General features: G+C 44.7%; 2 long non-coding RNA genes across 2 annotated transcripts; both read left to right on the forward strand.

The window, feature by feature from the left end:
* The first annotated feature begins 11792 nt into the window (after positions 1 to 11792).
* LOC142767472 (uncharacterized) lies at positions 11793 to 30386 on the forward strand. The gene is made up of 3 exons (XR_012884906.1): positions 11793 to 11820; positions 16128 to 16154; positions 30309 to 30386. It is a non-coding gene; the product is annotated as an uncharacterized LOC142767472 (long non-coding RNA).
* Positions 30387 to 32450: 2064 nt separating this feature from the next.
* LOC142767473 (uncharacterized) lies at positions 32451 to 58082 on the forward strand. Its single transcript, XR_012884907.1, has 2 exons — positions 32451 to 32561; positions 57835 to 58082. It is a non-coding gene; the product is annotated as an uncharacterized LOC142767473 (long non-coding RNA).
* The last annotated feature ends 14007 nt before the right edge of the window (positions 58083 to 72089 follow it).

The raw sequence follows: 72089 nt of genomic DNA on the forward strand, positions 1-72089 counted from the left end.
GGGGGGGGGGGGGCGATGATAATGACTTGAAGAAGAAAAAAAGCGAACGCATCCTTGGAGCGCCACCATCCCGCCGCTACTCCGATACTCTGAAAAAGTTACGCTGGTGGCCGTGGGGCGTTATCACAGTCTACGGAACTTGCGAATACGTTATCGCCTCAAAGACAGGCTCGCATGCCGCACGCTTCGCTTTTCCGTATAACTGACAGATAGCGCTTATTTATCACGTTTGACGTGACTTGGTGCGCTCATTCGCCTCCACTGCACACTCGAGGCACTCTAACGCAGCGCCTCCAGAAAACCATTCACCAATGTTCTTGCGCAGAACATCAAATAAACGTTTTTTTCACTTTCTCCAGACGCAAGACTATCCTCTTTCGACGATATTTGCAGTGTAACACGCAGATACGGTGCCAATTTTTTATTCGCTTCTTTCTCTATTTTTCGCCCATGGACTAGTTTTCGCTCAAAGCCAACGATGCTGACGCCGACGGCAGAATTTCTGCGACACGAGCTATCTAACGCTGTCGCGTTAAAATCTGAGTGAAGGGTTGTTTGCAGTGCGAGGAGTGGAACCTAAAAGGCGGCCGGTTGAGCGAAGCGTGAAGCTGCGTCCACTTCATTTCACCGTCATTTCCGTCCAAGAAGACCGCGTCTCGGCATATGCGCTCGTCAAAAAAGCGAAATCTAGGCAGTTCTTAGCACTGTCTAGGGACAATGCGCTGTCGTGCGGGTGAGTGCCAGCGCCGTTCAGGTAAAAGTGTGCATGGTCAAGGCATCTGCTAACATGCCAGCCGCGTACGCGACGCCATTTTACGGAAGGAAGTGAATGTTCTAAAGGTGGCACCTTCAAAACCTCAACAACAAGTATACTTGCTGTTGAGGTTTTGAAGGTGCCATCTAGTTTTGAAGGTGCACGTCTGTACTATAGTATAGACGCGCACATACCTTCGAATCTCGAAAGAACCCAGATGAGTGTAATTCCGGTGAACGGTACACTATCAATTCGTTTTTCGGTCGTCCTTTCGCTTACGCTGAATAATAACACTGTAACCTTCGGCACATTGTCAATATCGGTGACAGCTGGGCAACAGCACTGCCCCATTCGAGAGCTTGCAGGTGTATACTACACGAACATTACGAGAACGAGCACTTCACATCCCCTCGGAGCACTTGACAGACGACGAAAAACACGTTCATATTCATGCTGTCGCCAAAATAAACACCAGTTCTTCACAGCAGGCTTCGTCAGGCTTAGCAATTCAGCTATCTCGAAAAGCGGGAGCACTCATGTGCACGTCTAGTCAGCAGGGGACGCGTGTCAAAACAGATGTCAGAGGCCATGCCCAAAGTAGTTAGCAGGCCTGTATTATTTTTTCTACGTGGCATTGGCCAAACACCACTGCCGGCAACGATGGTGTCAAAACTCACGTAACGCACGCTTGCGTGGCGACGGGCTACCATATAAGCACGAACGTCTGATCTAAAAGACTCATCCGCACCTTTTGTGCGCTGATACTTCTTTTTGAACATGAATGTCTCCTTCAGTGTTTCGTAATTTTTGAATGAATATCCCACTATTTACCCGAACTCCTGGGTACCAGCTGAGAAATACTTTTGCTGCCTGTCTCCTGTTTTCGTTCGCTCGGGCAAAGGCGCGAACCATGCTCGCACGTTCTTCATTACAAAAACGTGTCGTTCCAGAATCGAACTTTCGCTTGTCCAAGTGTGTCGAAGAAAAACAAATCGCGCACCGCGCATTGCCATCGTACTTTTTTATACCCTTCGTTTATCAGAATATGACCCTCTCTTTCACCATCATGTTTATCGTTGGCCCGAATCGAAAAGACGAAAATTTGGGATATCCCAGGTGCCTTGCGAAACGACGTCACGGGAAGCATGCGGAGGGAAAGTGACCAAGTTGTAATTTTTGATATTGAGTGACATGTTACAAAATGGCGGTCCATATATGTAAAAAATGTACGCACTGACGTGTGTTCAACAGTCTCACATATTTTATGTAACCAGTTGTTTACGGTTGCGCAATGATCCCAACAGCAACATAAATATTAGCGACACGTGGAGTGGTATGCTGATATGTAACACTTGTACTCGCGAGGATGGGAGCCCTGGGCACTGCGACATAAGTTAATTTCAGAGAATGGCATTACCTACAACTACTAAGTGACATTACTCCAACCACCTGGCTGTATGATTGAACGACATTTGGGTTTAACGTCGCAAAACACCCATAACATTATAAGTGATGCCGTAGTGAAGGGCTTGACGAATTTCGACCACCCCGCACTAAGCGCACAGGCCCACAGCATTTTAGCCTCTTTCTATAGTGGCTAAGGTTTCGGCGGCTGAATTTTAGAATACCACGGCGGGGATAGACAGCTGTATGATAAGAGTACATATGTAACGTTTTTAAAACTGGATAGCCAGCATTGCAGACACAATTGACGTCTCACCGAAGTTTCATTAGAATAGTGTATTTTTCTAAATAAATAAAGAGGTGTTCTCTTTTACTGGCTTCTTCAGAACGTGCTTTAGCACGTTCTGAAGAAAAAAAAGTGGCATGGCTCAATAAAGAAAAAAAAAGTGGCGTGATTCTGAGGTTGGATACTTGATTGCCACGCAGAATGCTTAAGTTCAATTCCCGCTGGCACCCTTTTTGTCAGATCAACGCTGCTGTTGTCAGTTTTACTTAAAGCTTACGCGTAAGTAAAGCACCCATGTGTGTTGTCGCCGTTCATGCGCACTTATATTCTGCCAATCACCTGTGACACGTATCCCCATAGCAGTGGCACATATATACTCACGGGTATATGCCACTGTCTGGCGGAACGTGTTTGATGACGTGCGCGGCGGGATTGTGACAATATTCATGTTACAACCAGCGGGTCCTAATTGTCAAACCATCTTCTCGTTTCATTTTAATTTTAGTTTGCCCCACGTTAAAGGGGTGATGACGAGAGCACTCAGACGTAGGTGGCTTGATAGATAAGTGTCTGCAATACGCAAAAAAATGATTAACATTTTAAAAAGTCACCATTTTGCCAAAATGCCGAAGCATTGAATGCGATAGAAACATAATCGAATGTTTTCCGAAGCAAGTCTGGCATTTTTATAAGCAATACTAATTGTAGTAAACATACGCTTGCTAACTAGAAAAAATTGCTGTGGTGCGGCCACAGCGACAAAATACTACGGTATACGCAGTGAGGCCGGAAATCAACTCATTTAGATCCTATATTACGTAACTCTACAAAACACTGGTCTAAGAGAGCACAGCTGCTCCAGGTACACTTTTGGCTCCGTTTTTTGTGCAGAGAGCGCAGCCCGTAGAAGATCACGCTTGCTTTGGAGGCACACGCCACGCACTGTTTGTTAGGGAGCTTTAGAATAGCGCACCGCGAGCCCTAGCGGTGCGGTCGCTGTCACTGCGCATGCGTCGTAACGCGAGTCGGTGTTCGCGTTCGCGGACCGCACGCAACAAATCCGAAATTACGTGTGGTAATGGCGGCCCGCATGTGACCCGCAAGCGCTGGTTTCGAGGCTACGGGTGGTGATGGCGGACCGCATGTGGCCCGCAAGTGCTGGTTTCAAGGCTACGGTGTCGCTGCGATCCTGCGTTGCGGTTCGCAGCCGGGCAAACGCAATTCTAAAACTCATATGGCGCCCGCTACGCCCGCAATTCCCGCAGCGCTTACAAACGGTATTCTAAATGTCCCTGTTGTCAAAATAGCGCCTTGCTCGCTTATCGGATAAGCGCGTGCGTGCTCAGATGATACGGGGCGGAAAGTCGATGTCCGCTCCGCAGGAAGAGGAGGCTAGTGCATTTATATATATATATATATATATATATATATATATATATATATATATATATATATATATATATATATATATATATATATATATATATATTGCCGCGAGAGGAAACGATAGGCAGGAACTCGAAGTAGAGGACTGTTTACTCAGCCACAGCTGCCATTCACTTCTTCGCTATCGTCTTCTGCTACCACGGAGGAAGGAAAGGTAAGGAGAGGCCCTGACGTCACTCGTTGTGAAGCCGCGATGAAGCCAGAAGTCGGCCATATTGAGTAGGCAAATTCTCCTCTCTTATTTACATATGAATGCGAAGCAGAAGGCGCAACTCCCTCTCCGGCTCGGAAAGCACGTGGGCTGCGCAGCGCATGTGTCGTGACAATCCGAAACTAATGGAACTGGGCTCATCACTCTGAGCCAGCGGGACACCTTCAGCGAAATCACTTCGTCCGATTAATAACAGGGAGTAACAGCTCGCCGACAATGAAGCAACTACGAGAGAACGCGCGCTAGATGCACTCACAACGGCGAGTGCTTTCACGTCATTAATTCAGCAACTGTACAGACAACACGATCGGCCGTGCGCCTTCAACGGTTGCGTTCCGCCACGCGGCCGACGCAGCGTCCTGCCACTGTGTTCGTGTTCCGCATGAAAATCACCGGCGTCAGGATTCTGCGACCGTGGTGAGTGAGCACGGTGCTAGTGACAGTTGAATGTGGTTGCTGTTACGTTGAGAGTACATACAATGCTGTTGGACAGTGTACCAAGCGGAACAGAAAAGGTGTTTTAATACGCACATGCAAGTTGTTACTGTACACACACAACACGAAACTACGTATGTGCACATGGTCCTCACGGCGTCTTGCTGGGCTCAATAGCGCCGTCCGTTGTCAAAAGCAGGAGCACTGTTCAACCGTCACTGACCTGCAAGGCGTTCGTCGTCATTCAGCTTCGTCATGGTGCCCAACGCAATTTCGCTGAACACTAACTGCTCCATCCGCGTGATCCGCCGCACGACACATGGATATGCACTTGTTCTACGCACTGTTGAAACACCGTGATGGACAAAGGGATTTGCAAACGTTGCTAAGAGTAATGTAACAGCCAGGAGAACACTGCGTAACCAATAACGCGGCGCAGACCACAGATATTGTTCGCCACGGCTCAGCACGAGACCTGGGGAGGCACACATTCCGCCGCCAGCCGCGGCCGCTCACTGCTAGACCAGCTCCACTGCGCAACACGTAACCATAGCAACGCCGCCATTGTGCCTAGTGAATATGGCCGCCATGATGTCATTTCCGCCACACTTTTTACGCCCTGCACCGGCTGGGCATGCCCTCTCCTTACCTTTTTCCTTCCTCCGTGTCTGCTACCAACACAGCGCGTGGCATTACCCTCTCCCCAATGAAAAAAAAAAAGAAGCATCGAATGAATGCCATGGCTCCAAAAAACAACAACAAGTAGTAAGAAATGTCTGTGTCCATTGAAAAGAAAAAGAACGAGATGAAAAATAAAAAGGCAAGAAAGTAATGTGGAATTGTCTTGAAGGATATTGCCACATCACAAAGTTCTTGTCTTGCAGTCAACGAGAATAGTACGTCTTCATCCTGGAGACGTGAACCACATCCGAGGAGCGGGGTCTGCGAGAACGGTGTACGTGTCTGCTGGGACAACTTCGTAGTTCACTTCGCCGAGGCGATGAAGAACTCGGTAGTGTCCGAAGTACCGACATAACAATTTTTCTGAGCGTCCACGTTGATGTATAGGAGTCCAAACCCAGACTAGGTCACCGGGTTCGCATTTTACTGCTCTGTGGTGGGTGTTGTACCGGCGAGCATCTTGATTTTGCCGCGATAAATTGCGAAAGCGCGCCAGCTGCCGGGCGTCTTCAGCCCGCTGAACAAATACATCTGCGTCCGGGGTAATCGTGTCCGGCAGAGTTGGTTGCAGCATGGTGTCAAGCATTGTGGTGACGTCGCGGCCGTAAACCAGACGAAAAGGAGCAAAGCCAGTGGTTTCCTGCAAAGCCGTATTGTAGGCAAATGTTATATACGGGAGGATTTCATCCCAATTCTTCTGATCCTTGGCGACATACATCGAAAGCATATCTGCAATCGTTTTGTTAAAACGTTCGGTTAACCCGTTAGTTTGTGGGTGGTACGCAGTTGCTGTTCGGTGCGTCGTGCCGCTCAGCAACAGGATCTGTCGGAGCAACTGTGCCGTAAAAGTAGTACCACGATCTGTGATGACGACAGTGGGAGCACCGTGGTGGAGAACGATGTTCTTGTTGAAAAAGTCAGCCACCTCGGAAGCAGTTGCTCGCTGGGCGGCTTGTGTTTCGCAGTATCTGGTCAAGTAATCGGTGGCAACCACAATCCAGCGGTTACCAGCCGTAGACTTCGGAAATGGGCCGAGTAAATCCATCCCAACCTTTTCAAAAGGTTCGTGAGGGGGTCGCAAAGGCTGAAGCAGACCGGCTGGTTTCGTCGTTGGAGTTATGCGGCGCTGACAGGCTGTGCATATTTTGACGTACTGCCGGACGGTTTTTGTAAGTTTCCGCCAGTAGTATTTGTCCTTGATCCGCGCCAGAGTACGCGCGAAGCCAAGATACCCTGACGATGGCTCGTCGTGACTAGCACGCAAAACATCATCGCGGAGGGCAGCAGGAACGACGAGGAGGTAAACAGTTTTAGTTGAATGAAAGTTGCGCTAGTAGAGGATGCCTTGGCGTAAACAGAAAGATGACAAATCAAGCGCGAACTGATGTGGGGGTTGTGGGCGACGTCCCTCAAGGTATTCGATCAGTGGTTGCAATTCCAAGTCTTCGCGTTGCTGCTCAGCCACGTTTAATAATGCGAGAATAGCAAGGCAGCTGAAGTCTTCATCATTGTCTTCTTCAGCGACCTCGACGAGTGCGCGGGAAAGACAGTTAGCGTCGGTGTGTTTCTGGCCAGACTTGTAAACCATCGTTATATCAAACTCTTGTAACCGAAGGCTCCATCTTGCGAGACGGCCCGAAGGATCTTTCAGATTCGCTAGCCAGCAGAGAGAGTGGTGGTCACTTACGATTCGGAAGGGGCGTCCGTACAAGTGGGGCCTGAATTTCGTTATGGAGCATACAACCGCCAGACATTCTTTTTCAGTCGTCGAGTAGTTCTTCTCCGCAGATGACAACGTGCGGCTAGCGTAGGCGATGACGCGTTCCACGCCATCTTGATATTGCACGAGAATAGCTGCGAGGCCAAGGTTGCTCGCGTCAGTGCGGACTTCTGTGTCTGCTTCGGTGTCGAAGTGACCTAGGATCGGTGGCGTTTGTAGGCGTTGTTGAAGGTCGTGGAAAGCGCTGGATTGTTTGGGACCCCAGACCAAGGCGACGTCATCCTTGACGTGTTGTTGTAGAGGGTTAGCGATTTTCGAAAAGTTTGGCACGAAGCGGCGGTAATAAGCACAATGTCCCAGAAAGCGGCGTACATCATGCTTTCTTTTCGGTATCGGGAACAAAGCAACTGCCATAGCCTTGTCAGGATCGGGGCGAACACCACTGCTGCTGACAATGTGGCTAAGAAATTTCAGTTCCTCATATTCAAAATGACACTTTTCCGGTTTCAGAGAGAGGCCGGCAGTGCGAATAGCCAGTAGAACCGCCTCAAGCCGCTCAATGTGCTGTTCGAAAGTCGTAGAAGAAACGACTACGTCGTCTAAATACACTAAACAAGAGTACCACTTCAAGCCACATAAAACTGTGTCTATCATTCGTTGGAACGTGGCTGGAGCGCAGCACAGGCCAAAAGGGAGAACTTTAAATTCATAGAGACCGTCCGGTGTAATAAACGCTGTTTTTTCTCGGTCCCGTTCATCTACTTCAATCTGCCAATATCCGCTACGGAGATCCATGGAAAAGAAGTAACGGGCGTGTCGCAGGCGATCCAAGGAGTCGTCGATACGAGGAAGAGGATATACGTCTTTTTTCGTTATCTTGTTCAGTTTGCGGTAGTCGACGCAGAATCGTAATGAACCATCTTTCTTTTTAACCAGAACAACTGGTGACGCCCAAGGACTAGTCGATGGTTGAATTACGTCGTCGTCGAGCATTTGTTTCACTTGATGACGGGTAGCATCTTGCTCCTTCTGCGACACGCGGTAAGCATGTTGGCGCACGGGTTGCACGTTGGTCTCAGTGATAATTCTGTGCCTCATTAGAGGAGTCTGTCGGACTTTCGAAGTAGTGGCAAAACAGTCACTAAAGCATGAGAGGAGACTGAGGAGCTTTGCCCTCTTAGGTTCTTCTAACTGGCGATTGACGTTAAGGTGACTAGTCACGTCAGTATCGCAGCTGTTCTCAGTCGAGATCGTCGTAATCAAAGGGAAAGCGTCCAAATCATCCAATACCTCTAAGTAAGCTATGGTTGTGCGTTTCGCAAAATGCCTGTGTTCGCCACCGAAGTTCGTAACTAAAACCGTAGTCTGGTCATTTTGGAGTTGAACGAGACTTCGAGCAATGGCCACTTCCCGATAAAGCAATAACGTCAGGTTACTTTCGGCGATGCCCGTAATCGACTGCTTTTGAAGACACTCAACAAGCACGAAGATACTACTGCGAGGTGGCAACGTGACGCAATCATCGACTACGCGTAAGGCCACGCCACGACGTTTGTGCTCGATGTCGGAATCTGGAGAAACACAGTTAACAAAACTGACGAACAAATCACGCAGAATAATTATCGCTCCATACTCTTGCAGAAAATGCATGCCCAAAATGACCGGCCGGGAACAATTGGGCAGTACAAGGAATGATGCTACAAAAGCCGACGCACAAATCTCAAGCCTGGCTGTGCACCTTCCTATAGGGGATACGAGGTGTCCTCCAGCGGTGATTAGTTGAGGGCCATCCCACGTTGTCAGCACCTTGTGTAGACGGGTGGCCAATGAAGCACTCATCACCGAGTAATCAGCTCCCGTGTCGACAAGCGCAGTCACCGGATAACAGTCGACGGAAGCGGTAATGACAGCGGACGTTCTGTTGGCGGTTTTACAAACAGGCTTTAACGGCACGTCGTAAGGCAGCGGCGGAGGGTATTTGTCGGTTCGCGTGACAGCGGCCTCACCTCCGGAGGTCGCCGTTTTCAGTTTCCCCGGCGTGGGCTTGCGCCACTGACACCAGGAGACCCAAAGGTGGGTCGGGCGCGGTGCGTTGATGTGGACGGACGGGGTGATGGTGACCGTGACTGTCGTCGCGGCGGGACAGGAGCATGATGACTACCTTTCAAGTAATCCGCAATTTCTTGTGGGCGTTCACTATAGCTTGGGCAACGTGCATCTGAGTGGAATCCGCGTAGGCCTATTCGTCGGTAGTAACAGTCGCGGTACATGTGTCCAACTTCACCACAAAGGACGGTTGTCGGGTGCACGCCAGATGGTGGACTTCGGCGGGCCAGGACGAAAATCGGCCTGAGAAGGCAGGCGACGGGCTGGACTTGGAAAGCGTCTGGGAGTCCCAGCTGGTGGATGAGCAAAAAGTGCCGTTGACGGCGCAGAGACGCGTAGGGCATCCGCGTAGGAAAGCATGGGAACTTCGACTTGCGATGGTGGTGAGGAGTGAACGAACTGCCTGATTTCGTTACGAACGACGTCCGTAAGAGCAGCACTACTGGGTGGAGACGCTGCATGAAATTTCCGAAGTTCTTCGCGTACAACTATCCGTATGAGTTCTGTGAGCACCTCCCTGTTATCACCTCCTGGTACAAGCGAGCACGCAGCGGACATGGCCGTCTGACGCTCATACTACGACACCCGCTGCCGAAGCATGCACTCCATAATTGTGGCCTCACGTATGAACTCGGACACTGTCGTAGGAGGGTTGCGCACAAGGCCCGCGAAAAGTTGCTCCTTTACGCCTCGCATTAGCAGGCGCTCTTTCTTGTCTTCTGGCATGTGGATGTCAGCCCGTCGAAACAATCGCGACATTTCTTCGACGAACATGGCGACGCTCTCGTTCGGCATTTGAAACCGCGAAGAAAGTGCCTGCTGCGCTCTCTCTTTCTGTTCGGGGTTACTGAACGCCTCACGAAGCTGCCGATGGAATTCCTGCCAACTTGTGAATGAAGTTTCGTGGTTCTCATACCACACTCTTGCCGCGTCTAAGAGGGAGATATACACGTTTTTCAACTTCCGGCGATTGTCCCCGTCGTTGATGGCAGCGACCCGGTCAAAATGGTCAAGCCAGTCTTCGACATCCTCACCGGCATCACCATGGAATAGGTTGGGTGTGCGAGGCGTGTTCATGACACAGGGTACGCTAGCGAGTGGGTCATGCTCGGTTTGGGTTGCGGATGTGGCAAACATTGTGCTCACGGAACTTGCCAAGGGGCCGTACTGTGGTGGTAGTCCTTGAAGGCGGCGGCTGCTTCGATAGATATCAGCAGACCCTGGTGCACTGGCGGTGGTTGCTTCTGGTTCAGGACCAGCAGGCATAAGACGTTGCAGTACAGTACCCAGCTCGTCCACCAGTCTGTCGCGAGAGGAAACGATAGGCAGGAACTCGAAGTAGAGGACTGTTTACTCAGCCACAGCTGCCATTCACTTCTTCGCTCTCGTCTTCTCTGCTACCAACACAGCGCGTAGCAATATATATATATATATATATATATATATATATATATATATATATATATATATATATATATATACGTTAGTCGCGGCGGCGGGGGCGGCAACGGCAAGAACCAGCCGACACTGTCCGTATAATTATTATCGCAATAAAAAAACCTCTGCTGCGCCCAATCATGCCTTTGGTCTCGTATCGCACTGCACATGACGGTCACTTTTTGGCCTTCCCTTCGTTTCTGTTTTTTTACCTTTTGAATCGGTAACATTCAAACATCTTTTAAAGTTCACTGCAGTTGGTTTAAGCGACCTTCGCGTGCGAGAATACTTCGCAAATTCACTCAGTGTACATTTGAGGGCACTAAAAGCGCTGCACATGGAGCGGCAATGACGGGGCATTTCTCGAATTGAAGAAAGAAGAGTGAAGAATGACAAATAATGGGAAAAAGGGGTGATTTCTAAATTTACAAAAAATATAATTTATGACGTAGCGGATACCTTATATGCGTTCTTATATTAGTTATCCCAAGAAAGTTTAGAATATTCTCTGGAAAGGCCGAATATTCTAGTTTTAAACAGTGAGACCACAGCGCGTTGCACGTACACGTGGTGTATTTCTGGCCTACCTAATTTTGAGCTACAATCAATCGGTCAAATGAAGTTTCTGCAAATGAAGAGGTACATTCAGTAATTATTTCTCTCACACTATGGATTGGTGCGTACCCACAGTGTGAATACCAAGGCTGATAATTGATTATTATGTGAGGTTTATCGTTCCCAACACCACATGATCATGAGAGACGTCTTAGTTCAGAGGTCGGTAAATTTTGACCACTTGGGGTCCTTTAACGTACACACAAATCTGAGCACTTGAGCCTACAGAATTTTCGCCTCCACCGAAAATGCGGACACCGCCGCTGGAGTTCGATCGCGCAGCTTTCGGATTAGCAGCCGAGTACCTTAGCCACTAGACTACCACGGCGAGGCGTGATTATCAAGGCTACTCCGTCATAGGTATTCTACTTGAGGCGTGCAAAAACTGTGTTTTAACCATGTTATCCCTTGACCCGACAAAGGGCGCAAACACTTTCAAAACAACAGCTTACCATTCGAACATCGGTACGATTGGTTCCTGTTTTTAAGTGCATTACAACGGCTGTTTATGTAAATTGCTAAGTTGTCGGTTTAAAATGCTAGAGCCTAAACATGATGACGAATGGTTGCAGCTAAATTTAAACGCATGCACAAATAAAACAAACACTAGGACAGTTTCCTTCCTTCATGCGTACGTTTAAATTTAGCTGCCATGAAATCGAGATGCAAACCACTCTAAATATGATGTTTTTTTGCAGTCAAGTTCCTCACTCTAAAGCAAACTTGTAAGTATATTTTGTGAGAATTACTTCAAATAAATATATATAGGTCTTACGGAACCCCATATTTTCTTTTTATGACGCTTGCAAACAACAAAAAGCGAAATATTCTTTGAACTGGTTTTGGATTCCTAATGCATGTGGCATGCTTGCCAAGAAAGCACGGATGAAGAAGGGAAGTACAAAGAATGGGCAAAATCGTTTTTTAGCGGCCCTGGTATAAGGCTTGAAAGACACCGCTTCAAACTTCTGATCAAAATGACGTTTAGCTACGTCATCCTTGCTATTCACTAAGTTGTACAACGAGAGCCATTGTAGAAGTTATTCAGATAACGCCACTTGAAACACAAGAATATAATACCATGCGAGAAAAAAAACTTCTGAGCCCATTGCGTGGTAGCCCTGTACGACTCTTAAAAGAATAGTTTTAGCATGAAATTTTTCTAACACAGTGGTAATATGACCTGGTGGTCTTTTTTGCAAGTTCATCTTCGTTAACTTTTCGACAGCGGCTTGATTGGCCTTCGCGAGCGCAATAATGAGCTCCGTCTACTCCGTTTTCAGCGTGACACATGTCATTTCAGAATACCCTATTAAAGCAAGCTGCGTGCAATGATTTGTGTCATTATACAGGAGAAGAAATTAGCCCCGTATCTGCATGTTAATCTGCAAATGTCGTCAAAATCTTGCGTCTGGAGAGAGTGAAGAAAATGTTTACTTGATGTTTTGCGCAAGAAATTCAGTAAATGACATTCTGGAGGTGCTGCGTTAGAGTGCCTCGATGCGGTGGTGGTGAACGAGCGTATCAAGTCACGTCACACGTGATACATAAGCGCTATCTGGCAGTAATCTAGGAAAACGAAGCGTGCGCGGCTCTAAGACGGGCTTGCTCTCAGAGGTGATAAGGTGTGCAACGCAGGGCGACGAGTAGGTGCCATCACCATGTCGTCTTAGCGAAGCGTTGCCTTTTCGTGCAAGCGTTGCATGGTCAGCGCAGCGTGATAAACGCTACGGTCCTTAGAATTACTCATGTATGCCTTTTTAAGTAAAAGACGCACATACAAAATATCTACGTGTTGTTTTGGAGCCTCAGATATGTGCAATAATTGCTTTTGTATTGACAGTCACACAAGTATGAACGCTGAATCATGAGCAACATTCGAGAGTTTCAGTGCTGGGTACCCAAGCTCTTGGGGCGCTGCGGGCTTGGGGGCGCGCGGCGTTGCGTACCCAACCCATGCCCAACTGGAATACCTTATAGAGGCGCGCACGCGAACGCAAGCCGCACGAAGGTAACACGAGCTCGCAGCGCCATAGCATCTTGTCGCGTGAGTATAATTTAATTATTTTTGCAATTTAAAATGGTAAATTAAACATACATAGTTAAATGAAGTAAATAATTTCAAATAATTATTTTAAAATATTATGACAGTTATCAACACGAAACAAAAAAAAAGTTTTTTCGTATGCGCCATACTTGCGACTGAAGCTGGCAACGTCGATTCCAAGCAATCCAGACGGCCGGTCTTAACTCAACAAGCGTGACAAGAGAGCAACGATGTAACGTTTAAATCTGCGTAACTTTTAGCTTGTACGTATACTTCTTTACGTTAACGTGTTAACGGATACTAGTTTGCATTTACCGTCTTACAGGAACGCGCCTCTTCCAATGTTTTGAGCTCCTAATACGTAAACATGTATGCCTTTAGGCTTTCGCAAACCACAAATGGTGATGCTAACTGTAAATAAATTGCATTTCTCTTACATAGGAATGAATCATCGCGACGGCAAAATCACGAAACTTTCCTTTTATCGTGTACAGAATCCAGGTGTACGCAAAAAAAAAGAAAAATAGAAGGTTATTGTAACAATAGTATCGACATCTTGTGACACTTCGTGCAACCACAGTCATCAACATGTTGGCTTACGCGTAATGTTTTTTGAGGTGAAAATGAATGAAAAGTTTACTCATTTGTAATAACGCCGCTGCGTGGTTTTCACACAAGACGTACAATGCACAATGTTTCTGCAATAACAATGTTGTGATTGTCTGATTCACTGTGGCCGCGCTAGATCACCCCACCTAATCAGCTGGTCGGGGGCTGGCATATACTTTATTTCCTTGTTCCTGCTAGGCCATTCTAGCTTTGGTAATCTGGCTGAAACGCCCCGCCGCGGTGGTCTAGTGGCTAAGGTACTCGGCTGCTGACCCGCAGGTCGCGGGTTCGATTCCCGGCTGCGGCGGCTGCATTTCCGATGGAGGCGGAAATGTTGTAGGCCCGTGTGCTCAGATTTGGGCGCACGTTAAAGAACCCCAGGTGGTCGAAATTGCCGGAGCCCTCCACTACGGCGTCTCTCATAATCATATGGTGGTTTTGGGATGTTAAACCCCACATATCAATCAATCTGGCTGAAACAATGCAATCGCTATTGGTGCTCGCACTTTGGCTTATTTTACCTCGATGGCTAGAGTATCCGCTGTGCGGATACCGCGAGTTTCTGCGAAGGTGGACCTTACAAGGCGGCCCATCCATGCTGGCCGAGATTTCGCACCTTTGTTCCATGCTATATAGTGGGTAGCCACTATATTATTTGCGTTTAAAGCTTAAAAGTCAAAGTGGTGGCTCTGGCCAGCCTCGGCTTTACTCGCCGTGAAGGGAAAATGATGCGCCAGCATCTGCGCCAGGGCAGCTTGTCTCCGCTAGAAGGCCAGTGGTGGCAGCGTTGTTTATGGCTGGCCGCGCGGATGCATGGCCCGATTGCCCCAGCGATCTTGCGATGCATCTGTTTGGGGTTTGGCGCATGCGCGATACCGCCGCCCCAACCTCCTGGGTACGCAAGCCGCTTGGTTACCCAGCCCTAAAACTCCCTATTGGTGCGCGCTGCGAATGGGGTCAGTCGTTTGGGGTATCGGCTGGTGCCGTTAAGAGTGCCCAGTACGTTAAGGGTAGACAAACAGACAAATGAACAGACAGACCAAAATCTTTGCGTCGAAGGTCCCCAAGAAAGACTCTCATCTTTAAAACGCCAGGCACAAGCTGCCATCTACAAACCCCCCTCCCCCCTCGCGTCGTGGTGGTGTAGAAGTTGCGTTACATGGCTACTGAGGGAAACGTGGGCGCAATGTTTCGGGCTGAGCCTTGCCTTAGTGACCCCATAGATGGATCGAAAACGCAATGGGTGTGTGCTTATAGTTCATGCAGTGTAGTATACATCAGCTCTTTGAAATTGTCGGTACTTTCTACTATGACATGCGTGACAATCGTGTTGTGGTTTTGAAACGTAAAGCCATTCCCCGTCTCGTAGTTATTGCAGAATAACACTGATCATTATATAATAGACTTCGATACTGCATCTGTGTTACTGCGCGAAAAGCTCTTCGTTTCGCCTCACGTGTTGTTGTTGTTAGTGGTTCATGAGGAAAAGGAAGAGGGCACCTAATTTCTGTCTGCCTACAGGCGACACGGCGCAGTGCCTCCTCATGTGTTAGACACTTCCATAGCCATTTTGTCGTATTCAGGTAAATGGAACTCTCTCAGAATACCCTCTGTAGGAATAACTGGTATTCGTGACAAAAAGCCGGTGAAGAGAAACCCGTTTCGCACCTCACCCTTGTAGTGAAATCGTTAAGCTCGAAACATTCCCCATCTAGACAATTAAAAAGAGACAAGTGTCTATGCTGTCAGATAAATACAAGTGAATTTGAAATTACCCCTGACATTACAAGCTCATGTGCACTTAGTGGAAATATTGGCATAGAGGGATCGAACGCTGTGGTAACTCGACTGGTCTCTCAGGCGTGATTGAAATAGACGATAAACACTCCGAGGTTAGAAAGATCATACAAAGAAATGTCGAACTTCATTAATAAGTGACAACACATGCCGACGTTCAAATACAAGTTATGATGAAATGACAAGCTCTGCTTACAACTTACTCTTTTACCATCACGCATGTACCCCTGTGATGAGAAAATGAAATGACGTACAACAAGTTTTTAGGCTATTCAGCGCGGAAGAACAGCGAGTAAATGATGCGCCGAAAAAGCGCACACAGAAAACAAAATACATGCGTAATGTCAAAGCGGGCCACAGTCCATGTATTTCGTCTTCTTCTGAATATCTCCATTCTAGCGTCTCTGCAACACATCGATTACCTTGCAAAACTAAGCTGTCCCAAAAATGGGTAACTGTATATCATATCAAATGGGCAAAGCCCTCATCTTGCCATCCAACAGAATATTGTGCCTAAGATGAGAGTGGTGGTATTTTGAGTAGCCCGCTCTTGCATCCTGAACCACTTTTTTTTTTCAGAACCGGCACCAAGCGATTGATCAAAATGTAAGTAATAAAATATTTTGTTGGTGCGTTTCATTCTGCTTGACTATATTATATATATATATATATATATATATATATATATATATATATATATATATATATATATATATATATATATATATATATATATATATATATATATATATATATATATTATATTATATATATATATATATATATATATATATATATTATATTATATGCTATATTATGACTACAAGTGATAGTTTTAAAGTTCTCGATAATTCATGCCCCCTTCAGGAGGCACCGGTTTGCCAGGCAATGAGTTCGTTCTAATCAAAGGTGCAATATAATTCTACTAAAAATATGCGATAAAACAAACTATGCCTAATTGTGCTGCTTATAACACGTTTTATAACATATGAAAACATTGCATGTTCTGTAAAAAAGAAAAAAAAAACAACCGCTCTCATGCATAAGCAGCACATATTCAAAACACTACAAAAAGTTATCCAAGCAATCGTTTCTTATCTGCATCTGCACAGATGAGAAGTTAGATAAATCGAATACACAATATTATTGGCAGTGAATTGTTCATAGCAGGTAATGCACTGAGCTTTCTAGCTTTGTGCTGCAACACTCACGCAGAGTCGTTGAACAAAGTTGAACGACTCGGCGTAAACGTTATGGCGGTGGCTCAGCGGAACAACTATGAGTCGGTTATGGCGGGGCACACATTTTTAGAGCTCTTGAGCACCAAACGAGACAGATTTTCTGAGAAACTCAGAGGCTTCAAGTGCTGGGAAGTTGTTCGAGAGATATTTTCACTGGAAATAATGTTTTGAAGGGTGGACTTGTCATCGTCGGCGCAGCAGCATTGATTTGGCGAAGAAAATTTTTCATGAAAAAATTTTCACTTCAGTGGCATTCCCTCTACTTCTTTCTTATAGCATCGAATACATCACATGTATGTGAGTAACATCATCAAAAGTAAAGAGTGAGAAAGTTTGAAGTCGCGGCTATATGCGTTTATTGAAAAAGAAGAAGCTTCTAATTGCTTCAACTCATTTTAGTTACATGGCGGTAGCAAAAGTAAACAAAAGAATGTAGCCATGCTAAAATAAATTCAAGCCTTTCATTAAATGTATTTGACCGACAGAATAGGCAATCGTCATGACGAATTAGTTTACTGACACTGCGTTTATATCACCCCTCTGATGTTTGCAGAGAACTGGCTTTGCTCTTGTACTCATGTAAAATATTGCCTAATATCCTCTTGAAAAATAATCCGAAATACTTTTGCTCATTCGTCGCTTCTACGAAACCCGAAAAACCTTCGCAGAACCACTGAGACCCCTGGGTTAACACACCAGAGAACCACGAAAACTCTGTGTTTCCCAATTTAGCCATTCTGGTGAAGTGGATGGTAGACTTGTTCGGCATGGCCCACTAGGGCTTCTAGTCGCTGCACGCCAACCCTTTGCCATATCCTTGCTGCAGGTCGTAAGCCAACCTATCGAGATAACTGCGCGTGATCCAGCGTGTGATATCGCTGAGCGAGCGGCAAGGAGGAGCGGAGGAATGCGCTACGAACTCATATCAACAACTTCTCACGCTTCACCCGACTTAAAATTCAGAAAATAAGTGAAACTGTTCAAAGAAGAAAAGAAGAACTATTTACAGATAAGTCGTATTTTCTCATCACTAAAACTATTCAAAATCAATAGGTGAGGCTATCCACCTTGATGTCACTTTGTTCAACCAGATTTTAGGATGCCCAGCAACCGCTCCGAGCGTGCATGTTTCTTGAAACCGAAACTGGCGCCCAGCCTCCGGTGCCTGCTACCAACCCCCGAGGCGCCGGTTCCATGCAAGTTTAATGTGCCTGAGTGCTGACTACAGTGGCAGCACTAGGCAAAGTCTGTGTGGTGTCTTCTGGTGCAATTGCAGCTATGGCTAAGCTGTTATCACTCAAAAAACACGTTCTAGCGGCACTAAGTGATTTAAGTACTCCACAGAAAAGGATATCACTATATATTGCGTTCAACTTTTACATTTCTTGCGAGACCAATCTGTGATTTATAAAGATAAATCATCATCATCAACATCATCAACAGCCTGACTACGTCCACTGCAGGATAAAGGCCTCTCCCATGTTCCGCCAGTTAACCTGGTCCTGTGCTTGCTGCTGCCAATTTATACCCGCAAACTTCTTAATCTCATCTGCCCACCTAACCTTCTGTCTCCCCCTAACCCACTTGCCTTCTCTGGGAACCCAGTTAGTTACCCTTAACGACCAGCGGTTATCCTGTCTGCGCGCTACATGCCCGGCCCATGTCCATTTCTTCTTCTTGATTTCAGCTATGATATCCTTAACCCCCGTTTGTTCCCTAATCCACTCTGCTCTCTTCTTGTCTCTTAAGGTTACACCTACCATCTTTCTTTCCATTGCTCGCTGCGTCGTCCTTAATTTAAGCTGAACCCTCTTTGTAAGTCTCCCGGTTTCTGCTCCGAAGCTAAGTACCGGCAAGATACAGCTGTTAAATACCTTTCTCTTGAGGGATAGTGGCAATCTACCTGTCATAATTTAAGAGTGCTTGCCAAATGTGTTCCACCCCATTCTTATTCTTCTAGTTACTTCAATCTCGTGGTTCAGCTCCGCGGTTATTACCTGCCCTAAGTAGACATAGTATTTAACAACTTGAAGTGCACTATTACCTATCTCGAAGCGCTGCTTATTTCCGAGGTTGTTGTACATTACTTTTGTTTTCTGCAGATTCATTTTAAGACCCACCTTTCTGCTCTCCTTGTCTAACTCCGTAATCGTGAGTTGAAATTCGTCCCCTGATTTGATAAAGATACGCCATCATTTAAAAGCGGGCGGGGACGCGACATGATAACTTCTCATGCTAATGTAAGCAAATTCGACGCGTTACAACAAAACCCATCGCGCCGTCTCTCCCTCGGTAGAAAAATCTATTATAAAAAACTGGCCCCGTACCTTCATATTAATCTGAATATGTCGTCGAAAAACGATAGTTTTGTGTGTGGAGAAAGTGAGCAAAGCATTTATTTGATGATCTGCGCAAGAAAATCAGTGAATGACATTCTGGAGGTGCTGCGTTAGAGTGCTTTAAGCGTGCAGTGGAGACGAACGACCGCATCAAGTCACGTCACATGTGAGCCATGAGCGCCATCTGGCAGTTTTCTTGGAAAACGATGCGAGTGGCTACGAGATGGGCGTGCGCGCCCGTCTCAGAGGTGATAAGGTGTAGAACGCAAGGCGACGGGTAGGTGCCAGCACCGTCTCGCCTTAGCAAAACGTTGAAATACTCGCCTTCTCGTGCGAGCGTTGCATGCTCAGCACCGCGTGGTACGCGCTATGGTCCTAAAATTACCTATGTATGCCTTTTCTAGTAAAAGACGCACGTGCAGAGTATATACACACTAAACAAAAATGACCTGAAATAACCTCAAAAACTGGTTAAACCATTTGTCCTCTAGCGCACTACCTTTCCTGGGTTTTTTTTACCACCTACTACCGAGGTTAAAATTTACTCTCGTGCTAAGTGAGTTTTTGAACGTAGGGAGAGTAGTAATTATTTACCCCAGTGAGGTTTTCAGCGAGTATAGAGGGAGTAAATTTTTACTACCTTCACAAGGTTTTTGAGGTGATTACTGGGAGTTATTTCTGGTGGTAAAAAAATAAAAATGACGGGTGCATTCGCCCAGAGTCGACAAATTAATTGAATAGCAGAATTGATTGAATTTATTTAACGGCAGAATTGGTGACACATACATTCACATACAGACAAACACGCACACACAACAAATGCAGAATAATACACCACTAGCACAGACTGCACGCGTTGTTCGACTACACTTCGACAATCCGGTATATATATAGGCACGACTTTTTGACCGGCAATGTAGTACCTGTAGGAGAGCTCTTTTTTTGCATCAATTAACAACAACGCTTGAAGGTGCAAGCGTAAGCTTCAGGTGGGCTGCAGGGCACTAAATTTCACACCAACCTTTTATTATAATTCTACACGATCTCACCTTTTTGATTATCAATTAAATGCTTGGCACACCGGGCTCTTTGCCCCACGCGTGTTAGCACTGCTGATGCACAAGTCCACAAAATATACCTAAGTACGCACAAAGCATGGTAGCTCAATGATTTTCATTCAGAGACGGTGCACAAACACAGTAGCAGCACGTATTCATCACAACGGGCGTAGAAGAGCGGTCCACGCCTGCATACAAGCTGCTTACCGACGGCGTTCTAGGCCTTTTTGAGGAGCACGGCTATCCGATAAAACACAGCTGGCGATCACAGAACACAAATCCTGTGCGAACTTCGTCGTCATTTCAGACACAAATGAACACGTCACCGCTATCTTACGGGGACGGGGCGGTGTATGCACACTTCCAACGAAAGACCACCATCCGGGTTTTCTTCGTGCTCACGGGCAGCCTCTTGTTGTTTCCGTCTGCCTCGTATCGGCTTCGCGCTACATGTTTGAGAACACTTGGTGCATGATGTGGGCAATTCGGGCAGTACTTTACTCATGGAGACATCGCCTACTGTGGAACAAAATATATGCGATGCTTCTTTGACCTGCCCCGGCGACACTCTCCCACTGGTCACTGGTGGCCACGGCTCGGTGCCGACGACAGAGTGAAGCATTTTGCTTATTGCTTCTCCAGCAGGCAAGCACGTACGATGACACCAGATTGATTTTGTTACCACTGGCAGATCTTCGCGATTCGGTTCGGAAGCGAGATATCCGCGACATGCAGGTTAGGAGGCGCTCGGAAGAGTACGGTCGCTCGGTGATGTAGGAAACACGTGAGATCCATCAGCCCAACCAGACACACAGATACCGAGCTTTTTGCACTGTCTGTCTCCAAAGCCACCGCCGAGCAAAAGCAACAATTTGCAAAAATATGCAGGACAGCTTTCCACAGCAGGTTTTCTTTCTCTTTTTTTTTTTCTCTTTTGAGAGCCCCCCCCCCCTGTCTTTTTTTTTCGTTCAAAGAATGCTGTTCTCGCTTGTTGTGCTTATGCTGCCCTCAGTTCCAGTAAAAGTGCGCTGACTCGAGGTTAGTCCAGAGGCATGGCGATGCAAAAAAAACAAAAAAAAACATCTGTGGGCTTCGCGTACCTTCAGTATTAACTGAGAGCGTCATAAGGGGGGTATGGGGCAAAAGCCGCCGAAGCAGCTGCACCTTGCAGTCACGTGGTAATAAACTCTGAAACGCAGGTTAAAAATCACGTGATAGAACTCTCCCTAAGTGGTAAAACTGGATTTTGACATCCTTTTACTACTCGCCTGAGAGGTGGTGGTAAAACTATGTCATGTACCATCTTTTACTCCTACGCGAGGTAGTAATTTTAAACCCGAGAGAGTTTTCAGAGGTCATGAGCCGGAAAAACCCCAAACTCGGATAGTTTTTGCTTACAGTGTACGTTTTGTTCAGTGGACCAGCGGTCAGTAGTGGAATTCATACAAATTTCACATTAATTTCTACATTATAATGACGATAGTTTTCTAGTAGACTTACCAAACTAGGGCTACAGCTCGAACAGCTTCGCCTAAAAAAAACTACGCTAACTCTTCTGACGCTTGGCCCAGAAGTACCGAAGGCAGGCTTTTCTACAACGGGGTTACGCCGCCAGGCGAGAAAAAAAAGCAGGCCCTTAGGCAAGTCAAAAGCGGAGTGGAATCGACTATTTATGGAATTCTGTAAAAATCACTCCACCATACTCTGTTTCATTCTGCTTGCGGTCATAATTTCATCGTGGCGTGGGATGCGCAATCAGCTGCCATTTTGCAGCAGCTCTTGTGTTGCGTGAGAACGAACACTTGGCTTGCGTACTCTCTACGTTGTTTCCTTCAGGCACTGCTGTAAAGAATTACTGGATGTCCCTATGGCAAAGCCAGTGCCACTGGGTACCAGCGTCCAGCGCCATGCCTGATTATGGGCCCAGTATGGCGCTGGTACCAGCGCCTTCTAGCGCAGGTACTGGGACGCTGGAGCGGCAGAGTCCCAGTACTCTGCGGAAATTGGCTTCCGAGGGATAAAACGGGGGCGCTCATTTGCCATAAATAAATATATATATAAGTAAGATTATGTGCATTCGCAATAAAAGTTAAAAAAAGAAACATTAAAAAATAAAACACCGAGTTAATTTCCTCCTCATCGACTAGCTTCTACACTAGCCAAGGAGGGAAGATGTTTGAGGTTCGGGATGGGTCCCCTCGATGACTCGAGTGCACGATGGCAGCGCGAAGAAAGAGCCGTAGTACAGTGAAGAGACGCTTTATTGCAACCTCAGGCTACTGCCCGAGTCCAAGCCCGAACATCCGCCCTCGTTTCAGATTCAAACAATTTCTTTTCAACCCTCGGTTGAACAAAGAGTCTTCACAAACACCTATCACATGTTGGGACTCACATCATCACAACCAATCGCAGAAACATCTTCATAGCAGGTACTACATTGGTTAAAACCACGTTACCAAACAAAACACGCAAAGGGATAGGTTCTGCGCGTGTGACACTCTCTCCCATGCCAGGCTGTGCTGCCTCAATCGGCCGACTTCTGTCGGCAGCCGTTCTCACGCTCGAGCCCCGTCAATTCTCTCATTAATTGTTGCTTCGTAGAAGCCTCCCTAAAGCCAGTTTCACATGCGAGCGAACGAGCGGTGGCGGCGATGAGCGGCGGGAGGACGCGCGAACGCGCGTTCGTTTCACATGCGCCGCTGCTACCACTGCTGTTGCGCGACGCCCGCCGTTCTGGTGGGCAGTGTTGTCCGCGGAAGGCGCCGATCAACCGCTGTTTTCAGTAGTATCTGAAAGCCGTGCTCTCCTCCAAGTGTCCTTCATTTGGCGCCCCTGTGCTACGGGGGTCATCATCAATAGCAGCTCGACTTTCACGCATCTGTACACTGATTAAACTAGTTTTAACATGTATCTTACAACAAATAAACAACGTTTGCAATTGCTTTTTGTTTTGTCCTGGCTTTTTCACGTATGAATCTTGTTTCGCACTCATATAACTGATATAACTGACCATGGAGAAGAAAAAAAAGAAGAGTTTGCTTGTATGGTTTTAATATACAGCTGTTCTAGCTAGGTGAATGCTTAAGAACTGCGAGCGCGTTTTGCGCAGCACTTTCCATGTTTCTCCAATTCATTGCTTTTGCTTTCAGCGATTTAACATTGGGACACTGAACGAGGTTTCTGTCAGCCCAGTATACACAACTCGCAAAATTTATACCTAAATTTTTGTACCTGTTCGCTCGAGTAAAAAAAAAGAGTTTTTATAAAAGCTCGAAGTAGTAAGCTTCAGCAGTGTTTGTGGTCCCCCTTTGGCTCATGTGAACACATCCTTCATTGAGGTTTTCTGAATGGTCTACATCTCTTCTGACGCTCGAATTCGCATGCTTTGGCCCTAAAGAGTAAGCCTCTTAGATTTTTCAATAATTCAGTAAAACACTCCTAGATGAGGAGTTTCATCAACGGCAGGTAGCATAATATACGTGATACGCTAGTTGTCCCTGTTCTTTGACTGCTGTATATACACTTGTGCGCGGCGCAGGTAAGAGACTACGCAGCAATTCTTGCTTTAGCATGCACTTGCGTCCATAAATGCTGTGGTGGTGAGCAGGACAGCCAAAGTATCCCATCATTTCACACAACACACCTTTGCCGTCGGGACATAGTGACATTCAATTGGTAGCATTCGACCGTGCAATTTAGATGCATGTTTCTATGCATGTGTTTCTGCCCTGGTGCCTGAAATTAACAGCTGTTCTTCGTTATCTACGCAGTGTATGCTGTGCTCGCGACCGAACATCTATTTTCGACTAGCCAGCCGCCAATTCCTGCATTGAATGTCACGGAGAGCAGCTGGCCAGTGTGGCAGGACCTGTCGACAGCCTGCAAACTTGAGCGTTCTGCGGTGCAATTGCTCATTGCGAGAAAAGCGTCTGAGAGGACGCGCATAAGTCAGCCAGTGTATTAGTGAGAAATCGAGGTGTTCCTGAAGGGGAGAACAAAAATAAAGGCCCCTGATGAGTGCCTTATTTCCCCGAACCATGACAGGAAGCTTCGCGCCCCTTCTTTGTTGAGTCACATCACGAAATTCCTTTTCAGTGACCTGTGTAGAATGCAACTTCTCAAGTCCACTACCGTAGAAGCCGTCCTTGCTCTCTCGTTCATGTGAAGCCTTTCATCTATGCACCGCGACACCAAATGTCATCATTTGTTAAAGCAGCAACAATTGCTGCGACATACAAGTACGGCGTGCCATGCGGCTCCTCTAAGTGGGAATAACTTTCGATGAAAACGCAAAAACAGAAAAAAGAAAGTAGTAATAATGTTATTGAAATAAAAAAAAGGAACCGCACGCGATTGTCACTACGGCGAAAGCATCGTCGAGAGCAACGAAAGGAAAACAGCTGCACTTCGACTTCACCAGTGAACATGGCCAGTTCAAGCCGCAACGTTTACTTTATGGAAGCATGCGACTTCGGCAATTTCTTCCCAAAGAATGCTCTTCTTATGGTTCTTGCGGAAATCCTCCATCTTGATGTCCCGAAGAAGAGATCGTTTCGCAACTTCTATCAGCGACTTGAAAGCAGTGCGATGCGAAGCATTTGGGAGCCGGGGAGAGGACGGATATTGTCTGCTACTTAGTCGGAGCGAGTTGTTCTGTGGAACCAGCTCCTCGCAGCGCGCGCGTCAACTTCTCGACTCCACCCCCGTCACCAAGTGTTAAACGACGTCACTGGTCGCACTGCCGCTTGTGCCGCTAGCGAAATTTTCCAACTCTGGCGAGTTTCACAAGGGCGTCTAGTCGCTACGGTAAAAATCTGTTTTGGCCTCACGCGGCGGCTGCAGCTCCGCTCTTGGAGCAAAATCGCTCGCATGTGAAACAGGCTTAAGAGCGGTGGGTACACCGTTGGGCTCCGTGCGCTTACCAGGTGTGCATGCTACAGCGAAGTGCCCCGACATCCTAGCAGCACTCGGTAATGATGTACAGCGGGGAGGTTATGCTCATTTCCCTGCTGCCACTATGTCTCGGTCAGCAAAGTGGTCGCGTCCCCGCGTCATTCTCAATGGCACGCGTGCATGCCAACAATGGCTTAAACTCAGATGGTGGCGCCTGACCTGCCTCTTGCCAGACGCTTTTCCGAGTAAGCCTTCTCCTTCTAGTCCAAAACGGGGATGACTTTGACGGCTCCGCTCGTAAACCGTGCTAACGAAGGAGGCTCCTTTCTTTCCCATACTCGGGGCCTTCCGCGTTCGCTTTCGCAGAACCGATCGGCTTCGCTTGTTGACGGGTCGGGAACTGGCTACGCGCTCTACATCAGCCGCATTATTTACGCTACACACAACACGCCGGTAATTGGTGCCTTATACTAACTCACCACTTGACGGGATTTGAGCTCGCTACCTCCTGATTTCTAACTCAGTACGCTACCCACTACGCCACACCGGAACATGCTTAAGGGGTTGTGAAACAACTATTTATTCGAACAATGCGCTGTTCAACTTCATGTTTACAAGTCGCACAGTCAATACTGCTACGATATTCCTTTCGAAATAGCAATTGCGTCTTGATTCAACAGTGACGAAGGGCTTCCTGGCACCGAATGACGTGCAGATATTAGCAAGAGCGCAAAGTTTTTTGAAGCATCTACTACTTAACTCTGAAAAATCTCAAATTGACTGGAGGAGCAGCCGCAGACTGTCAGATGTTGCTGCCGATAGTCTTTTTTTTTTTATAGTCATTTCTAGCACTTGCTACTGGTCAACAAGTGCAGATAAGTTACATGTCTTGTTTGGTAGATATCCACACACACGAGTGAATATTGAGTATTTTTACTTTCGCGCAAGCGACGATGTAGCAGTACACATCTGGTGTGCCTGATTACATATTTGCAGTTATATCGATACCTGCAACTAAGAAACCGCCCAAGAAATGACTAATGCAATCCGCTGAAAAAGTATGCCAGTATGTTAGTTCACTAACGCGCACCAAATTGCCAACTCAAAATTGCGTGTTCTTACGTACGAGTCAGAGAAGTACCGGCTCCTGCACTCAGAAGGAAGCTTTCTGTTACAGCCTACGTTGCTGAAAGCACGACACGTCGATCGTCACCGCTCCTTGTGCGGGAATCGCACACGCGGATAAATGGTCCATTTACGGCAAGGGATGTCTAAACTGTACTTTTCAGTCATTGTTACACTTTAGGAATGTGCCTACCTAAAGTAAAAATGTACCTACCTAAATGTGCCTACCTAAAGTAAATGTGCCTACCTAAAGTAAAAAGCGCCGGCAGCAGGTACACCGACGCAGGCGGCACGATAGGCCTCGCTTGGACGGGGCACTGGGTAAGGCTGCTTTCGAAGCAGCCGAGTTGCGATTCTCGTTTCTGCATTTGAGCTTCGCAATATTTCTAACTGCTACTTAAACTGTACCTGAAGTAAGTGGAAGGTCAATCAATGCCAGATATGCATTTACGGAGTGACGATGGCGAGCGACAGCCGTTTTTCTGGCCTCCGCTGGCAGTAAACAGCGGGCGTGCCAGTGCACAGATATATGCAGTTATATCAATACCGACAATTTGAAAAAAAAACATAGAAATAGCAATTCAATCCGCTGAAAACGTATGTCAAGGAGTCAGTTCACGAAGGCGTACTAAATTACCAGCTGAAAATTGCGTGTTGTTACATATCAGTCGGAGAAGTACCGGCTAAGTGCGGCCGGCAGCTTTCGGTGACAGCCTGCGTAGCTGAAAGCGCGACAATCGATCGTCAGCGCTCCTTGTGTGAACATCGACACAAGACAAAATGGTTTATTCAGGTTCATGGATGTCTAAACTATACTTTACAGTTATTCTCACGCTTTAGAGTTGTGTGTACACGAAGCAAGAAGCACCGGTAACATATATACCAACGCGGCTGGCATGACAGGTTTAATGTTCGCTGGGCCGGGCACTCGGTAGGACCGCTTACATATGCTCGGTATCTGTTAAAAAATTACGCATGCTCTGTATCTGTTAGAGTACTATCTCTCCTAGCCGTCGAATCAAGCATTACATATTCAACGACACCGAAACAAACCACGGCACATGCACGCTGCAGCTGCGCTGGTAGAAACAGTGCGCGCTCCAGCATTCACCAGTGCTTGCCAGAGGAAATTCCAGCGCATCGCAGTGCGCACCAGCATAACAGCGGTTGAGCCAGCGCCCCGACCAGTGCGACACAGATTTTTCCCAGTGCGCCCAGCGAAGGGTCAGTGATCGTGTGCCAGCGTCTCCAGCGTGTACCAGTGCCAAAAAACGTACTGGCATCACGCTGTTTTTGCAATAGGGGTCAAGTTAGAGAATATGACTCAGGTGCTCGCGTGTTCCAGCATATAATGCTGATATAGTGCGTATTGGACTGCTATATACCACCGCAAAACTTGTTACCTCGTAACTTGCATTCACACTGGCATAACAGTTGCTATATCTGGGCGTTCATGGTTTCGTCACAAGCCAGAGTTTAACACGACGCACCTGGTCAGGCGTCAATATAAACTAACAAGATCGTATCCCACCAATGATTATGTCTTCACCCTTCGAGAATTCTGTAGCGACATATTTTAGCGATAGTTGATTTAGCCGTGTTTTTTTTTTGACGTTTTGCTCTGGCCGGAGGCCTCCCGTGAGTTCAGCCGTTGCCTGCAATCGCCGTAGCAAGCAGCGCCACTCGATGCACAATCTGGCCTGACGTCAAATTAGGAGCTGGTGAAAGCACTTTGCAACAATTCAAAAGGAGCCATCGTTGCAGCGTATATACAAATGGAGTGGCTCCGAGAGATTCGTCGGCAGATACGGAAAATTATTCGGAGAAACTGAAATAAGGCAGTTTTCTTCATCGGAACGAAGCCAAATAGAGCCAGCGTGCCGAGGAGATGGAGGAAAAAACGAGCTCTACACCTCGAGAAGTCTTACTTAAATCACCAAGCGAAACAACCAGATTATCTCTACTTCGCGCTACGCGCACGCAGACCGCAGACGTTAATGAGGTAAGACCAGTCATTTTTAAAGATCGCAGAACAGCCCCGCAATGCGCGCTCGCGGAGCGTGCAGTTTCGACGTTGTCTTCCGTATAGTTAGGCTGTCCACGATTCCATTTCACAACCATCGAACAGCTAGGCGTTTTCGGGTTACCAGAAAATCTGACCATGACGTTGTTTGCTGTCAGTACCAGAATCTCGCCTTGCTCTCTGGCAGCCGGCCTCCGGCCAAGACAATATGATAATTGATGTGTCCGAAGTTGTCATTTTTTGGGGCTCATCGTATGCGCGAGACACAGTCGGTACTGTAAGGGTCGAAAATGACAACAAAATTAGGTTTTTTTTACTGACAAGAAAAACTCCAAATTTCGTTACTTGTGAAGGAAAGGTAAACATTTGGATGTCACATGAAGTTCAAAAATTTACTGTCGGTGGCAACAGCGGTGTCGGGGTCTCGCATCATGCATCACCGGTGTCAACACGAGTGATTGAAAACACATAACTTGATTAGATCGTCATAGCACACTTATGACGTCACTATTGCGCCCCATATTCACGTCTTTAAATATAATCGTCACTTGGTATGAAAAGTGGGCTGATAGAGGACCAAATACAATACCAGGTGAGCTTCTGAAAGCACCCTATCCATCGAACGTTATAGGCAGTGCACGTTGCGTGCACGAAACTTCCACGGAATTGGCGAGAAGTGTACAACGAGTGAGAAACAAAAGAAGTCATAGACGTATTCACAGGTAACCCAGGGAGTCTTTTATTGTTTTTTTATCGGCTGAATGCGTATTGTTTTATCTTGAGACGAGGCAAGCTTGTGAAATTCAATCTATTGTTAGAGTCAAAATGCACATTTCTTACATTACCAAAGCACAGCAAACACTTGCAAGCCAGCCTGAAAAAATTCAAATCAATTTTTTATCCGACTGAAGTTAGGTGCATCGGTTATCTTGTATATGCACGGCCCAGTTTTCCACTTGATGTTGTGAAGAAAGTCTTTATATAATATTTTTTAGACGAAAACTGCAGTGCGCAAAATCATAATGTAAGAGTAGGATTATGGGACGTTCGACTTCATCAAGTGGCACTGTTTCAAAAAAAGCACAGTTAAGTATACTCAGCAACAAATGACTGGTTTTATATTTATGTAGGGATATCATACATCATCGTCCAACAAGTGGTGCGAGTATAAAAAAATGACGTAGTTTATTTTGTGGCTAGTGATTTCTTGTGGTTTCGTCAGGTCTATGGGCAGCCTATTTGAGAGCTGATGATGCATAAGTGTAGACGGTAAGTTCATAAGATTCCTTATTATTCAGAGAGCTCGTGCAACTTGAAAAATACGTGCGAGATTCGAAATATGAATTTTGTGAGTTAGCAGGTGGGCATTGAGTTATTTACATATTTTTTAAAAACAAGTGGAGTGTGACTAATACCTTACTATAAAGTTTTCCCATCGCACGCGTCCTCCATATGCTGTGTTTTCTTCTGCATCAATGACTAATAATACACCAGCCACTGCGAAGTGTGCACTATTGTAGAACTGCATCTAAACACACTACTCCGATGAATTAGAGCTCATATTGCTATATATTATGTAAGGAGCAGAAAAGTTAGAGAAAACATTATAAATCAGCGTATTTTCTTGAAACTCAGATAATATTCACGTGTTCCGCAGCGCAGGATCACTGGCTCCGGTGCTCGATTGCAGATCCTAAGGTTGCGGGTTAGACCCTGGCCGTGACGGTCACATTTTAATTGAGGTAAAATGCCGAAGACCGGTTAGGTGCATTGCACATGCACGTTAAACAGCACCAGATGTTCGGCATTTCTGAAGCCCTTCATTAAGGCGTCCCTCACTGTCATAAAGTGGTTTTTGGATGTAAAATCACTTGGATTTTTATTATAACAGTGCGCCTTATGCTTGGTGGTCATTGCGTATTCAGGTCGTTCTGTTAATTCATCGGGTCATGTTTAATATGAAACTCATTGTATGTTTAGCGTAATACGTTAATAAACATTCTAAAAATACTATTAGTTCATATAGTGGTAATGCATTCTTCATTAAACATTTCTGTTGTTTTTACACTGGTAATTTTCAGAACAAAGGATGTAGAAGTTACCGTGGGGAACTGGAACACGGGAGGTAAAACAAAGGTGTACATCACGCCTGCTAAACGGCGTAAGTCTTTCTATTTTGCATGCATTCTGCACTAAATACGTAATTTGAATATTTCGCAGGAAACGGGTGCGCTATATCTTTGCTTCGCTCGGGTAATATCCAGACTACAATTGTCTCTCCATTACGCTTTCACAAGTCACCCATTTTCGGAAGTGTGCTTATGCAACTCTAAAGTTCCAAACGTGAATGTATATACGCAGCGTGAGACATCTCACGTGTCTCTATCTTTACACTTCCTCTCCACCAATATTATCGATGTTTATAAGTGATATCGACACAACAGTCCAGGATAGCCCCATGGCCTAATAACGTTTCCGCGCTTCGAGGAAGGCACGCAGTTACGGCCATGCTTGAGCCTAAAACTAACGATAGATTGATATGTGGGGTTTAACGTCCCAGAACCACCGTATGATTATGAGAGACGCCGTCGGGGAAGGCTCCGGAAATATTGACCACCTGGAGATCTCTAACGTGCACCCAAATTCGAGTACATGGGCCAACAACCTTTTCGCCTCTATCGGAAATGCAGCCGCTGCAGCCGGGATTTGATCCCACAACCTGCGGGTCAGCAGCCGAGACCCACTACACTACCACGAAGGGGCATATATATATATATATATATATATATATATATATGTGTGTGTGTGTGTGTGTGTGTGTGTGTGTGTGTTTGTGTGTGTGTGTGTGTGTGAATTTAAACGTGGGAGTGTCAGTAAGCGCTATCTGTAGCCAAGCGGTAGGTGTGGAACACCCTTCTATGAGCCTGTGTGGCGTCATATAGCACGTGAACTGAACTTATTATGAGCGGGCAGCTGACCAACAGTCCCTCGTATACAACCTAACGGCACCAAGTCTGCCAGTACGAGACCCTCGTTAATGAATAAAGGGAAGAAGTGTATACCTAAGGGCTCGTTTTTCCGTGTTTTCACACAGTAATAATGAGACCTAAGAGGCAATAATGCCAAGGAATGTATAGGGAAAGTTATTAGAACAAATGTAATGTATATAAGAAGAAAGAAAGGTGGGTAAAAAAATAACCTACCGTGAGCAGGAGTCGAGCCAGCGACCTTCGAATAACGCGTTCGATATACTAACCACTGAGCTATCATGGCGGCCTTCCCCCCATCCACTTTTTTCGGTTTATATATATACGAGGACTATTGGTCAGCTGCCCGCCCGTAATAAGTTCACGTCCTACGTGACGCCACATAGGCTCATAGAAGGGTGTTCCACACTCGCCGCTTGGCTACAGATGGCGCTGACTGACACTCCCACGTTTAAATTCACGTGTAAACCTAAAAAAGTGGATGGCGGGAAGGGCGCCGTGATAGCTCAGTGGTTAAAGCATCGAACGCGTTATTTGGAGGTCATAGGTTCGATTCCTACTCACGGTAAGTTATTTTATCTACACGGAAAAACGGGCCCTTAGGTATACACTTCTTTCCCTTATATATATATATATATATATATATATATATATATATATATATATATATATATATGTATGTGTATATATGTATGTATGTATGTATGTATGTGTATATAAAGTTTATCTATGTACTTACTGGATAGCAGGTAGCCAGTGAACCACCCTTATCTAAACGTCTTCGTGTTGGTCTCTTTTTCTTGTTATGCACCGCATCCGTGGTATATATGCCGGTATTTAAAGTGTGGGGGGAATTTTCGCTTCTAGGCATACGGCTATGCATTCTTCTTCTTTTATAGTGTTTGAGCTGCGCACATTCACGTGACAGCAGCCTGTATGCGCGTATATTCAAAAGACCGTGAATCCTTTTCAAGTGACGTGTATCGCATTTATCCCTCCCACTCTTCAGAAAATTCTTACACTGCGCAGCATAAGTCCTATCGGAACATTATAAGACAAATTCGCTATGCACTGCCTGCTGTACGTCTTGTGATAAAATATTTGGTTCCTATAGATATTCTCAAGTTATTCTATCTTTACAGCATTAGAATTCAAGCAAAAATAATACTTTCATTTTCATTGAAATTAGATGTGTCAGTTACGAGTACAACAAATTTTCGTGTGCGTTTCTTCCAGCAAACGGTATAGCAGACGTCGACAAATCACTTTTTGGTCTATGGAACGAATACGACGTTCTTGTGGCAACTACAACTTGCGTGACCCTTACGTTCACGTCACTGGTTGATGGTGAGTACGGTTCCAGTCAGTATTCACAAAATCCAGACTGTCAAACTGTCATTCAGGATTCGGGAGTATCGTCTGTGTGTGTGGGATGGGCGGGGTAATAGACGACACAATAGCAGCACCTCGAAGTCGTTGTCTCGTTCCGATGTGGTAACCTCATTGTGTAAACGCATTACCCAGAAACGAACGCTACGATTTGGCATATTTTTTGCATCCGTGAACTAACCGGCCTCTCAGCGGCATCATAAATCTGATTCGTTGTTGACACAATGAGTTTTCGTTAAAACATGTGATGAATTGTACTTTGAACGATGGCCCACAGAAAACACACATCAGTTTCCCCAGGGTTTCTGTAGCCACATGGGTTAGATAACCCTTACCATCTGACCATCACCGAGTTTAACTTAAACATAGCATTTGTCGGTGTTTTTTTTTTGAAATGCATGAGTCCCATAACACTGTACGAAGGAAGTCGCACGACTCACCATGTGGTCTTTTGTAGCTGAGCAATTTCAAAGTGACAGCAAGCACTTCACCTGCTTCACTTTTAGCTCCGCACTACCTGTTTTTGTACGCTTCTGAATAGGAAACCGCACACAAAAGGTAATTCACCTGTTGGCCGGTTGGAAAAGGAAACGCCGGGAGAAATGTTCTGATAAGCACCGAGAGTGACAGTGACAATGGACGAACAGATACTAATGAGCGTATCGCACTTCAGATCCTCAATAGCTTAAATGTTCTTTTTATGCTCGTAAGTCACTTTGTATCTAATGTTTAATATTACTGAGTGAGATCAAATGCAGTTATTTCCTGTGCATTGCTTGTCATGTAACATCAAATGTTCTTTTTATGCTCGTAAGTCACTTTGTATGCAATCTTTAACATTACTGAGCGAGATCAAAAGCAGTTATTTTCTGTGCATTGCTTGTTATACAACCTTAAATGTTCTTTTTATGCTCGTAAGTCACTTTGTATCTAATGTTTAACATTACTGAGAGAGATCAAATGCAGTTATTTCTTGTGTATTGCTTGTTATGTAACAATAAATGTTCTATTTATGCTCCTAAGCTACTTTGTATATAAGTTTAACATTACTGAGTGATATCGAATGCAGTTATTTTCTGTGCATTGCTTGTTATGTAACATTTGTGAATATTATGAAGCATTGCGTGCCGCCGACACGCTAGAGGCCTAAGGGAAGTGGTTAGAGCGATGAAACGGCAGTCACGGCCCCACTCTCTGCCTCTCGGCTAACTTCACGCCTGCTCCATTGGTTCCTTCCGAACGTCATTTGTGAGTTTCTTTGTGTTGGACGTACAGGACAGAAAAAAATAAAGACAAACATAAACCACAGCGTCTGTCTATCAGTTCCTTCATTTTTTCCCATTCTTTACGTTCTCCTAAAAGATGTGTTATGAAAAAACCCGCATCGCATCCCTCAAGGACCATTCGTTTTCGAAAAACTTTCGCAGCGTCGAAGCATTTGTCGTAAAAGCTTGTTGAGTGCAGTTTTTGGTATTTCTGTTTCAATCAAGCTTTGAACATACAATATTCTAGTGCAGTGTAAATGCACTTCGGATGGCTTCGGTCTAAACATGGCCGTGACCGACGCGCCCCTGAATTTGATAATAAATGATTGCGCTCGCTCGAAAAAAAAATTACACACATCTCCCCGTCAATCAACCTGAAAGACATTCAAAACAGCTGTAATTACGTTTTGCTGCTGCTTTTTTGGCACGAAGCTTTGAATCCGCTTGGGTGTGTTCATATTGCGCTCCAGTCGCGTGAGCGCGGAACTGAAGGTACACTGCTCTGCGCTCATGTTGCGCCACAGCCGCGCGAGATTTTGTTTCTTCAGAAGTGCATTGTGGCATTGCTGTCGTGCTTTAGCTTCGCTTGCACGGAGTTCAAAGTTAGCTTGGCACCACTGCTGTTTCGCGGCAGCGGCTGGAGCCGATCAGCTGCTGCGAATAAGTCAGCCTGCTGTTTCCGCTCCTACCGATGCACTGCCATTGATTATCACTGAACAAATTCACCTCGTATCTGCATGTTTCACTGCAAATGTAGTCGAAAGACGACAGTCTTGCGTCTGGAGAGTAAACATATCGTTTATTTGATTTTACGCGCAGGAAATTTGGTGAATTGTATTCTGGAGGCGCCGCGTTAGAGTCTCGATACGTGCAGCGAAGGCGAACGAGCTTATCGAAGCAGGTTAGGCACGAGCGCTATCGGGCAGTTGTCTTGAAAAACGTAGGAAGGCGTGCGCGCCTGTCTCAGAGGCGATAAGCTGTAAAAGGCTAAGCGACGGGCAGGCGCTACCGCCAGGTCGCCTTAGCAAAGCGTCGGAAACACTTGCCTTTTTGAACATCGCGTTGCATTTTCAACGCAGCGTGATAAACACTACGATCCTTAGAATTACTTTTGTGTGCCTTATCTGGTATAATGCCACGCAGAAAATATTGACGTGTTGTTATGGTACCTGAGATATGTGCGATAGTTGCATTTTAATTGACAATTGCACTAGGATGAACGATGAATCTTGAGCAATATTGGTGGGCGCTGTGGATGGGGTTGGCCGTTTGAAACATCGATTAGTGCCGTTTGGTGTGTTGTTAGTGCAAACAAACAGACAATTCTAAGAAAGACAGACACACAAAATTTTTGCGCCAAAGGTCCCCAAAAAGGAATATTGTCTTTAATGATGCGCAATCACTACGCAAAACCTGGGATCATGGCACGTGGCCCGTCGACTTTTAGTGAATTCTTCAAAAAGTTTCTTGAGTAGCGCCTCTCGCAGGAGGAGTGGTAGGTAGAGGGGACGGTGTCTAACACGGGTGGTATAGGTTACAGTAAAGGTGCCTCGCATCAAAATTAGCTACGTTCCTGAATCCGCAGGTAATCATGATGACGTCATATACTAGGTGCTCTCCTACAGCTCACACCCTTTCTGGCGGTCACTCGCGTGTACACAAGTGTTGCCATTCTACACTTCTCAGGTTAACGCTTAAATTCACCTCTCAGCTTTTCTGTCGAGTGATTCCTGCAATGCTCAAAAGATGGCGTGCCGGCACCCAAGCAGTCGATCGGACTGTCACGGTGGATGGACGTGTTTTTTGAGCACTCCCTATCGACTGCACAGATAAGTTGTTTTGCATGTTTTGAGCATATCTTTATAATTATTGGGCAACATTTAAAATCCTTGTAGCCCTTATATTATTGTACGACCTTTTCGGGGGTCAGTCACCAGGTATTTATTAGTTTGTGCGTGGGTGTGTGTTTGCATTTCTGTTTTTTGTTGTTGTTTTTATTTTGCTTTTGCCGCCCTGGGGGGGGGGGGAGGTGCAGGTACATAGAACACGCAAATTTTTGCAGTAGAGCTTAGACATTATCTTTTTCGTAGGGCAGGGCTCGAGTTTTGTAATTATTGAGTGAGACAAGTCATAGGGACAATTAGTGTCAGAAAGGCATGGTTAAAAAGACTGTAAAGTGTTCAGGATGTGCGGTTGGTTTGAAAGTGGACCCAAGTGTAGAAGCGGATGGAGAAGAGACTGACGTGAAGTGTAGGCAATCTGAGGTCGAGGGAAAAATGGAAAAAACGATGGTTACCCACAATTACCTGCTGATGAGAATCACCGAGCTTGAAACTGCGTTGGCGACAGAGCAAGAGAAGACGAGGGCTATGGGAGAAAAGCTGAAGTCCGCCGAGGAAGCACTATCCAAGGTTAACAGAGAAGCGCCCTTCGTAGAGAACAGCAGGGAACCGGCAACCAGAACTGCGGAGAAGAAAGAGCAAGCAAGTTTGGAAAAAACAGGTTCAGCCGGTTCATTTGTCGCAAAGCCCAGCTTCAGCGAAGTAGTGGTGGGGCTGGGAGGGGACAAAGCAGCCGCCGTCAGAGATGCTAGTAACCCCCAGGTGAAGGACACTCCAGCTGAAAAGTCTCAACTTGTGATAATCGCCGGGGACTCGAATTTTAATCTATGTACAGAAGCCATCAAAGAGAGGGTAAGAGGTGACAAGAGGGTTGCAGTAGGGGCATTCCCAGGACGCAAGCTGGAAGCAGTCGTGAGGCAAGCGAGCGCAAAACTCAAAACTACAGCTGATCGAAGAAACCTCGTGATAATTTCAGGCGGTTCAAATGATGTCTTAAATGAAGATACAGCAGGACTAGCTACTACACTGGCGAAAGGCGTCAATGACATGCGCGCCACTTCTCCTCAGGTACAGGTAGCGATAAGCACGACACCGGAGGTACCGGTGCGTGATAGCAACCTGCAAAGAGCGGTTGTTAACGGAAACCAAGAGATATGGCGGATGAGTCAAGAAAAAGGCTTTGATGTGGTGCAAATAAACAGAGAGGTGCATAGGTGGGGTGGTTTTCAACAAGACGAAATTCTTTTCAATGGGCGGCTAGGTCATGAGGTAGGTTGGCTACTTGCAGGACGCGCAGTAACTTTTTTGGAAGGCAAGCGGGTCCTTCGGGCTGCAGGATTACTATTAACGAGGAAAACAACCAGGGAGACTCTTTGCCAGGTGATATGAACAGATACGATTCCAAAGTGGCACCAGTATCTAAGATAGGTAGAGTCTGGGGCAGAAATAGACGTAGCCACGAGCACCGAATCAATTCAGACATAGGGTATATTAACATGCAGAGTAGTAGGAAGAGGCTGAAGTGGGAAGAGATAGAAGACCAGCTAAGGAGGAGTGGCCGATGGCATACGGTTTTGTAGAAACACATCTCAGGGACATGGAACAACCTTCTAACAATGCGGACTACGCATAGAAATATTGTAATAAAACAGAAGGCAGCAGAAAGGGTGGTGGTATTGGGGCATTTATTCATGAAGGTACAGACTGGCAAAGGGTCACGCAAAAGTGCAAGGAACATTTATGGCTAAAAGGGAAAGTGGCAGGGCAAATGACACTCCTTGGTTTCGTGTACTTGTGGACGGGAGCAAAGGCCAGAGAGGAAAACCAGGCAATGTGAGAGTGTATATCAAAGGACATTCAGGAGTTGGGAGGAGAGTACGAGATAATTATACTAGGACATATGAATGCGCACATAGAAGATATAGATGGGTATACCGACCCGACAGACAAAATGATCATGGTTATGTGTGATAGGCTTGATTTGATCATTTGCAACTGTACCGAGAAGTGTGAAGGGCAAATTACATTGGAGGTAGGAAGGCTGCAGTCGACGATAGATTACGTACTGATGTCACATAGGATGTATGATGAGCTCAGGGGAATGCACATAGCTGAAGGTGGCTCCAGAAGTCTGGGTAGTGATTACAAACGTATGAAGCTAAGTTTTGGAAAAGCAGTGAAAGTAGGAAAGAGACAAGATGAGCAACTACAGGAAAAGTTTTATTCAGAAAGGCAAATTGAAATAGCCACTAAACAAATTGAGAAAGTAATCACTGAGGATAATAAAACAGTGTGGACATACACGAATCTAATTACACTGTTTGAGCTAGAGCTTGCTAAGGCACGGGACAAGCCACCCCGAAAAAGAAGACACAAACACAAAAGTTGGTGGAATAAGGAAGTTAAAAGAGCCTTAGCAAAACGTCAGGAAGCCTCAAGAGAACACAGATATGCTAAGCAGCCGGGTGAACCGACAGCTGATGTTGAAATAAATGGGAAATCTTTCTAAGCTGTAAAATAGATGCATCCCTTCTGGTCAATGAAAACATTAGAAGAAAGGGAGCCCAGTGACTGGTAGACGTACATAAAAAGGATAGAAAGACTGCTGCGAAAATTTAGAACCATCTAAACTCCTTAAGACATGAGACGAGCCTAGAGCAGAGGTTTTTAACTACAACTTAAAGTGCTAGGCTAGAACGGGGGCTAAGCTATTGATTATACAAGAACAAGGGTGTCACAAAAATTTCAACAAAGAAGTGCTTTATGCACCACAATATACAAAGATGAATCAAGTGGCGCGATGGCTCAATTTTCACAACAAAAGTGGAAAAGAACTGAGAAAAAGGTTCCTAGTAGTACATCAACAGGCCCAGATGGCATTCCAATTATGGTGATAAAGACATTCGGTCCGAAGTCTAAGCAGGCTTTGAGAGAGGCAGTGAGCAAAATAATAATCGATTGAGAAGTTCCCGATCAACGGAAACTTAACAGCATGAGCATGATCTATAAAGTAAAGGGAGACAAAGCTGGCATAAACAACCACCGTCCTATAACAGTGACATCAGTGGACTACAGGCTGGCAATGCAGATTATGGAGGAAAGACTGCAGGCCTGAATAGTGGATGAGGGGGTGCTGGGAGAACAACAGAATGGGTTTCAGAAACACAGGAGGTTGAAAGACAATCTGTTTTCACTGACGCAGTGCATCGAAATAGCAGAAAAGGAACACAGGCCCCTGTGGCTAGCATTTTTGGATATCAAGGGAGCTTACGATAGCGTGGTTCAAGAGGAATAGTGTTGAATACTGGACACACTGGGCATGGAAAATGTAGTCAGTAATTTTTTAAAGGATATCTATAAAGGTAACAAGGTAATTTTCAAGTGGAAAAAACAGGTATCCAAGCCTGCAGAGGTAAAACGGGGGCTTAGGCAGGGCTGTTCTCTGTCACCCTTATTATTCATGATCTACCTACAAGAATTAGAGGCCAAATTAGAGGGAAGTGGACTTGGCTTCAATCTATCTTTCGTCCAACAAGGAAAACTCATTGATCAGGCATTACCAGCATTGATGTACGCAGATGATAGAGTGCTAATGGCCGTCAACAAGGAAGATTTGCAGAGATTGGTGGACATCTGCTGTAATGAAGGAGATAGGTTAGATTTCAGATTCAGTAAGGAAAAATCAGCAGTCAGGATTTTTAATGACAATGAAGGTAGTGAGCTTAGAAAATAGGAGGTCACACTAGAGATAACAGATAAATACAAATATCTGGGCGTACAGATAAGCGATGGGGCCGAGTACATAAGGAACACGAAATATACGTGTCGACTAAAGGTAATACGAATGCAGCGGTAATGAAAAACAGAGCACTGTGGAAATACAATAGGTATGATGTTGTGAGATGAATATGGAAACGGGTCATGCTTCCTTGTCTGACGTACGGCAATGCGGTCTTGTGCATGAGATTAGAAGTTCAAGCAAGATTAGAAATTAAGCAACGTAGAATAGGTAGGCTTGCCTGCTACACCAAATGAGGGAGTACAAGGTGGTATGAGATGGACATCATTTGAGGGGAGGGAAGCTAGCAGCAAGATAAAATTTGAGAAGCGATTGAGATAAATGGGGGAGGAGCGTTGGGCTAGGAAGGTTTTCAGCTACTTGTACATGAAGAATGTCGATACAAAGTGGCGGAAGCGAATTAGAAAATTGACTGGTAAATACATGAAAAACAGCAGGGGGCCACACCAAAAAGAATTATCGGTTAAGAGGAAGGGGAAGGAAGCTGAGACCGATATGTGGAGAATCGGCATGATTAAGAAGTCCGCACTTGAGATATATCATTTTTTTAAGCAGGAAATTGCCAAGAAAAGGATCTATGATAGTACTCGGGTTTGTTCTCAACTGTTTGAGGCCAGCACCGGAGTATTGCGAACCAAGACATATCGGGCCAAATACGAAGGAGTATACACGGTACGCAGTGCGTGTGGAGAGGAAGAAGAAACTGCCGAACACTTGATAATGTCTGTAAAGGGCTTCACCCTATAGTTCACGATGATGGCACAGAGTTTTTCAAAGCACTGGGGTTGAGGGACAGTGAGGGCAAAATAGACTTTAAGCGGGTAGAGTTAACTAGAAGGAGGTTATCCGATTGGTAGCTAAAGTCTAGGCACGAGTGAAAATTAAACCCTTCACTGCAAAGTACGAATCCTCAACCTCACTACATAAGGGAAAAAATAAATCTAGTTTGTGGTTCGTTAAGTATTACGGCTTGGTGGCGCAAGCCACCGCCCGATCTGAAGGATACAGCCATATCCATCCATACAGTTATGGTGCCTTGGTGAGCTCGTTCGTCTTTTTTTTTTTGTAATATGCCTCAATTGCATACTACCTCCCAAATGTGTAGGAAAACGTGGTCAATCGTTTCCGGTTTGATAATGATTAGATTATGACATCCCTATGGCATTTAAAAACCACGCTCTTATGGGAAGTTTTTTGCAGAAAGTGTTGCGGTGTGTATTTAAAAAAAGAACATTTTTGCATTTGCAGCCGCCTGCAATTTTTTACTTACTTAAGTGCATTCTGATTATTGCGTGCTGCATATAGCCCTCTGTACCGTGGGCTGAAGAGCACCATGTCTTATGAATATTTTTAGAGTTTTTCGTACAACAGGTTGAAAAAACGAAAGATCTGCGTGGTAGACGTAGCACAATCACAGCTAAAGCTAGAAGAGTGGCCTTTCAGAGCCTTTTTAAAACACTCATTGGGTAACTACTGCAAGCACACTTGCTTGGTACCCACTAGTAAATTAATAATAAACTTTTGGGTAGTAGGCCGGCATTCGCTACGCTATTTTTTGTCATTAATCTCAGAAGCGTGGTTACCGCTAAACACTTGCAAGGTATTTCGTGCCAATTGTCAATGCAGTGGCTGACAACGATGAGGAATTATGCCTCAAATGGGTATGCATCACTGTTAATAGGGGAACAAGAACAAGCTTTTGTGATGATTTGGAGCAACTGACGGCCCACTCGTTAGCTTTTCGCATATTGCGAGGACTGGTTGTTCTTTAGCTGGTTTAAAATGCTTTATAAGTCGTAATAATGCTATTGGTTTCCTGACATGAAGCCTGCCTAAGGCAAGTTTGACGGCAAGTCACAAGCACCGGTTTAGCTCAGTGGTAGAATACTGGGCTGGCACCAAGTGGACCTGCGTTCGAGCCCCACTGTTCCATTGGTGCTAAATCGTGCCTGCCTAAAGCAAGTTTAAGAACAAATTACAAGCACCGGCGTAACTTAGTGATAAAATATTCGGATGGCACCCAGCGGACGCGCGCTCATGCCCCACTCTGTCATTATTGCAAACATTTTCGCTCAATGTGGTTACGGACACCGGAAGTGGCAGCGGTGGCGGCGGCGGCGGACAACAAGAACTGCGCGTGACCCGAAAAGTGATCCCATAACAGATTTCGCTGTAAAACAGACACACAAAAACCGCACGCTAGCCACAACTTCCTTCCTGTAGCCTTGCGCAGCCCCTGTCGTAGCTTGAGAGTTTGCAACAAACTCCATGTGGTGTAATATAGTGACGTGGTGGTGTTTGTGAAGTGTGGTGTTTGTGAAGTATTAACAGCATAATTCCAAGATTTAATGAAAACCGGGATGACTTGGATGCCTACCTAAAGAGGTTCCTGAACGTTGCCACAGGTCAGGAGTGGCCGAAAAGGAAATGGGCCACAGCCTTAAGCTTATGTCTGAGTGGGGAGGCCTTGAAAGTGTTTGGACGGTTGTCTACCGAAGATTCACTCGACTAAAATATAGCGAAGGTAGCTTTGCTTCAACGATTTCGGTTTACGGCGGAGGGCTACCGGGAGAAGTTCCGCCAGAACAAGCCCCAAGTTGGCGAGACCGGAAAACAATACGCGGCTAGGCTTTCAAGTTTTTTTGATCGGTGGGTAGAAATGTCAAAGACAAACAAAGAGTACTTGGCACTCCGTATCTAATTGTGTCGGAGCAATTTTTGAACAACTGCCATCAACGGCTAACGCTGTTTCTTCGCGAAAAGAAGCACAGCAAGCTTGAAGACATAGCAGAAGCCGACGATGATTTTTTAGAGGCACAACGACAGCCCAACTTGCTCCTGTTTCGTGAGAGAACGGAGAATAGTAGTATCATGGAGAAGAGCGGGGGCTTATTTGTGAAAACGACCATAACGTGTTTTGTATGTGAAAAAGCTGGTCACAGGGTCTCGGAGTGCCGAACCAAGCTTAAATAAACTTACTGTGGATATTGCCATAAACTAGGGCACGAAGCGAAGGTCTGCACAAAAAGAGATTGCTCTATAATGAAAAACCTTGTTTGCTGTCTCCTGAAGAGGGCCCCATTGAAAGTACCGATCCACCATCCAACGAACCAGAGGGAAATGTTGCTAGCACGGTGAGAACTCACCCAAAAGCTGTGACTCGCCAGATGCCGGTTTTGCAGGGCATAGTATTTGGCCAGACAGTTTCAGTGCTGCGAGATACGGGAAGCAAGACGCTAGTAGTCCGTCAAGATCTGGTGACAGATGAAGCTCTAACAGCTACTACTGATGTGTTGTTTCTCGCCGACGGCAGTAGCATTGCCATTCCGGAGGCAAAGGTTGAAATCCAGTCGCCCAATTTTTCGGGTATTTCAGTGGTCAAATGCATGAAAAGACATTTGTACGATGTCATCGTTGGCAATGTTCCAGTAGCAAGGGAAGTCCAAACTCCCGTTGAAAACTAGAAACAGAGAATTCCTGAAAGTAAGTCGAAATCAGAATGGTCATGTGGGAGAAGAACGAAGGATGAAGATTCACCAGATTTTGTGGTGGATGGTGTCAAGGGCCAAGAACGGTCGACATCATCTAAGCTCGACTTGAAGACTTTGAATTTGACCAGAGAGGATGTGAGCGAAGCTCAAAAAGAAGACAAAACTTTAGATTCATGTAGAAAAAAGTGGGTCAAGTGTTACGAGAAAAGTGTGCAACGCACTCTATCAAGATAGAAAAGAGAATTCTATACCGTTGTTACCGAGGCCTCAGACAAAATGATTCAACAAGTGGTGCTACCCCAAAAACTGCAAGGTCAAGTTTTGGCTTTGGCTCACGAAACATTGATGTCGGGGCATCAGGGAATGAAAAGGACTATCGACCGAGTTTTAAGCGCATTCTACTGGCCTGGCATTCAGGAGGCAGGGAAAAGATATGTACGATCTTGCGACATATGCCAGCGGACCTATCCTAAGAGCACGGTTGGAAAGGCCACACTTGGTCGCATACCGTTAATTGACACTCCTTTTGAAAGAGTGGCGGTGGACATCATGGGACCTTTAAAGCCCACATCGCATATGGGGAACCACTACATACTGACTCTGGTAGACTTCGCTACTCGATACGCAGACGTGGTAGCTCTGCCATCGATTGATTCCGCTAGTGTCGCCTAGGAATTAATCGAAATGTTTTCTCGCATTGGTTTCCCTAACGAGATACTGTGCGATCGGGCGTCATGTTTTAGACCTGAGCTGATGAGAGAAGTGAATTATTTGTTAGCCATTAAGCATCTTAGATCGACACCTTACCATCCAACGTGTAATGGTTTCGTGGAGTGATTCAATGGTACGTTGAAGCAAATGCTGCGAAAATTGAGTCAAGAGGAACCCAAGTCATGGGATCGATTGTTGGCACCTTTTCTTTTTGCGTACCGTGAAGTACCGCAGACCAGTACGGGCTTCTCGCCATTCGAGTTGTTGTATGGCAGATATGTTCGAGGACCCCTAAGCATACTCAAAGAGTTACTCAGCCGGTGGAAGACACGATTTAGAACCTAGCAAAAGCTTCACGACCTGAGACCAAGAAGCAACTTCAATCTTTCCTTGGTCTGACAGGGTATTATCGTGATTTGATACCCCATTACGCAGAGAAGGCTCAGCCCCTAAGCAAAATGACCAAGAAAAGTCCGCTGGAAAAAGCGAGAGGGAAGCCGCCTTCGAAATCCTCAAGAAGGCGCTCACCCAAGTACCGATCATCAAGGCTCCGGATGTCAAACGACCCTTCATACTACGCAGTGATACTTTCGATACATGCATAGGCGCAGTCCTTATGCAAGACCATGACTCGGTGTTACACCCTGTCTCATACGCTAGCCGACAGTTATTACCTCGGGAACAGAAATACTGGACTATAGAGCGTGAGTGCTTAGCACTTGTGTGGGCTATTAAAAAATTTCATATATTATTAAGGAATCCCTTTAGTTGTTCAGACCAATCATCAACCCTTGCAATATTTGTCACTGGCAAAACACCTCAACAGCAGAGTCTTGAGATGGAGTTTGGCCTTGCAGGAATATTGATTTCATGTAGAGCACATGAAGGGGTCTGAAAAGGTCGAGCCGGATTACATGAGCCGAAATGAGTGATTATACACTGGTGCAACTATTTCAGCATGGTGAGATTACATCTCAATGCAGTAAACCGTCGACATAATACAACTGGACATATTCGGTTTTCGGCCTACCGTATGTGAGTGTGTGTTTTGAATGACTTCATCCAAGAATTGAGCAGCAGTTTTTCGTGCAGAAAAACTTTCCCCAAAAGGGGTCTATTGTTGTGTAGTATAGTGACGTGGTGGTGTTTGTGAAGTGTGGTGGCACCGTGGTGTTATGTATAACGTGCTCGGAGGCGACGGCAGCGGTGCTTTTCGATTGAGCGGCAGAAAGACGATGACGTTGGCGCGAAACTTCACGCATGAAACTGCGGCCCGCCAAAAGGAAGAGGTAGTTTGCGCGAAAGGTTGCTCTGCTGATGCACGAGAGGGAAGAAGAGGAAGACGAGTCGGGGGTTCTCTTGGCCAATCGCCCAGAGTGGGTATGAGCCATGGAGTAGAGGATACAAACAAACCAAACAAACAAAGAACGAGATCGAGCTGACTGGAGTGCAGATCATGGGTGTCGCGCGACTACGGTGTCGGGTTCCGGACCCGACCACGTGAAGTCAGGCAAGGCCAGGACGCTCCAGCTGCCCACTGTGTACTCGGAGGTACGTGGCCTTCCAGAGTTCTGGCCGTGACTGTTCAAGGTCACGTCTCTAGTGTTAGTTCCGGCCATGACTGTTCAAGGTCACGTCCCAGGTGTCCGGGCTTCGACTCTAATTCCAAACCACACGTGGAGGGTGGAACCTTCCGCGTGGTGATCATCTCCTCGAAACGAGCCAGCATCGGCAAGCAGCCGCAGTTCTTGCAAAGGCAAGAGCTACTTCGTCTTCCGCCAAGCGTCACCCTGCTGGTCAGCGCGTGACTCCAGCTGCTGAGACATCGCCAGCGTCCGCCGCCTCAACCCACCAAGCCACCGCCACCATCAACGCCACCGGTGACTGTTGATTTTTATGAACATTATAGCTCGACTACTTACAGGACATGTTTTATTTGCCAGCTTAGACTCGGTGTCTGACAATTGCAACTTCATCTCTTTTTTTTTCTTAATTATGTTTAAAGTTTCTACTTTTCTTTTCGCACCTTAAGCGGCTTAGTTATTTTTTAGCTTCGAGGCTTTCCCTCTGAGCATCAATTTATTCAATCGTAAACCTGCATCACACTCCGGCAACAGTCTATTTATTTCTGTTAGACCACAATGGAATAAAATATTTAGCAACAGAGAATGCTGATGGATTACCTTTTAATTTATTTAGGATGACAGCCTTGCACAGTACAGGACGCTCTAGAATGGTGAAATTTTACTGTAATTTCGACAGGAGACCAGCAAGACGGCACTTTAAAGAAAGTATCTCGAAGTTTCTAAGGGTAGTAGCAACAATTGAATGTGTTCCTTTATGGTTAAAAAAGGTAGAAGACCAACAGACCATGAAGGAATTTTAAGACAACCCCCGTACTTCCTTTTCTCATGCTTACCACATGATGTGATATAGCAGTGCTTAACGACGGTAGTAACTTTTCTGCCATGTTTGCTGTGTATTGTGATATATTTGTCTCATCCCCGCGGTTGTAGTGTTTAACCGGAAAAAAAAGAAAAAGAAAGCTCGTTTGCTTTTTAGATGACCCGCGCGCGCTTGCCTCCACACTAGTATACATCCACTTCGTTCTCGTTGATTGGTAGGCACGGAAGCACTTGAAAAATTCCCACTATGAGAAGTACATGAAGGGTACCGATATTTTCCCAAAGCCTCCTCACCTGCATGCTCTAAACTTCGTTGAAGAACGTCTGATAGCTTCACATTGGCTATTCATGAGCGTTAGGCATCTGATTCACGGCAGCAGGCAATATAGCATAAATGGGCTGGTGGTTAACGGGCCAATTGAGGTGGCCACCACTGAGAAGCGACGGCCACGGAACGTGCCCAAAAACGCTGCCTTCGACGTACGCATCATGTGCTGGCTCGTTACCAAGCCTTCCTGCGGAAATGGTCTCGCAAAGAAACGTCCTGTGCACCCCCGAGCAAGCTCTTCTGACATCATTCACTTTATAGATACGGCCGTGATTTTGACAAAATCTGACAAGCTCACCATAAGCTTCTGGAATACGCGAAGACTCAGGCCCGTATTCACAAACGCTCCTCCACTCGACCCTTCACTCGAAACGCTCCTTAAGTGACGTTTTCCCATTCACAAACCGCCCTTCACTTGAAACGCTTCCTTCACTTGAGAAAATCTTGAGCGTTTCCTCGAGATTGTCAAGGAAGCGATCGAGCTACCTTGAATCGTCCCTCGAGTGAAGTTTCTGCGCCAGCATCGCGTCCATGGCGGAGCCCGTCTCACTTTGACGGCGTTTCTCGATCAAATAGGCTGCCACCGCCGCGTTCTTTCGACAATGACGGTGCGCGTTTACTACGGAGCTGTCTTCGAACGGTTCAGCAACGGCTACTGTGGCGCCGGGACAAGCGGGCGTGGTGTCAAGAGGAGCACTTACCAGTGCCGTGATGTGTTGCGTTCCGTGCATGAGCCAGTGGATTACCTGCCTTCGGGTGTGCGTATACTCTTCGTGCGAGTGATCCATGACTTACTGTGGATTCCAGTGCTTTGAAGTGTTTTGATGAAGCTCGCACACCGCATCAGTTCAAGCGTGGTGTGAAAGCTTGACAAGCAAGCGGCATATCAAAGTTTTGATGCGCTGGGCTCACCGTACTTTAGAGTGGCTTCCTCTCCGGTGAACCTTTGCTGCCCTAGCCGAAATTTACGACGAAGCACACCTCCGTTAGACGACCATCTGTACCAATGAGAAGGTAAGTTCTCCTGTGTTTTTTTTTTATTTTTTTCCTGCTTCGGTCAGATTACTATTAATGACAGTTTTAGAAAAGCACACTACAATACATTGGGCTTAATGGGTGTGCTGCTGTAGCTACTACGCGTGAAACATAGCTTCTTTATACAGTGTCTATGCAGCTCACAATACCAATGAACAACCAAGTACACATTTAGGGGATCAAGCAGATGATCATGCTCTGTGAAACCTGCGTGTACGCAAAAGTGCTTCGAGTGTCGTATGAAAACGCAAACATATGAAATATAAGTACAGCAGATACATGATGAGATTGTTTTTTTTAATTTGACCCCATTTCTGCCCCCTGAAGAAGAATTGCTGGCTATGGCACTGATTCGTGCAATTAGATATTGAAATTATATACCCATATGCCTGGTCAGCTGCCCAAGTTCCTGAGCCAAACATGTGTCAAAATAGTCAAAGCTCAATACTTCAATCATGTCTGTTCTTGAACGCGAGACATACTAATGAATGTGTGCACAGCTAGAATTAAAGAAAAATGCGGCTTTTGTATCCAAGCTATCACGTTTTTCTAATATTATTTCTTGCCTCTTTTGTGCAGGAGACCAGCTGCCGACAGAAGAATACAGAGAAAAGGCCTCCTAGAATCTCCCGTATTATCAATGCATTGCAGAGTTTGCACGAATGTATACAAAAGCACAAAAACAGCAGTGAATGCGTGCAGCTACACTGCATTAAGTGCGCTATGGTGTCTACTTTCTTATTCTTATTTATGATGTCCTCCGAGCTCGTACTTTATCTTTACAGTGTGTAGGTTGCATATGTTTGATTGATGAACACTTTTCATTTGCATTCTTATGTTTGCCACGTTGAACCTCATCAGCCACATGTAATAAAGGTCCATTTGCCATTCACAACTTCTGTTTTGTTCATTTATTATTACATAATTATCGTCGTGTTTGTCTTTTCATGATGAGACAGGACTGCAAAAACCACTTCTTCGATTCTACAGGAAAGCAGTTCTAGGAAAATTAAACTTGTTTTATATAAAGCAGCACCACTCCTCTTCCACGGAACTGAGATGGCGTGGTTCTAACTGGTAGACTTGCTAATGATGCAGCAATAGCGGATATGTTATTTACAGGGTTCTGACCAGATGTATCCGCGATGACTGCAATACTCTTGAGCATTTTTCACCGCTTTGTTGCACTGGTCTTCAATAAATCAGCAGAATAATATACGGTGCTTTTGACGACACTTTCTCGAAGATTGAGAGAACCCACAGGATAGTTTTTGAAACAGAACAGCGCCAAAAGTCAGACGCGGCTTCAATTTTATGATTTCCAAAAAAATAAAACATCCCCTATAATTTATGTTGTGCCGGGGCTTTGGAATGCAGCACAGACACCACGATCCTTTGCAACAGGTATTTCCAGTAGTTATATTGCAAATAAAATCCAAAACATTAGTGCGAAGGTCATTCATGCACTAACGATTGTGCTTCTAAGCATGCAGATGGAGGAGACAGGAAAAAAATTTAAGACGTTGCCGCTGTGTGAACTTGGAGACGGAAGCTACACCAATTTAAAGGTTACTTCTATGCGAATCTGTCAAATTAGACGCATCCACAAATGCAGGGCAAATAGAAAAACAATGAAAAAACAATAACTTATTCCTTGGAAGTTTAAAATGTTAAAGTTGACACACACACACACACAAGTCCCTGTTAACCGACTATATATGTTACTAAATGAAGAAAACAACTTTAAAATGTATTTTTCGCCAATAGTGAAAGAAAGGCACACGATCGCTTTTCTTAACTTGCGTAGCAGTCTAATTCGAATGCTCAGCCACGAGTATAACCTGCCTAGTTTTTAACGCTATCCTGTTATAGCCTTGAATATCAGTTGCGAGCAATGTCTTTCAAGTTTCCTATTATACGCAGAGGAACAACTACGAAAGCGCCACGGTGAAATTTGCAGTAAATGAGAAAAATAAACATTGCACAGGCCCCTGAAATTAGGAACTGTGCACGTACTCCCGTAGCGAGATCGAATTTACGTACGAGTAATCCTTATACATAATGCGGTGGTGAATGCTAAAAGCACGCCAACATACTGTGATGTATAGTAAAAAATACTCATTCCACCGCGTTATACATTCGGTGGCTACATTACTGATCAGAAGGCTCTCAGTAGAGCGAAAGTAAACAAAGCAACAAACCATCTATTGCGCTTCCTGTAATAACTCACGTTGTTCGTTAGTCACCCCGGCGAAAGTAGGCTCTCAAACAACACACACGCAAACACTACCGTAAATATAAACTGCAAATAATAGACGCATACAAGACAAAATAAACTAAGCAGGTAGACACGTTCAGCAGCAGACGAAATGCCATCAGCTGTTCGTTTAGCTGCCTGGGTTCAACTGTTGCCAGACTTGAAGAAGGTTTTCGCTAACTCTATCAGCAAAAGGCTAAGGGAAACAACACTACCACTCTAAATGCACGTATTTTGCTGTAATGTCAATTTAGAAAAAAGAGTAACTAGAAAAGGCGTCCTCTTAATGTACATAGATAGGCAATCCTTAACCACAATTGCGAATACTCTCGTTATCAGGTGCTTTTCTTGGCGCATGCAGTTAACTCAAGTGAAGGGAGCATTTCCAAGGCCTCCCTTGGCGAAGGAAGTGTGAAGGAGCGTTCATGAAACGCAGCGGCCCCTTGAGTGGAGGAGCACGCTCCACCTTGACTTCGTCAAGTCGAGGGGAGCCCTTGAGTGAAGGAGCGTTTGTGAATACGGGCCTCAAAATCAACATTTTAAGCTCTTCGTTGATAAGCTGCGCATTGACACAAATACCTACATTTTTGATCATTCTGGCTACCCAGTTATGCTGTCTACGAGATAGCTAGAGGGTAACACACGCAATTGTAAGTGGTCTATAGTGAAGTCACTATCTATATCTTTGTGTTTTACTAATATTCGAAGCCTACTGCCCCAGAAGGATGAGTTGTGTTCTTATAAGGTGAAGTTTAGGATATATCGATATGACTGTGTTGATAGATGAGGAAGTGGCAGGTTAATAGCGATGAAATTACAGTCTCATTTCACCTTGATACTAACCATTTTACAGAAAAAACTTGAGCTGTCTGAATTACAACCCTTGCTAAAATACTTATAGGATTATGTTATCACCCACCGGATGCGCATTCCTCTCGAGAGTTTTTGCGTGATAACATAGAGCGAGCTACCCAACTCTATTTAGCTGATATATTTGTTATGATTTCAATTATCGCTGATTAATTGGTCTGTCTTGTCTTTCCCACGTCGTCACTCATCAACAATTTTAGAGCATTCTCAGCTACAACTTGTTTTACTCTCGAATACAACTCACGGTTACAACTTGCAGAACAAGTTGTTTTGCAATTTACCCGCGGCACTGACAAACAGGGCCTGGTTTTCACGAGTGCACCTGAAACTAGTTGATCGATTTCATGCATAGAAAGGTTTAGCTCATTCGTTTTCGTATCAATTAACTCGTACTGTTTACAGGCGCAGTGACTAAAACTATTCGCGATTATAACCATGCTCATTATAAACAATTTAACACCAAACTACATTTTTTTTCTTACGAGCATTTTCTGTCGTCATTTGCATCACAGAACGTAAACGCCAACTGAATACTCTTTGAAGAAATTAATTTAGAGCTACTTAACCAGTTCCTGTCTCTAGTTCTAATAACAATTCGTAAGACAAACCCTTGCTTTACGAATCACGTTTGAACATTACGGAACAAAAATAAATATTCGTATAATATATCAAAACACATGATTCTGCTGCCTACCGGGAAATAAACAACCTGTGCTTGCAAGAGTAATTTGGAGCTCTAGAAGCAGCAAAGGAGAAATATTACTCGCAGAACTTGCCTTTGCTTTTCAAAAATAATTCTAAAATATTTTGTCAACTAATTATTCACTCCTTACAAGAATTCTTCAAATCGCATCAGATTACATATAGCTAACCAAACTCTGATTTCTGATCAAGCTTCCGTGGTTGCCTTTAATGGGTATTTCATCTCAGGTTTTGCAAAAAAAATGTCCCAAGGTGCCATTTCTTTCTGATCAGTTCTTTCGTTTCATAGCTCCCATCACAGAAAGTATCGTGAACCTAATCACAGATCATAAGGTCTCCACTTCATCTGGCATTGATACCATTACTCTTAAATACTGAAAAACATCACTGATATTTACAGTTGCTTTCTGTGTCATCTTTAACGAGTATATGTCATCAGGTGAGTTGTCCAAAGACTGCAAAATTGGCAAGGTAGTCCACGTAATCAAAATCCGTGAAAGGCCCTCACCCCGTAATTATCGACCCATTTCACTCACATGCTTATCGTGGAAATTACTTCAACATATAGCTTCGCATATCTATGATCACCTTAATCGACAAACTTTTTTTCCCCTCATCAACTTGGCTTCAGCAACAGCTACTCATGTGGCACTCCGTTGTTCGAATTCACCACTGACCTGACCACTTTATTATGAGAAATAGCTATCAAACCGATTGCCTGTTTCTCAATTTCGCCAAAGCTATGAGACTCATTGGCGTTTAATTTTTATATTTTCCTATTTCTGTGCTCACTAATTACACTGTATTGATAGCGCAACTTCATGTCGAACCGCCAGAACTTCACGTTGGTTAACGACGCTTCATCAAACATTTGCCATGACACGTCTTGTGCTAGCCATGGCAGTGTATTGGGTACGTTACTTTTTTTTTACTACACAATAATGGCATGGCCACTAGCCTTTCATGCCGAGTTAGGTTGTTCGCCGAATGTTGCGCCATCTACCACAATGTTAAATCTATTGACCATCATGTTGCTCTTCAAAATGACCTTAATCTAACCTACAGGGATTGCGAAGCTTGGCAGATGTCCCTTAACTTCTAAAATGCGAGTTAATCTCATACACTTGAAACCGTACTAACTCAACCTTTCTGTTTACTGTTGACAATACCATTGTTTCTGCCACATATCGTACAAATATCTCAGCATTGAAATTTCATCAGACATATCTTGGACTAGGCACATAGCAGCTGTCTCTTCAAAAGCCTCCCAGTTTCTTGGCTACCTGCGCAGAAACTTGCATAACGCTCCCAGTAAAGTAGGTGCATTATCATATCTAACTTCTGCTCGCCCACATTTAGAGTAGCGTCATGTACAAGGTGAAAACATCAAGATTACCTTGTCCGTAATTTCGAAGCTGTTCAGAATCGAGAATAGGGCAGCTAGATTTTTCGCTCAACTACTAACATTAGTTAGGCATCACCCTAATAAAAGAAGACCTCGCATTCATGTCACTGGATCAACTCCGGGTCATTTCTCTTCTCTTCAGTTGATAGGTACATATACAGTAATAAATTTCACTGTTTGCCGCTTCATCTCCCTGTGCACATACATCGACGCATTCAACACGCACGTAGTTTTATGCGCATCCATGGTCACACACAAGCATTTAACTCATCGCCATTACCTTACTAGCATATTGGAACGGGCTTCCAAATTACATCGTATTAATCTTTAATCGTGAAACTGTTCGTAATATCCTGATTTTGTTTAATTTTACTGTTGCACCTTGCTGTTTATTATTCCTTTTTTGTTAAATGTTAAGCATTTTTAGCGAACTTCGGCGACCTTGCGCGTATCTATCTATCTATCTATCTATCTATCTATCTATCTATCTATCTATCTATCTATCTATCTATCTATCTATCTATCTATCTATCTATCTATCTATCTATCTATCTATCTATCTATCTAGCTGCCTACGACTTTTAGCACTCCTGGCCGTTTCGATAATGGTATCGGTACAAAGCTTAGTATGGCTTAACAAGACTGTATGAAGAACATATTTGATTAGCCATAACATGAAGATTATGACATGTATGTCATGAATGTCAAGATTTACATTTCATGGTCCTGTAGCTATTGTGGTGGTTTAGTTCACATGGCATGTTGCAAAACTGGTATGGTGTGACATGATTGCATGAGGAACACAAGCTACAAACCATAAATGAAAATTAGGGCATGCGTGTCATTGTAACAGCTTGAGTACATACCAAGCTCATAATATGCTCGCGGGCGTTTCGCTAGCTTCACTTATATCAAATTTGGCATTACGGGACGTGAATGGATGACGAAGTTATGTTACTGGTGCAAATATGATTAACATGAGATGCATGTCATGTAACAACATGACTACATGCTACGCTCATGATGCACTCGCGGTCATTTCGATAGCTTCACATATACCAAACTCAGTGTTACGCGACGCGAAAGGACGAGATAGGTAAATGAGGCGTGCAAACATGATAATCACGACATTCGTGTCATGTAACAACATGACTACATGCCACTCTCATTATGCGCTCAAGGTCATTTGGCTAGCTTTACATATGCCAAATTCGGTATTACTTGACCTCAAGGGATGACGAAGGTATATAACTGGTGCAAACATGGTAATCATTACTTGTGTGTCATGTGAGGACATGACTACATGCCACAGTCAGGGTGCCAATTGATTTTGACGTGACGTGGCGCGCGGGCTCACCGCCGTTCATTTCGTCGGGTCAAGCTGGCGTTGCCACGCCAGGCAGCGGTCCTGCCATATAATCGCAGGCACGCGCCGCACTGCGTTGCTTTGGCGCATGCGCGTTTCTGTGTGTCCGGCGTCCCTCCATCACGAAAAAAAGGAGACGCAGTATTGTCTGGGTAACGCATCGGCACGAAATGCAGCAGCACGTCGCATTTCGCGCCGGTTGCTGTTGGGCCGTGCTGACGGACGCTGGTTTTGCTAAAGTAGTGCCACTGTGCTTAGCGTGCGCACGCATCAACGCTACAATGGAGTATAATGGGCTCTTCATGATGCGCTCGTGGCCGTTTTGCTAGCGCCACATATACCAAATTTGGTGTTACGTGACGTCACTGGATGAAGAAAGTATTTGACTGGTGCAAACATGATGATCCTGACATGCATATCATTTAGGAATATGACAACATACCACGCTCATACCCTGCTTGCGGTCGTTTCGCTAGCTCAACATAGACTAAATTTGGTATCACGTTACGTGAATACGCGACGAAGGTAAACGACACATGCAAACATGATGATCATGACGCGGAAGTCCTGTACGGTATCATTAACCTCCACTTCGTAACATTGTGGTCATTTTAAAGTGACATATCAACCCTTGTCATTCTTGCTTCGCATATCTGCGATTCCCACTGTACGTGGGATCTGCCAATTTTTTTTTCCTGTTTTCTTTTTTACTTTTTTTCTGTATTTTCAGTGCGAAGCATTTCTTAGCGAACTTCAGCGACATTGAGCGTATCTATCTATCTATCTATCTATCTATCTATATATCTATCTATCTATCTATCTATCTATCTATCTATCTATCTATCTATCTATCTATCTATCTATCTATCTATCTATCTATCTATCTATCTATCTATCTATCTATCTATCTATCTATCTATCTATCTATCTAGCCGCCTATGACTTTAGGCTCTCCTGGCCGTTTCGATAATGGTATCACTACCTAACTTGGTATGGTATAACATGGCTGTATGAAAAACATATTTGAGTAGTCATGGCATGGAAAATATGACATGTATGTCATGAATGTCATGATTTTTGTTTCACGGTCCTGCAGCTCTTGCGGTGGTTTCGTTCACATGGCATGTTGCAAAACTGGTATATTGTATGGCATGATTGCATGGCGAACACAAGCAAGAGACTCTAATATGAAAATTATGGCATGCGTATCATGTGAATACATGACTACACGCCACGCTCATGATGCGCTTGCGGCCGTTTTGCAAGCTTCCCATATGCCAAATTTGGTATTACTTGACGTCAATGAATGACAAAGTTATGCGACTGGTGCAAACATGATAACCACGAGATGCGTGTCATGTGAGAACAGGACTATATGCCACAGTTAAAGCGCCAATACATTTTGACGTGACGCTGTGCGCGTGCCCACCGGCGTTCATTTCGTCGCGTCGCGCCGGCCCTGTGGCGCCCGGCGCCGGTCCTGCCATATACTCGCATGCGCGCACTGCGCTGCGTTGCTTTGACGCATGCGTGTTTCAGCGCGTCCAGCGTCCATCTCTCACGAAAAGAGGGAGACGGAGTGTTGTCTGGGTAACACACCGGCGCGAAATTTGCGCCAGTGCGACGGACCGCGTGAAATTCTCGCCTGGTGTCAGACTATAAAGTGCTCGCGTTTTGCTAACGTGGCGTCGCCGTGCTCAACGTGCGCACACGGCAACGCTACATTGAAGTATATTGGGCCCTTCATACTCCGGTCACCACCGTTTTGATAGCTCCAAATATACCAAATTTGGCGTTACGTGACGTCAATTTATGACAAAATACATGACTGGTTCAAACATGATAATCCTGACACGCGTGTCATGTGAGAAAATGACAACATACCACGCTCATAGCGTGCTCGCGGCCGTTTCGCTAGCTCCATATATACTAAATTTGGTATCACGTGACATGAATACATGAAGAAGGTAAACGAAACATCGAATTAGGATAATCATGACACGGAAGTCGCGTATGGCTTCATTTGCCTCCACCTCGTAACGTTATGCTGATTTTAAAGTGACATATCAAACTTTCTTATTCGTGCTTCGCATATCATTGATTCTCACTGTACGTGGGACCTGCCAATTTTTTTGTGTGTGCATTGTATATACTGACGCACCCCTTACTCAACGCACAATATTGGGCCTGTAAGGCATATGGAACAAATGGAACGATATGCCAAAACTATTCCAAACATTGTTGTACTACTAAAGTGTTTAGTAGCACGCGTCTGTGCTACTAAACACTTCGTTGAGGCGCTTTAACGAAGCGGAAGTTTATTGAATTCTTTATTTACTTATTTACTTTACACACTTTATCCCCGTAAGATTGCTATTTCAGGAGCGCGAATATAGAGTACAGAATAAAAACTGCAAGAAAGGATACATGAGAAATAACAACACAAGAACAAAAGGTGTTTAACAATTATTACCAAAGCCTCATTTTGCATGAATGTAAACTTTCACAACGTGGTCAATCATTCGTTGGACTTCACAATTTCCAGAACTTGGAAAATATTTCAGCCTCATATGGTAAATTGGTGAAGAGTATTTCGGTTTCATAGCCTCATGTGGTGTAAATGGCACGAGCTGTATGTCTGCACGTGCGCTATGCTTCTAGGCTGATAAGCGGGTTGACTTTCCACTGAGTGTCATCTTGATTCGCACAGCGCGCAACCTACAGTTCGTAAGCAATTCCATTTGTCGCAGGGCTTGGAGAGAGCAAATAATGAAAACATTACTTGTGCTTTGTACTGAGTTTCATCAGATCATCTTACATTAATAAAAACCATACTAACCTTTCGCCGAGTACACTGCAAAATGCATTCTTTAGGCGGATATCATACACCCCTAGGAATTCATGGTGTAATTCATTGGTGTAACATCACACAGTGATAGATACCAAATAACAATAACTACTGATACCAGATACTTTGTTCCGTATGAAATTTTTTCCGCATATAAGAAACTGATTTTTCGAACCTCATGCAAACATAGTACACTACAGAAAAGAGTCTAACCCATGTTTTCGCATGAACAGCTACATCGCCAAAGTGCATGCCACAATAAGGGTATCAGTGCTATTTTTCTGAACTATGTTACAAAATTGTGGCACTGTGTGTGCTTCATTCGATACTAAATATTTTATCATTTATTGTACAAACTTGTAAATACCACAACGTGAGTCTTTTATCCGCCGAACAACTCTGTTTCTTCTACAAAACATTACAGACAAGACTTTTCCTCCACGCTAAAACTTATGAAAGTTAAAAGAAAAATGATTAAACTATTGGGACGCGTAGACGCGCGGTGACGGCAAGAAACCGCACGGCTTGAGAGCTCTCAAGCAACTTTATTCTTGTCGCTTCGCTCCCATCACTTTTTTTTTGCCCACAAGTTGAGGAAGTTGAGTAGACGAGGGCAGAATCAGTTTTGAAGAAAAAAAAACTAAAAGAACAGACTCTGGCTTCGTTTGTCTCTTGCCAGAATCGCCACTACAAATCTAGCATAGTCATGAAGCATGAGAGGCTTGAGAGTACATATACAAATTAATCGCAGTAATTGGGCAAATCAGTGTTATTTACAAGTTACGTAGCTTGATAATGTGTTCATTATTGTCCCCAACTGCCTTTTTTACTGCTAGTGTTTCACCGCGCCGTCATCGAGAAACTCATGTGTAGCATTCAGTGTTTCTGGTTACTATTTTCTTTCACAGGGAAACTACACTGCATGATATGGGGAACACGTTCCGGTGAAAAAATTAAAGAGAACGATTGCTATAACAGCTCGTCCATGGCCTGTGGAAAGCTGCATAAAGCAGTGAAAAACCGAAGAAATGATACTTGCCGTTTATATGATGATATTGATGAAATTACTACAAAATTAGCTCAAAAGGAAGAAGGAATTGTGATGGAGCCATAAAAAACACAACAAATAAACACATGTATTCTGTAGTTTTAATAAGGCTCAGTGTCAGCTGAAGTTTGTTGACAAAGCGAAAATATTGGCAACGCCAGAATAAAAGAGTGTACCTCGGTAATTCATTGTGATAGTGGGTCTACCACTCTTTCAAACAATGAAATATTATTCATGAACTCTCGTTGGACACTACTCTTTCACCGGTGGGTAAAGCAATAAAAAGAATACACATTAGTTTCATATTAGTGTTGGGCACTGTAGGCTTTTAGCTCAATAAGATTTTATTGTCAACATGTTGTGGGGATGTAAATTTGTGCAGTAGGGGCTTGAACAGAAATTTGAACTCTTTCTACGGCAAAATTTTTATCTGACAACACGGTTTTGCCTCAGTACATTGACGGGAAACAGTAGAAAAACGGGACGCAGAAAGAATGATCACACAACACAAGCGTCGTGTTGTATGATCAATTTTTCTTCGTTCCGTCTTTGCGCTATTTCTCTCAGTTTCATGTACCCTTTGACCCTTCAAGACACCCTTTCGCTTCACAAAATAAGGTTCTAGCGTTAAACACTGACAAGATCAGGTTGCAGTGGCGGCCTGTCCGGACCCACAGATTATTAGCTCCTCTACTGTGCCGCAGATCTGACCACCACTTCGGTCAGTGGTTTCACAGGAGACTAAGGCCGTGGCTTAATGCGTATTTATCTGGGATGTAGTGGCCAGGCACTTCTCCGGGGTGGCCAATTCTTCTCTGGTGAGAGAATACGTCACCGGTGGTGGTCACTGGGGAGGCCACTCCTCAGGCCCCTTTAATGCATTTCGATCTTCACGTGGATAGAATTTTTAAATGTCCTGGGGAATGGCACCGCACCGGGATTCCAACTGCGGACCTCTTGCATGCGAGGCTGATAATCTAACCACTACGCCATCCCTGCAGCCAGTCTTTCTCAGTAATGAAGTTGAACTTGTGGTAATCTACAAAGAATGAGTGCGAGCCATCTTTCTTCTAAACCAGTATAAAGGGTGGCGGCCACGGACTTGTAGGCGGTTGAATAACATCGTCATCGAGAATTTGTTTGACTTGACTACGAATAGCGTACTGTTCTTTCTGTGAGATGTGGCAAGCGTGTTGACGCATTGGTTGCATGGTTGGCTCAGTGATGATTCTGTGTTTGGTTAACGGAATCTGTGGTTGCTCCGTAACCACACTAAATGGGTGCCCGTAAAGATAGAATTGAAACTTGCCTATGGCCCATGCAATAGCTAAACACTCCTTTTCTGTAACTTAAGAGTTGGCTTCAGCTTTGATTAGAGCATGACTGGCGTAGGAGGCGAAGTGTTCATCAAATACTGGTTTACGCTGGATGAGCACAGCCTTGAGACAGGCAGACACCACTAGCTTTTGTGTGAATTTCAGTCAGGGCAAGTGGACCGAAATATCACATGACTGGAGGTGACGAAAGAAGGCGACGGAATGTGACGAATGCATCATGACATGGGGGTAAATACCCGGAAATGTCATGGTTATATTGATTGATATGTGGGGTTTAACGTCCCGAAACAACCATATGATTATGAGAGACGTCGTAGTGGAGGGTCCGGAAATTTCAACCTCCTGGAGTTCCTTAACGTGCATCAAATCTGAGCACACGGGCCCACAACATTTCCGCCTCAATCGGAAATGCAGCCGCCGCAGCCGGGATAAGGTCATGGTTCCAGCGCAGAGTTCAGTGACAGGCGATAGGAGGCAGGCAATGTTTCGAAGAAAGCGACGAAAATACGAACATAGGACGAGCAGGCTGGGAAGTTCAACGTTTTCGGCTTAGGGAACTTGGCAAAGGCACGCACATTTATCGCAACAGGAAGAACATCATCCCCATAGGTGATATGGCCCGAAATTAAAAATAGCCGCGCGCTGAAGCAGCGCTACCTTAAGTTGAGCTGTCAACCGGTAATGCTGGGGCAAGTGATAACTGTTAGGTAGCTGTTTCGAAGATGTGTTGAGAAGTCGCACGAAAATACTACGATATTATTGTATAGTGTCGAGAAGGTCTTTGTAAATGAGAGGAGCATCTGCCTACCATGAACTGGCAGCTTTGGCATGCCGGGTTACTCGGAGAAAAATTTAGTGGGAAACAACGTGTGCGCGTTCATTGCCCGGCAGAGAGGCATCACCAGGTGTCCAGAGAAAGCAGGTGCAAAAAGTATCAATAAATATAAAGTGTGGAATACGGCCCAAAAAGTCACAGCTTTGCCGCAAAGGTGAATCAATGAACTCGCTAGCAACAAATTAGAAGGTCACGTGCAGAGTGGCAAGCAGATCGAAACGTGCCCCGCGTTTCTCACGCACAAATGACGCACGAAGCCTACTCACAGGTACAGATGTACGCGAATAAGCGTCGCAGTTGTTACTTAGCTGTGCCTGAAAAGCACGCCCTTTTTGCAAACGGAGGCTGTGCAACGATTGCAGTGACTTTTTTGCGCCCCGTAACTACAACAGAATCGTTCAAGTCAAGCCCATCGTCAGCCAAGATGGATTATCCTCTCTACCGGGAAATAAGGACGCTCGAGAGATTGTCCACTCTCCTCCCCTCCACTCCGCTGGCCAAAGTACGCGTGAGAGATGAGAGCCGCCGTGCGCTCGTTGCGCTATCTTGCTGATAATGCTGAAAACACAATAGTCGCCCCCCCCCCCCCCCCGCACAACCCCTGCGATGCCCACCAACCGCGGTAAGTCTTAGGGATAAAGAGTTTGTCCTTCGGACATTGAAGGAGTTACCTCTCGGTGGCGGAGTGGTTAACGCCTTGCAGTCACTACGTGGAGGTCCCACGTTCGATTCCGCGTGCTGGAGCCTATTTATCAGGATTTTTTTCTTTCTTGATTTGATTAGTATATATAAATACGTATACAAATAGGGTACATAATATCGACGCCGACGTTCACGCCGACGCCAGCGGAAAAACGTAGTCGAAAGTGTCCATTTATTTGCTATCGTTATAAAAATTGTACTGTTATCGGGTGCCGGTGCATGTGCTGGCAGAAAGACCTGGCATGCCTTTTGCAAGTCTCTGGCAATAAATACACCTTTCCTCGAACACAGACTGCGCATTAAAATCTTCAGAGCAACACCAAGAATTTAACCATTAATTACAATCTTACCACCTATAGCAGGAGAGTCCTGCAGGGTAGGTGGTGCCGTCCACCAATATCGAGGTTGTAACCATATTCAGTGCATTTTCTTTAATTGAAGAGACTATGCGATTCCTCTATGTTTCTCTACAGCTGACGCCAACGGAAAAATGTAGCCGAAAGTGTCCATTTATTTGCTATCATAATACAAATTGGTGTACTGTTATCGGGTGCCATGTGCTGACAGAAAGACCTGACGTGCCCTTTGCAAGTCTCTGGCAATAAATACACCTCCCCTCGAACACAGACTGCGCATTAAAATCTTCAGAGCAACACCAAGAATTTAACCATTAATTACAATCTTACCACCTACAGCAGGAGAGTCCTGCAGGGTGGGCGGTGCCGTCCACCACTATCGAGGTTGTAACCATATTCAGTGCATTTTCTTGAATTGAAGAGAGTATGCGATTCCTCTATGTTTTCAAGCATACGGCTGATGTATCGTAAATGGGATTTGTGCCATCGCTTCTCAAGGTCCTCATATATAAAACTTCGCTAGCTATGAATGTTTTCTGTAGCACAGGTAATTAGGTAGTGGCATTGGTTTCAGCCTGAAAGGGCCCGTAAACAACCCAAAAGTCTAAATTGAATGGTGGTGGGGAAATTGTGCACGAGTGCACGACGAGCACGGAGCCGTGAAAATTTTCAGAAACGGTGCAAAGATAGCGGAGTCAGACGCGTTCGATTATCGAAAACGCGACGATCGCTCATTTAGCTGTTTCCTGCGCTTCCCTCCGCTGGTGTAAACTCCCACGCCGCTTTTCCTTCTGGCCAGGCGCCCCTCCTAATCTCGCGTGGCATACATATTCGCTGACGCTGCTTGAAACATCGTCTACATCCGGTTGCCACTACTCCAGTGGTAAGCTCAGTTGCGTTGTAGCTGCGTGCTTGTTGGCGAACTGTGGCTGCCGTGATTGTGCCGGTACGGACCCTGCGTTGCGCACACGCCTTCAAAGGATCGCCAAACTGATGAACCCGTAAAGAGACAAGCCAGCCACAGTAGCTGACTTGTAAGCGGGCGCACGCACGCGGACAGCACGACGAACAACAATTAGCAGCCTGGACAGCTGCTTGCAGACAGACCGGAGGTCGTAGGCTCATGCTCAACCAATCAGCATATTTGGCTTGGCGCGTCAGAGCTATGGCACGGTGCGTCACGCGGAGTCCTGACAGACCCGGAAAAAAGGAGGAATTGTTTTTTTTTAAATTTGTGGCATGCCGGCGGCTTGTAGCACTGCCAATTGAGTAAGCGTTGAACGTGACAGTAATCTTTACACAATGCGCTTGTTTACTTGACATGATTCCAAAATTACTGCACGTGGTTTCGGGCCCTTTAAGTATCCTAGCCGAAAGAGGGGATGACATCCAGTGACAGTGAGTAGAGGGTACGTTGGCACTGGCTGACCTAAGCTGCTTCTAGCAGCTAGCCTATTGTGTTGTGTCTCCAACTTGAAAAGAAGACTTGGGGAAGAACTGTTCCGAAATTTATAGGCCTGCTTTGTAGCTTTGCAAATCACTGCGTCTGTGCACGCTTTTGCTGCTTGGGTCAAGTGCTGGGAGGGCAGCTGATTTGTTTGTCAGCTGATCATAGAGGCGTCAACCAAGCGCAGCAGCTTCGTTTCATGAAGCCCAGAACACGCGTTACAGAACCACTGGTTCATGGCCACAACATCTTTAATTTAACTTGCTGCTATATAAAAACCAACAGTGCGTTAGCTTTGTCATCCGCTTCAACGTGTAGCCCAAGAATGTTGGCGTGATGGAATTGTGGTATGGGTTAGTAGGGCATGGGTTAGTAGTAGTGTGATGTGATGCCTTTCTTTTAGGAGCGAAGCTCCTTAATGCGTGGGTCTCTCCATCCCTTGTATGTAGCCACCAGTGGCACATACCCACTCTAGAACGGGAATGTGCCAAAGGGGATGCTATATGGGAGATGGCGGTACTTGGAGTGTTCACTAGATGGACGCGCGAACAGATGGACCGACAGACAAGCAGATGGGCGGACGGATGAATAGACGCGCGGAGGTACGGACAGATCGACGCACAGACAGACGGACGGACGCATGGATGGACGACAGATTGTCGCGCGGACGGACGGAAGCAGCAACAAACGGACGGACGGAAGCATGGACGGGCTGATGGACACTTCGCCCCACTCATCATCATTCACTCTGTGGAAATGCTGTGAGTTTTTTCTTTTCACCTGGTACTCAAATATCGCTGCTCAAATATGAAGCACTCATTTAATGGGACAGATATAAATACATGACGGCATCAGTAAGGCACTCAATAAAAACATCACCTGTTTCTATGTGGTTAGTTTTAAAGGCACAAATCATTCTTATTAGCACAAGTGGCTGACTGTTCAGGAGGATGAAATATCAATAGCTAATAGAGACCACTACAAACCATTTGATCTGGATATGTCAATTATCGCAAGTGGTTTCTTAAATTAGAAAAAAAGCTCGCGTATATTTTTTGGAAATGACAAAAAGAACAGAAAAAGTTCAGATATCGATTGTTTTTACTACCTAATAAAATGGCTAGATTGGTGGCTTCTCTCAAATACCCTTTTGCGCTAATTTCTGATAAGGAAAAAAATTGATCCTAGTTGCAGAAAGAAATATTCAATCAATTATCAAAGGTAGTTCCTAGTAGCGAAATATATAGAACGTTAAGTACATGCCCCATAATTGAGCATCATGTTGATAATCCGGGTAAAATTGCGAAGTAAATGTCAGTCAATAAACATTGCTACAGCGATTATAGATTCGTGCCGTGTTTTCGTGACATTTCTTGCAGGCAATATTGGTTGTTCTACTATATACCTAATACGTGGTAGACTTCACTGATATTTTATTGTCTTTTAAAATGCTGAGTAGTACTTGCTAAGATTGCTTTATAAAAAAGCTTTAGATTTGCATATTGTTTCCTTGAAATCTCTAAATAAAATTCAGTATCTTCCTACGGACAAAAAATAAATCAATTATTGCGATACAAACAATTGTTTATTAGTATATCTATGTTGTATATGAACGAGACACAGAGGCAGCAGCTGCTTCTGGAAAGGGTATTTTATTTTATGCCTTCGTTGTTGTCTTCCTCCCACTTTCCCAGTTAACACTCGAGCTCTGGTGGATTTTTCTGCCATTTCAATATTTGTAAAGAACTGCTTTGTGCAAAGTTTGTCTTCTGTCTTTATCATTTGCTTCATGAAATCACAGACATTACTCACAGAAGTGTTCTAGATTAATAAAATATTATAAAAGACAAAAATGAAAAAGCAGAGTTCAGAAAGCTAATCAAAATTTATAACGAGGTGTATAACCGATTCCAGCTCGTTTCACGAGCTCACTATTTGCAGGAATGGCTCTATGGTAATAGGCACACGTAGAGCAAAATGGCACAATGCACGTCACAAGCGCACGTTACAAATAAAAGTATTTTTGTTGGATTTCAAAATTGTTGCAAACTTTTCAGGGTGCCATGAAGTCTCAAAATAAGAGAAACAGGGTAACTTGTGGCATTCCAATGCAATGTATCTTATTTAACGCGTAATGCAGGTGTTGTTGTCCGCGGGGAGTTGATTCTCTAATTTTTTTATATAAAAGGTAACAATATAATAAAAAACCTGTTTAGGACGAATACTCCCCCTAAAAAACAAAAATAGTTATGGTAATTGGGTTCTTAATTGCAGTGTACACAATAAGTGATCACCTAATGCTAATACACGTTATTTTGGGCAGGTAATCGTAACTAAGTGAACTAATGGTGACAAATTTCGAGAGCTGTCACTGCGATTATCCATGCCTTTCTTTAACTCGTGTCGATATACCTAACAAACCAGCTGTCCAGATTTATATACAAAAGGGACTTCATAGCTTCATCTTGCATCCGTGACTAACTGCATCAGGAGCCACGAATTCTGCTTTCCTAACTAAAGCGCCCATTGTTGTTTCACTTTCTTCAAAATAACCGAGCTGAACGCAAAAAAATAAAGCCGGAGTAAGTTTTACTATAAGTGCAATATTTGTTCAGTTCGATTTATTTTGGGCACACTACTGAAAAAAAACCATTTATTTAGTATGCTGTTGGACCACAAAAAATATTACACCACGTGCCCCAACTAGCTGGATTTTGAAAAAAAAGTGAATGACGCACTTCGATGAATAAAGACAAACTATATATTGACGACTAAAACAGGTTTTCACATTTTCTTGTTGTACTCAATTGATTGCGCAAGTTTTCTAGGAAAGAATAAAATGGGAATATATCGATTACAATGTTGTTCATAGGTTCACGAAGTAAGTACTAAACAACTTCTTGAAAAAGGCTGCCTACTTTCGTGTTATACTGATTGCTAATATGAAAGGATCAACCAGAGTTTTGTCTTTGTTGTTCTCACTAGATTACGCAAGATTCTCAAGAAATAATTAAAAGAGAAAAATATCGATTACGATACTGTTCATAGGTTCACCAAACGTTAGATTGGACAGTTTTAGGTGCGAAGCACGTTAGGATCTCGTCTTATCGAAATGTAATCTCGTCACGGTGTCTGCAGTATTCATGGTCCACGGTAGCCCTTCCAACTCTGAATTGTTTAAATCAGTGCAAAATGTTTTTCTTGTGAATGTGCCTTGACCACCACCTATGAAGCATACAAGCATTACATTCTGAGCTCACCATCAGCATACAATTAAAATTGTACCTCGTTCAACTATTATTACATCCCGACTAAGCTGTTGTAAAATGAAAAATAGTAAGGTTAAATACTTCAATTTTGGTATCCTTTCAACACGTGAAAGTGTTGTGTAGCTAAACACATAAGAACGACAAATTCGCTAGACCTTCTGAAATGTGAAAAATGAAAAATATATTTGTCGCTTTCAGCGTTCATCATACACGGCTACTTTTTGCACTCGAAAGCCCGTTAGCTAATCACTGAACACTTCGCAAGAGCAAAAATCGTAAAGATCACTGCGTCCAGTTTTGCTGCGTCAATATAATTTTTGTTCTCGTCTGAAAGGCCGAGTTGAACAACTTTCACTTCACCATCGTAGTTTTCTAGTTTTTGCACGTCTCTTTCAGGCTGTGCCTAAAGTGTATTCAGGCCTGCTACGTACAATGTCGCTGTTGGCAAAGCCCTATATATCGGCTAAAAAATCGCGGCTTGGTATTCGAGTTGAATAACTAGAAATTCCAAGCTTACACAATCACTACGGCTCTGAAACCGCATGCAATGTATTTAGATCCTAAAGAACCGCTCATACTGATGTCCTATATTACTGGGCTGACGATTGAATGTTAGACAAGACTCGCTTTGTAAACAAGCTGTTAACCACGTTAGGTTCACTAGAAAAATTACGAGAGGCAATGGTGCAATAGCTAATCACTTAACAATCAAGCATCTTTTTCCGGCGATTGTCGTCTTTTTTGCGTTCAGCTATCTCGCTTTGCACTTTCTATGTTTCAGAAAGTTAACCATGAAACAAAAAAACTGCTACTAAGTTTTGCGCAGGTGTTCTTACAATACCGCAGACAAAATGAAAATTTGTATGTGATTTGAACGACAATACTTCGTATTATCTGTTCATCTCAATTTTATAAGACATCAGGGCCGAAAAGGCTAAACAAGTATGCACCACGAGAACTGGCTAAATTTCACCACTCACCACCGGTGGTTCACTAGAACTGAAGAAGTCTAAAGTAGCCCAACAAATATCAGATGGCGGTCGTGCATCCAAGCCACTCTTTCCCACACGAGTTACGGAACTAAAGGCAGGTACGTAGGGAAAAAAAGAAAAGAGAAAAACATCTTAGCGTAAGCTGCATTATGATAGAGTTTTCAGACCACGTTTCTTGACCGTGTGTTCGCTTCCCTACAGGCATGGTGTCATCTTCGGCATCACTTTTGCCTCAATAATAAAATTACTGTAAGAACACTGCAGGCGTCACCTTTCCTTAGGTTTCGTGTTAGTGAATCTGAAAGAGTCTTCCCTACATGCTTACCGCCTTAGTTATCTGTTTTTTTTTATTTCGCAAGCAATAATTTTTATGTGCATATGACCGCAGCCCGTGTAACAAGAAAAATAAACGTGGCTGGTACAATCGTGAAAGAAAAACTGAAACATATCTTTACAGCAATTGTTGATGTTTTTTTTTTGTAGAGAAATGTTTAATGGCTTCTGCAATATACAGCGCTTGTTGGCAGCTACGACACTGTTTGACGAGGACGCAGCCACGTTGATGCCTGGTGGCACTTCTGCATTGCTAAAATTATTGTCGATGATACTGAATAGTGTCTGTGGTACCTGAAGCATAAAACATACGTTTTGTCGATGCATACGGCAAAATACGTAGAAAGATGAGATCAACGCCTCATATTATACATTTGTCATTCGTGTGCACTGCTTAAAAGCGTAAAGTTAGTCACAATTGACAAGGTGCGTTCTCTCTAGTGATAGGGAGTCCTGCATCTTTGATCCTACATGCGCTATGACAAAAGCTTCAGGAACATGAGATGCAGAATTTCTTAGGTTGAGCGCTAAATATATAAACAAACTTTGCTTCCCGTATGCTCGTCTCTCGTCGAACCAAAGAGCAGCGCTTGCCCATTGCCGGTATTAGCTTTCTGCCACTCTTATTGCAGCAGGCATAATAGTCGACTATCGCACTCGAAGCAGTACGCACCCGTGCATATGTAGTTGTGTGCCACTACGAGACAACACGCGATGACTGTGCAAAACCGTTGTCACAAAACCAATTTGTCTCCTCCGGTGTCCTGAGACTACTGATGCCAGTCTCTGTCAGTGCTTGTCAGTGCCATGATGAAGTACCTTTAAGCTCTGGATGTATAACATCTCTCTCTTCACAGAAATGCCTTTTTGACAGCGACTCACAGTGATATACCCCAGCTCATAGAGCTACACTTTTTTATAATTTAGCGATAACACGCAAATTTTTAAGACAATAAATTTGCCAACCAATCAAAAGTGAGAAGTCACACCTTGACTCGTGCCCCAGCTCAAAACGACGATGAAGCCAACGTCCACCAACACTCATGTCGCCTGTTTGCTTCATCGGGAAGTGGCCTGCTTCCTTGGTCATTGCCTATCCTTAAGAAAAGCTATACCACCTGATGGCAAAAAATCAGGGCAATATATATTACAAATTAAAACGAACTGTAAATACCATGGATTAGACTCAACAGAGATTGCAGCAAAACTTGAGAATAAACCAGAACTCAAGAAGCGATCTAGGGAGGTGGTAAACTGTGACTCCAATTTTTACCTCTGTGTTGTTCGACAACCGGAAAAAAATGAGGAATATATGCTGGCGCGTAAAAAAAAGAATAATTTGCTTAACGCGTGTGCTGTGGGCATCACTTTTATTCGGACCAGCTAAAGAGTAAGCAAGTAGCTGTCAACATGGCATTCCCTTGATTGACTTTAAGTGTCCAATGAGGATAAGCGTGTTTCGTAAATTGGAAAGTAGTGTTTGCCCTAGGAGCTTCCTATGCAGATCGACCGCGCTGGTGATTACAAGAGAACTTAGGGAGACATTTAAAGTAAGCACTGACTTTCTTGATACTTCGTGGTATACGAATAATTGAATTACTGAGTCATGCGAGCAAAGTCAAGCCGACAAAACTTTATTGATGCTCCGAGGCAGCACATGGGGAGGAAGGTTGGTTCTATGACGGTCCCTAGCTCAACACGGCATGGTCCCAAGTTGCAACTTGAAACCATTCGTTTTCGCTCTATAAAAAGAAAACTGGGCGACATATAGCTGTGTACTTAGTGCGGCCATATAAATGTCCTCTTCCCTGTTCCTGTTAGCTGGTTCGTGGGGTTTCATGTAACGTCGAGTACTGCCAGGAGTAGATCTACGAGTACCTATGTAATGTTAGCTACGTGGTTTATTGATAGTGCTGGTAATAGTGATTGATGTTTACTAAGTGGTGAATCGATAGTGCTGCAGCCATAATATACGTTGCACCAAAATAAAGTCTGGATCGCGCTGAATGGCAAATCCGTTTGATTACCTCAGTCAGCTGTGCGTCGATATATTGACCACCATGTGAAGTGCCTGGCTTTAATTCCTGCTTGGATTCTGAGTTTATTTATATTTGGCGTGTACAGCACCTCCGAGGGCCGGACATGGCCGGGCGAACACTGGTGGTGTGCAAATATGCCATGCATTAGTGTATAATCATAGTGTCTGTTCTCGCCTCTCCAAAGTACAGATACGAACCACCTGCGGCAAATACTCATGTATCACTGTGCGTAGTACATGGGTACGTGCCACACTTGACACGATGACACGGTTTGACATGAAACAGCGGCAGAATTTTCACTTTGTTTGTGTGAAGGTCAACATGGTGATGTTTGCTATAGCGTATTGCACTTCTATGCGAATTTCTTTGTACAAAACGTTGAGACCTGGGCCATGAGAAGATGCAGTATGTAGGCGGTTGGATAGATAAAAATAATTATAATGAGTTAGGTAGATATAAACGTTCCTAGAACATTCAGTTTGCTTAAAATGATGTTGCATTTGAAAGGAATACAAAGCGCAAGGTGTTCAACTCCTCTGGATGTTGTAATGTACATTGTTGCAAACATTGCTTAAGGTTTCACAGATCTATATGAGTAAGGATACAGCAATTTCTGTCTTTTATGTCGAATGAGCAAAGTTCACTTGCTCGAGAAATTTGTTCTTATTTTTGGTACTGAGTCAAGCCAAGCGCAATTCACAATGGCATAGCTGTTGACATTTTATGCGCTTACGACTCATGTAAACAGAACTGTCGTCTGTAAGTCAAGTTTCTCAATACACGAGGATCAGCTTTGAAGTTTTAACACCTGTCTGACCGTAAAATATTTCGCTGATACTGATCGCCAAAATAGCAACCTTTCCTTTGATTGGCAGTTTTTATTCCTATATATCGTTTACTTTAAATTAATAGGGATAAGAAGTGCGTAATTGATTGAAGTGCGTTAGGAAGAATCAAATATTTTCCTGGTTATGCTATGTTATTCAAGAAATATGCTGCTTTGCTATGGAAGGTAAGCTTGCCCCCATTTACTCTTACGAGAATATATAGACAGCCCCTAACATGCAAACTTAGTTTTTGGTTAAGCCAGTATAGTATGTTAACAAATCAGTATTAAACACCAAACGTAAACTTTAACCCGGACCTTATTAGGTTGGCAATGTTTAGTTATTTATTTGGCGATACACCAACATGTATCGCTATGATTACTGACACATAGCTAGCTATGACAAGTTAGGTAAGTATTAGAAAAGAAGTGATTGGAAGATGAAACAAAAAAATTGCCCGCAGCTTCACTCGGGGGAACACTGAGGAAGATGCGGAGCATATAATTGGTTAACGGGGTGTTAAAGTGCGACTTACTTGGGTCGATGGCTAAATTGGTTAACGTGGTTGTGAAATGGGGTGTTAAATTGCGACTTACTTGGGTCGATGGCTAAATTTGTTAACGTGGTTGTAAGAGGGGGTGTTAAATGAGTGAACACGTACACACGTATGCGAAAGGACGGCGCTGGTCGAAGGGACGTCGATCATTGTGTTTGTGGATTCGTTGGAATTCATTTCACCGCGACCTTAGACGTCGACGCGCCGTACAAACCAACCGACGAGCGGCAACTGAGCGAGCGAGCGCCGACCTTGAGTATATATACAGCGCGACCTCGCATGCACTGTCAGCTGTTGAATGTTCTCGAAGGAGAAGCGCGCGCGCGGCACAGATGGCGACTGCGCGACGGCGCATGCGCTGTCAGCTGTCGAATGTTCTCGAAGGAGAAGCGCGCGCGGCACAGATGGTGGGTGACGGCGCGACGGCGCATGCGCGCGCGTCAGCTGACGAATGTTCGAGAAGCGGTGCGGACGGCGCGGACGGCGCGGACGGCGCACTACAAGGCGCGAGTATAAGATGCTTCCGCATCTAAAAAGAGAAACATTTATTAGTTCGCAAATCACAGTTTTGTGTAGAATGCTTGTTTCTAAAGATTGAGAACATAAAAAGAAAACACAAGAGATTAAAAAAAACTCGCATTTCCCCCTCCAGGACGGTACAGTCAATGGGATAGCAACAAGTTAAAATGTTAAATGAAGTAAGAAGAGCAAAAATTTTTTTATCCAGTGTCACGTAACTCTCAAAACTCTTGTGTGAAGGAATATGAGCTTTCGGGAGAGGGCTGCGCCGCATGTGGAGAGTGCAGTGGGCGAATTAGTATATCACCCGTACACTCATGCATGCCCAGGTACTGCATGCACCAGCTATTGCAGCCGAGACGTTGGCATCGAACTTCAGAGAAGCTGCTGGAGTGAGCCTCCCCCTCCCTCCGTCAACCGTCAAGTTTTTCATGCTGTTTCGAGACTAACTGGGTGATTTAATTCTGATTAAGTAGCAATAAATGGCAGGTCTTTGCGAATGTTACTACATGCACCCTTTGAGCGGCATGTGTGAATTACTTTCATTGATCACTGCATCATCGAAGGTTTGCTAACCGTACGGCAGTTATCATATTTAGAGGGCATTTTGGTATCTCTGGCCAGCCTAGCGTAGTAAAGCAGTAATACAACTTTTGTATAAGACGTAGGGTCACTTCAGCATTTTGCTCGTTCATTATCATTGGAAATCGTAAAATATCTTAACGATATATCTAATGGTCACTTTATATATATATATATATAACATCTGAATGATTCTTTGAATACAATTAAAATGGTCTAAATTTACATGACCCCAGAACACAGTAAAAACAAAGACAATATCCTCCACATACTTATGGTAGCATGGTTATTTTTCCTAGTGTATGGTTCTGTTCTTTTCTC

Source organism: Rhipicephalus microplus, chromosome 7 (assembly GCF_043290135.1).
Source record: "Rhipicephalus microplus isolate Deutch F79 chromosome 7, USDA_Rmic, whole genome shotgun sequence".
Lineage (NCBI taxonomy): Eukaryota > Metazoa > Arthropoda > Arachnida > Ixodida > Ixodidae > Rhipicephalus > Rhipicephalus microplus.